Genomic DNA, 72,089 nt, shown 5'->3' with positions numbered 1-72,089 from the left:
GTACCTTAAAAAAAAAAAAAAGAAAATTACATAGGATGCTATATAATACCCAGGACAGTGCCTTGTGTTAAATCTGGAAAGTCTCAAAAGACTGTCTCTCGGGTGTTATCCCTTTCACAGAAGCCAATTTGACCATACAGTCTGTAGGGTTTTATCTATTCATCTTTATTAATGCTCAAACGAGGTGTTCCGGATCAGAGCCAGATTTGTCATTAATTACCTCATAGTCAATACTAAGCATGTTCCGCCTCCTTACCCTCAGCTTTATCCTTGGGGTGATACCATGAGAGCCATGTCAAATTTCCTACTCAAGCAGCAGATATTTCATAGGTGAATGATGGCAAGCAATGGATTTTCTCCATTTATATTACAGAAGATGTCATCCCCTTTCCTCACGAAAAGAGAGGGTGGACAAAAAACTTTTGCTCCTTTGAGCTAAAATGGAAATGAGCCTAGATTCTCACATTAATCTTTAGGAATATAAATATATCTTTCCAAGAGTCAGGTAACCCTTGGGTGTTTCCAGTTTTTAAGTTCTAAAGATGTCTTCAAGGGACACATGGGCAATGCCTAGCAAGATGGAGCTCCAGGCTTTCTGGCACCTTGGGGCTTCACCTATGGACTTTGTTTGGACTATAACCATTTGTCCCCCTTGAATCAGAGCAATTAACTACACAAGTGGCTACAGATCTACTTTTCATGGTATGTGAACAGTAAAATGTTCCTAGGGGAAGTGAAAGCAAACATGCTCGATCTTTATATAATATACGTCTTTTGTGTCAGAAGGCTGCAGATTTTTACAGGAACAATGAGAAATCCAAGGAAGTTTTCTTTTCCCACGGTCATTTATTTAAAATATAAATTAGCCTACCTACTCATTCTGTTCCTAAAGGGCATGACTTTCTGCAACCTATTCTTTTACAACAGTCTTATTTAAGTAAAAGGAGGTGGTTTAGGAAATTGCATCAATCATTCAATAAGCAATTTGTAAAGGGTGTTACTCTTTCTACAGATTAAAATGTAGTTGATATACACACAAACATATATAAATACATAAGCCACATTTATACATCAGTTTCATTCATTTTGTTCCTAGTTATTCACTCTAAAAGGACTGCTAAAATCCTGTCGTCCACTGCTATTACTGGAGCCATTACGAAAACTGCCCTGTTCATTTTCATTGCCTGGAAAGATAGACTTTTATTCCAATGATTTTTTGTCAGAGAGAGTGATGGCTTAGCAAAACGAGAGTCATGTTGTTTGAATTAACTACATAAGTGGCCAGGGACTTCTGAGTACCTTCAAGCCTTTTATAATAATATGCTTTCATCCTAGTTGCTGGGGAATGAATGCACTCCATTATTTTATTTCACTCACTATATATCAATAAAGTACAGTAATCAAAACAATAGTTACCACAGTATGGAGCTCTTTGTGGACAGCAGATGGCACTACAAGAAACTCTAAAGTGGCATGCCCAAAGGCTTCTTCTAGGAATGTTCCCTCCATACAGACTATTCTTCCCTCAAACTCCGCAAAAAGTTTAAGAGCTGAGGTTGACCTAGTCTCTTTACATTCGCTCCAACAGACTGTGTTTTCATAGCTTCAGTTTCACCTGCATATGAATCTGCATCTCACCTTCCTCATCCATTTTTACTCCCTTGATTCTGATTGTCCATAAGATCTTTTCTTTGAATTATCTTCTACGACCTAAAATTAGACTGTGATCAGAATGTTTCCACAACACCCCCAAATTCCTGAGCACTCTCAGCTTTACTCCTGATACTGACTGGTTGCCTGGGAATCACCTTTGAAACCTCTATAATTACCTCTATGAATTTCCTGGACTTACCACTGGTTTTACATTCTCACAGACATGGCTCTGATCTAAACGCTAACCCATCCACTCTGAGATGCCCCTTCCTCCTTTCTTCTAACTTCTCCCTATAAGTCAACTCTACCATATGATGTTCTTCTAGTCCTTCCTCTTGCTAATATCTCGCATTTTCTCTTACAGCCTTCAAATTTAAGGATAAGGTAATGTTACTCAAATAGCAAAAATTACACATTATCATTAAATGGACATCTTTCATTCTCCCTCCTTTCAGTGATCCTGATGCTAGACAAACATGCAAGTATTTGTATAGTTCAAGACGAATTTCACAGCTGAATGTGACCCTGTGACTGCCTTGCTGTGAATCATTTTATTCTTTTCCAAAATTTGTGAAATTTCTTGTCCCGTGGTCCCAGGCAACCAAAGATAACACAAGGAAATTAGCATAATAACGGATCTATCCAAACATATCTATCAGTGAAGAAACTAGAAAGATGTAGGACCAAATGCTTTCATTAATCTGCATTGTGTTTCACAGTAACAAAGAAGCAATGAGACTGACTGTTGAATCACTGCATGGCAGATATGCAAATTTCATTTTAAAACCTCATACTCATTGAAGAAACCTTGTTAATAACGGAATGTTGGAAATTAGCCTCCCATCAAATACAGCATGAGACGACTGCTAAGGATTTTAGCAGAAAAATTAAAGTCAGAGCATTTCACAGCCAAGATGGAAACCTGCCATATGTCCTCTAATAAGAACAAGGCAAATTAAAATATTAATTCAAGTGGATGCCCGTTGTGTTGAGGCATCAGAGACTGCTGACAGTTTTGCTTACAACTTAACAATACATTTCCTCACACGACTTAAAAATAATTGAAACTTTTCCCTGTGCCCTGTTCAGTAGCTTTTTCAGAGTAGCTATAAATTCTCAAAGGCTTTTTACTGCTTAGATAAAGAATATATTTCTCATATTTCAGCATACTAGATTTCTTACACCAAAAGTAAGTCTTTGCAAAGAATAAAAATATTAGGGACATTTTATAATGAGTAATTAAGAGAGGAGCTTTCTTTATTTCTGAAGGTAAGTGGTAGATCGTCATTTATTGTGCTAATTACATACACTGAACATTAATTAAAGCACATGTTAGGTCCTTCTTCTTTTTGGACATGGTAGAGGGTTGCATGGTCTTTGTTAATTTTAGCTTTGGGACAAAAGACTGGCATGGAATTGGCAGGCATTAATTTTTTGCTTCATACTGCTTCCAAAGATGATGTATTATTGTCAGGGGCTCTTTTCAAGATTTGCAAAGTATTATTAAAGTGCTCAATCTGTTCTCATCACAGAAAAGGTTTCATATAATTTACCTGTTTCTCTGTGCAATAGACATAGCTCAAATTATAAATGAAAACTTATTATTTTATTTTTGAGTCTGACTTCCTTTCTGTCATGACCAGTGTTTTCAAGCTAACATGCAAAAATGTCTACAGGATCAATGATCCTATTAAAAAAAAAACTTACCTTGGACGTGGTGGTGGGTGGAGATAGCATCAGATTCCGTGAATTCCAATCATTAAATGTGTGACAGCAATTTCAAAACAAACTTCCGATAAGAATCTCCACCATAATGGATTAGAAAACCTGTAGCCTATTTCTTCTAATGAAAAGTACACTCATTCTTTTAAATCTGAACGATATAATGACATAATCAACGCAAGTGCATTACCCAGTCAACATCCTAACCTGTTTTTAAGTAGTATCCTCCACATTCCCACTGTGCGTTCTTTGGACTTTTAAGGTAACAAATCACCTCTTCTACCCAGGATTTTCTTGCTCTTTTGAGCAGTCTCTTAAGGGAAGCTGCAGTATAGCAGATATTGACAAATGATATTGTTATGCATCACTGGAGATGACCAGAGAAATATTAACATCTTGAAGGAATGGGGTTTACTCAGCCATATAATAATAATTATACTTTTGCAGTGTGATAGACTCACAGGGCCACGAAGCCGAAAAGAGCATGTGGCTTATCCAGTCTATTCCACTGACTCTGAGCTGAAACAAATGTAAGATTCCTAAAGCATCCATGCCGACTCCTTCCTTTCCCCCTTACAGCACTTCTCCTATCTTCTACCTACAGAAAGCAAAAGATGTCTATTTAGTCTTTCATTTTCTTTACACTTTGACATCTTTTCAGTCCGGTAGGTGTACTCTCACGGCTTCAAGTGTTATCTCTTTTTTGAAGACGCTCCAGGCTTTAATCTCTGCATCAAACCCTTAGCTCTAATTTGCAGTATCCAACTGAGCCTTTCTACCTGGATTACCTGCCACCAAATGCTATGTATCAAAAATGAAATGTCTTTTTCCTTCCACACCCAAACGTCCCTCATAACATGCCTATTTCATTCATCTGGCCCCCTAGGCTTGGGAACTCTTCTGGGCATAATCAATTACCAAGGTCTATGAATTCTTTTGTTTTGGTTTTGGCACTCCTTACTTTCTTTCCATTCCAACTACCTTTCTTTTTCAAATTCTTATCAGTTCAGGTATGATTTATTACAATCGCCTCCTAAATTGCCTCCCAGCCTCCAGTCTTTATTTTCTACAAACAACAATGCTATTAGATTAGACTTTTAAAAAAAAAATATATATATATATACTTTCTGTCATTTGAATTTCTACAAAAACCATTTCAACATTTCCAATTGCCTGATGTCATAATCCCCATCTGTTTTGTAAAAGTCATGCTAGGCCCACTATGGTAAAGGCCAGTGAGAATGGGAAGGAAGTTGGGAATACGTAAGGACTGAGCTACGGTCGTAGTTCTCAAACTTCAGCACTTCTCATAAGTGGTACTGACTATAGAATTTGTGGAGCGTGGTGCAAAATGAAAAAGAAGGCACCTTGTTCAAAATGATTAACAATCTCAAGAGAGCAACAGCAGAGCATTAAACCAAGTGCAGGACCCTTCTGAGTGTGGGGCCCTGTGTGATTGCACAGGTCACACACCCATGAAGCTAGCTCTGTATATAAGACTCACCTGGTTCACTTGTTTTAAATGTGGGTTCTTGGATAGCACCCCTAAAGACTCAGCCTCAGCTTGCCTAGGTGGGACCTGAGAATCCGCATCTTTAACACACATCTTTGGAGATTTGGAAGTTATCATCAGTAGACTACACTTTGAGTAACTCTAGCCTAGGGGAATAACATATAGGGCTAAAGTTGTTCCACAGAGAAAGGTCAACAGTTCCAATTGTAGTGTCAAAAGGTTTATGACCAATTTTGGCTAATCTGGTGGGGAGAACACAGTGAGAAGGACCTGAAGCAATGATGCTACTCTAAAACTGGACCAAATCAAGCAGAAGCCAAGTCAATTATCTGCAGGATTAAATTTACCTAGCTAGCCTACATCTCAAAAGCTACCACAATCACTGCTCCAAACTTGTCCCTCATTACTTCCCAACAAGAACTCTCCTCTCCAGAAGATGTTGAACATTCAGACTTACTCTGTGATGACAGGGCTTACACTGCCTTCCCTTCCAAGTATTGACTCCTTTTGCGGTACCCTTTAACACCCAATTCCAACTTCATTTCCTGTACATAACTGTCCCTAATTCATAGAACCACTGAATTTCAGAGTTGGAAATTTTCTTAGAAATAATCTAGTACAATGGTCTTATCTATAAATGATGAAATCAAGACTTAGAAATTTAATGATTTATTTAAAATTACAAAGCCATGGACTTCCCTGGTGGTCCAGGGGTTAAAAACCCGCCTTCAAATGCAGGGGATGCCGGTTTGATCCCTTGTCGGGAAACTAAGATCCCACATGCGCAGAGCGCGAGTCACAACGAGAGAGAAGCCCAGGAGCCACAATGAAAGACCCCACATGCTGCAATGAAGATCCGAATCAGCCAAAAATAAAATAGATAAATATTCTTTTAAAAAAATTACAAAGCCAGAAGGCAAATAGTGACCAGAACCCCAAGCTTCCCTCTTGATCCCCAACTCCGTGCTCTTGTCACTGCATCACACTATTCCCTTTGATGTCTCTCTTCTCAAATCCTAGGTCATATATTCATTCATTCACTCACCTATTCACTGATTCATTCAGTACATATTTATTGGAGACCTATGATTTTCCAGGCAGTAGGTTAGGAGCCAGGAAAAAATGGAATGGGCATAGTCCCTGTAATCAATAATGCCATTATCCTTCCCACTTATTTTACATACTTCAGCAGTATTTTGTACTGTTACAGAATCTTTAGCGTATACGTCTTGCATCCTCAATGTCCACAATGAAACTACATACATATTCCTTTAAGACAACTTTGTTTCTTACTGTTTTGGTTCCCCACAGTCCCTAGCAAATGGGTAGGGCTGTTTTATGAACTGAAGGATATTTCATAACTTCAGCCCCCTCCCACAAAATGCCAACAGCATTCTAGTTATTGTGACCCTGGAAACTGTCCCCACCTATTTGTAAACACCCTTGTTGGCCAGAATCACCCTCATGTATGCTGAACTATCCTCAGTTGAGAAATACTGCCCTAGGACATAGTATTCATAAAATATTTTCTTGGATAACATTGTTAGAGGAACACCAAACAAGTTTCATAGATGATATAAGAACTCACAGAATGAAGAATGGACCAAAAATTGAACCTCATGAGAAATAACTGAAGATAAAATAATTTTCTGTAGTCTCTTGCTAGAGATATAAGATATAAGAGTAGTGGTATCCCCACAATTGTTCAGGCTCCTTACAAATAACTGATCTGTCATGTGAATTTGAAATTTACCTAGTTTGAATGTTAAAAAGCCGTGAATATTCTGTAATCACATCCTCCAAGTTTCTCCTTCAAATTTTCCCTTTATCTTCCTCTTCCCTTCTGTTGTGGAGGAAGTTATATCTAAACCCATTTTTCACGGAGAAACTACATCTGTATGTTTGAACCCACCCTCTGGAACTGTGTCCATACAATCACTATTACTCTTAGGAATAATATCTATTCCAAATAAAAAAGGAATCAATATTAATCATCCCTTAACACAGGTGTGCACCCTGATATGTGATGTGTGTTCATTCCTAACTGCACTTCTGCAAATATTATTTGTCAGAATTTTACATCAGTTCTTTAAGATGTATATAGTTAATGTGATTATTCTGACTGGACGGGTGAATAAAATTGGGACCCCAAAATGTTAAATGATTTGCCTATAAACATAAACTGGGACAACGACAGAGCCAGCATATAAACACCAGTTTCCTGACTATAAATTCAGCAACTTTTCCATCTCCAACACATTTCCTGTTGTATCCCCCTTTTTTGATTTTTCAGTCTTTTCTACAGCACTGATAACTTCCCCCCTCTTCTAAAAATACACTCAAATGTCACTAATAAGATAAGAAAACAAAACAAAAACCTTCACTCTGCCTGTTTCCCTTAAACTCTCCTTTTCTCTCTCTTCTCTTTATTACAAACTACAGGAAAGAATCATCTACTATTTCTCACCATTGAATCATTCCTAAATTGATTACAATCTAGCCTCTGCCCTACAACTCTACTAAAGCTGCTTTCAATAAGGTCACCACTGATTTTCTAATCATCAAATACTGTGGACTCTGCACAGTTCTCTTAATAAAACCAGCCCCTCTACAGCAGCTGAGGCAACCACACCCTCTCCCTCATTCAAATATTCTCCTCCTTTGGCTATCATGAAACTGCATTCTCCAGTTTCCGTCATACATCTTTTTGCATTCAGTTTAGTTTCTTTAGCTCTTTCTTCTTCCTCCACTTATCCTTCAAATGTAGACAGACAGAACCCAAGGCCTGCCTTTCTTCACGGTCACCATTCCTCCCCTCAGATACTCTCATCCTCTCACATGGCTCCTATGGTCACCTGTCCATAGATAAATGTAGATATTTCTTGGCTTCTTACCTCCAAATACATGTTTCATGCTGCTCCATGAATAAGTTTAAAAATGAAAAATTTTTGCCACTCCTAAAATTCACCTTTCTCCCATCTAAAATCTGCTCCTTTTCTTGTGATGCTTATCTAAACTAACAGTAATCATATTTCAAAATGGCTTCTAAGACCCATCCACATTACCTCTGCAATTTTCCTCATATCTATCCCAAAATCTGCACTCTCACAGCCTTAAACCCGGCACTAAACAACTCTGAACTCTGCCATCTATAAGACAGGCATAATATTACCCATCTTACAGGACTATGGTTGAGTCAGACTAAGTGATACATGTGAAAGATCACTGCAAGATTGCCAGCCAGCACAATTCATAGATTTTAATACTCACTTTGATCTAGTCCCCTATTTTCAATTTAATCAAACATGGTAATCTGTAATTTTCTTGAGGCATGAATTTGAATCAGGTATCTGTAGAGAATGTATGTTGGGAAAACTAACAAAATAGTCTTGTTCAGGCCTTAGAGACAGAAGTAGGCCTCTGACCGACCTGTGACCTTGCCTGGACTACACGCCTGCTTACACACCTAACAATTGCTGCTAGCAAGCCAAGCGGCACTTATGATAAGAAAGGGAATGGGTCTTGGAACTTCTTGAGCCCTGGGGACCTGGCCAGTCCCCCAGGATCTGGAAAATCTGTGACTCGCATGATGAAACCAACAACATTGTTAAAGTAAATCCAGAGCTGCATTTTTACACCCAAACTGATGATACCGGTTTGCAGCCTGGAATTATAAGCAGAATCCCCCAGAACTCCAATCTGAAGTCTCACCCATGGAGTGGACGCACTGCCCGGGACCCTTCCCAATTGAGGCTCAGATTGCTGTCACTGGGGACTTCTCAGCGCTGTTTGGATCTGGATGTAGGTGCTTCCCCAATTCAATGACGTATAAACCTCTGTCTTTACTATTCTTTCCTAGTATACTGTAATCACTGTGAACAATAAACTCTCTCTAAATTCTTGTTTAACTGAGTGTGGAGTGGTTATTTTGCCAGCGAATCCTACAAACCTTGAAACCTATAAAAAGACTTTCGGCAAAACAATGTACCCAGTGGCTCTGTCCACCATCTGCTTCAATGTAGTTTTCCCCCCCTCTACCCTGTTAAGTTTATTAAGTAATTACAAATTTTGTTACTTTGCAGTGGGGAAAAAAAATCCCTGAAAAGAGAGCCAATCAATGGAGCTGCTGGAGAAAATAAAGACAAAATTAGGAGATCTAAGACACTGATGTCCTATATATGGAAGTTTAACAACAAATTCTGAAGTAATTCCTAGGTTAAAGAAGAAGTTATAATGGACATTACAATATATTTAGAACTAAAACAATAAATTGCATTTTAGTAAAGTAAGTGGGATGAAATACAGCAGTACTAAGATAAAGCTACAGCTTTAAATGATCATGTTAGAAGAAAAAAAATATGAGCCCAATCTTAGTAGCAATCAAGGAATGCTTGTTATAAAGCAAAACTAAATACATTTATGCACTTTTCAGACTGAAGACAAGTATGAACCTCTGAGAACTCTTATACACTGTACACTGCTTGCAGGATTGCATATAGGTACCTGATGAGGGTATAAACTGGTACAAACGCTTAGATAAACTGTTTACCATATTCTATTTAAGGCTAACTTGCACAAACCTTATGGCTGAACAATTCTGCATCTAGTGTATAGAGAAACTCTTGCCCCAAGAGAAATATACAAGGATATTCATAGCAGGATTGTGATAGCAAAAAACTGGAAATAAGTCAAATGTTTAATAACAGCACACTGGATATATAAATTGGGGTGTATTCACAAAATTGATTACAGCAATGCAAGTGAAAGAATGAATGAAAAAAACTAAAGTTTATAAAGTATATATTATGTTTTGTTTCATTAAATGTACAGTTCAAAAATAGAGAAGGTACACTATATCATTTAGGGATGCATATTTATGTAATAAAATGTTAAATAAACACAAATTATATCTCATCACGGTAGTGGTTACATGTAGAGGGCAGAGGTTACATGATCAGGGACACAAGATGACTGCACAGAGGACTAACGGAGTCGGTAGTTCTCCACGTCTTCATATGAATAGTGGTTACTTGATAATTACTCATTAAACTGGATATATATGCTTTTACATTCTTCCATATGTAGATCTTAATATGAAAACAGTTTAAAAAGAAGAAAGCCTCAAAATTAATGAGTTAAGCATACAACTTAAGATGTTAGAAAAAGAGCATCAGAATAAATCAAAAGAAAACAGAAGAAGGAAATAAAGCTACAATCAGGAATTAACGAAATATAAGGCATAAAATACAGATGATAAATAATGTCAAAATGTGGTTCTTAGGAAAGACTAAAAGAAGATGACAAAACTTGGGCAAAATTAATCAAGAAGAAAAAGAACAAATGCGCTATATTACGAATGAAAAAGTGGGCATGAATCAGGTATAACAGAAATGAAACAGATAAAAGGGAAGTACAAACAATGTTATGCCAAGAAGTTTGAAGACACAGAAGAAATAAATAAGAAGCATACAAGCACACACACAAACAAAAAAAACACCTCACAGAGAAACAGAAAATCTAAATAGTCTTATAATGATTAAAGAAATTGAAACAGTATTTTTAAAATATTTGATCAAAGAACAATCCAGGCCCAGGTGACTTTACAAGAGAGTTCTATCATACATTAAAGGAACAGACAATTCAAATCTTATATAAACTATTGCAGAGAATAGAAAAATAGGAAACACTCTCCCATGCGTTTTATGAGATGACACCAAAAATAGACAAGTACACTACAAAAGAGAAAACTCAGAAACTGATCACCTTCATGAGCATAGTAGAAATTGATCTAAAGATCCAATGCAATTCTCAAAAAAATCCTAAAAGGTTATCTGTGTGTGTGTGTGTGTGTGTGTGTGTGTGTGTGTGTGTGTAAGTTGGTAAAGCAAAGGATCAGAAATAGACAAGATATTGTCCAAGAGTAAGGTGAGGGAACTACCAATCTTCAAAGCTAACTATAAAACTATATTAATAGAGATAATGTGGTATTAGAGCAAGGGTGGGCATATAGAACAATGGAACAAAATGGACACTCCAGAACAGACCCATGTATATGTGGAAACTTGATTTATGACGGAGCAAACATTGCAGATCAATGTGGAAGAAATAGACCATGCATTAAAAGGTACAGGGATAAATGGTGATCCATATAGGGTAAAAAAAAAAGAGCCAGGAGAAGATATTTGAAAGACATAAACAAGAAAGGATTACTGCACAAATATATAAAGAACTCTGACCAATAAGAAAGAAAAGGCAGCCAGACCAACAGAAACTGTGCAAAAGAAAAGGACAGGCATTTTACAGAGGATGAAATACAAGTGTCCTATGAACATATGAAATGGTCCTCAGCTTCACTTACATTCAAGGAAAAGCTTATGAAAGTCAAACGAGATGTCATTATACACCCACCAAACTAGAAATACTAAAAACATGGACAACACTAAGTTTTGGAGAGGTTGTAAAGCAACAGGAAGTCTCATGCAGTGCTAGTGAAAGTAAACACAGGTATGAACCACTTATGAAAACAGTTTGGCAATGCTTAGTCAATCTGAGCATTTACTACAACTCAGCAATTCTACAGCTACAACTACAGCTGCAACTTAGCGACTACACTCCTAAGTACATATTCTAAAGAAACTCTTTGCGCATGTACTGGAAAAGAAAAAAAAAAAAAAAGTGTTAAGATGCCCATTGCAGCTGTGTAAGGGCAGGTTCCCTAGAAAACAGGGGCTGAGGCAAAAGTTTATGTGCTCAGGCTTTACTGGAGAATGCCACAAGGGAAGCAGGAGGGAGAAAAAAAAAGTAAAATATCTAAAAGAAGCCATAAAAAGTTTTTTAAAAAGTGAAGTGAGGTAGGAAAGATGGGAAGGTAAATACATTCAAGAGCTGGCCAAACATAATGAATGGCTCTGTCTCATGAAATGTCTCCTAAGAGGCTTATGAAGCTACTTCATCTTACAACAGTCTGTTGGGGGAGGGAAGACAGAGAGATCGATGTGTCTGATACCTCCTTCCTCTCTCTCAACTCATCCTGGACAAAGACTGCTCTGCAGGAAACTGGCTTCCCCCATCTTCATTTTGTGTCAACTGTTTCTTCCAAGGAATCACTATAGAAGCCAGAGCCCTCACAGTCTAGTCCAGATGGCACACAACACAACAGTCTCTTTTGCCAGTTAGTGCCATGCACATGTGCTCCTTAGTCTGTGATAAAAACAGCTCCTGGGCTTAGGACATGGAAGCTACCTAAATGTCCATCAACAGATGAATGGATAAAGAAGATGTGGTACATATATACAATGGAATATTACTCAGCTGTAAAAAGCAATGAAACTGGGACATTCTTAGAGATATGGATGGGCCTAGAGACTGTCATACAGAGTGAAGTGAGTCAGAAAGAGAAAAACAAATATCGTATATTAGCACATATATGTGAAACCTAGAAAACTGGTACAAATCAACCAGTTTGCAAGGCAGAAACAGAGACGCAGGTGTAGAGAACAAACATATGGACACCAAGTGGGGAAAGCCAGGGGGGTTGGGGTGGGATGAATTGAGAGATTGGGATTGCCATACATACATTACTAATAAGAAAAACATATCAAATTGTATGCTTTAAATATATGCAGTTTATTGTATGTCAATTGTATCTCAATAAAAGTTCTTATAGAAAAAAAAACAGCTCCTGGGCTTGATGACCATAGAAATAGTATGAGTAGTTACTGGAGAGGCATGAAAGTAGGAAAAGGTTAGGTGGGAAGGACTAGCTGATCAGCAGCAGGACATGTAAACTAAGGCTGATACAGCATTACTATCATAATAGCAAAAATACTTGAAATAGCCAAATATCTATACCATATTACACTAGTTCATTAAATTATGGTATAGTCATATAATGGAATAGTATATAGCAGTGAAAAGAAATGAACTACAGCTATACATGTCAATGTTGATGAATCTACAAATTATAGTGTTGAGCTAATGGAAGCAAATCACAGAAGAGTATGATTCCATGTACATAAAGCACTGAAATAGGAAAAGTAACATATTGTTTCTACAGACATGTAGAAGTGATAAACAATACTTAAAACCAAGAGAATCTGTATTAATCAGGGTAGTGGTTACCTCCAGGAGATGGATACAATTGGGGCAGAGGGCACTTAAGGGGACTCTAAGATTCTGGTAACAATCTAGGTCTTAAACCGAATGGCAGGTACCTGGGTATTGATTTTAATATTATTTTTCAACTGAACATATTTTATTTCACAAAAAAAAATAATCAAAAATAAACTGGTGGTCCTTAGGCAGAAAAAAATTAAGTTTTACAAATTACTAAGACCTAGATCTACAGAATCACTAAGGTTCTCAATTGGTCATTAAATTACTGTTACATTTTTACGGTACTTTTCTGAACAAATTATATGTCAAAGTGTGTTTGCAAATTGAGCCATTTAACATGAATGTTAAGAATCACTGCCTTCTAATTTACCTCCCCACCTCCAATTTTTACTCTTCTGGTCCATTCTTCCTACTATTCCCATTTACCTTCCAAAACAGTGATTTGATTATGTTATAGTCCGACGAAAACTTTCCATGGGTTCTCACTATTTTTCTAGAGTTTTGGAGGGACCTCATGCAGAATGCGACACCTCTCCTTTCATAAAGAAAACAATATAGTTAATTAGGGTGCAGCTCTCTTTACTTACAAATTCAATCTAAAGATATACCCTGATCACCTTGATTAGGCAGTGAGAAACTGGGGAGCTGTTCATTAGACTACTGTATTTTCTAAGAGTCTTTAGCAACACGTAGTGCCTGTGGATCGAGTCTATAAATAATCCCATCAATATATGCTGATTTGAATTCGTTTCATTCTCGAATGGTGAGCTTTTCCTGACCTTTTTCCTAAAATCTCAGGGAACCTTACTACTGTCCCTTTCTGTGACTGCTACCACCTCAATGTACTTTTAAAATCTAATTCTCCTGAATGTTCTAGTTCTGCCAGATTCACGTCATTGATCCCTGAACAAGCCATTCCTACTTCTACAACATAGCTCACCCCGCCGCTCGATATGGGATGCCTTCTTCCATCCTTTTGACTCATCAAAGTCTTTCAAAACCGTCTCACATGCTACTTTCTCCTTCATATCGCTATTTAACACACATTACTATGGGCCAATGACTATGCTTGGTGTTTACCATGCATTATTTTATTAAATTCTCACAACAACCCAATGAAGTAGGCATTGTTACAATCTTCATCCTACAAATGATAAAAATAGGCTCAAAGGGGTTATTTATCATGCCTACAGTCACACAAATAGTAAGTAGAAGAGCCAAGAGTAACACAAGAAGTATTTGATTTCAAAGACCATGCAATGTGAAGCAATTATAATCATCCTCATTTACACTGACCCATGCTTGCTTTGGCCTCCTAGAGAATTCAGGACATTGTTTGAATCATGCTGCCACTAGAGTATATAGAGCCACATATGATTTAGTAATGTTACACATACTCAGTTTTATATCCTGAATAAAATTATAAGTTCCAGGAAGATAGATTCTATATATCGCATCTTTTTTCTCTCACACAGAAGTTAGTATACATTGTAAATTCTCAAAATATACCTATTCTTATTCATTTCATTTCATCAAGACCCTATATTCTATCTTGTTGATTTCTTCTAACTAGCAACCCTTGAAATTGCTCCCTTATTTTTACCCTATGTAAACAGTTAATAAATATCAAGAAGTTGAAGATTCATGACAAATAGGTCTTAAATTGAATCCTTAATAATTCAAAATCAATACTAAAATTGGGACATCCATGAATTATATGCATTCATATAGCTACACGAATCTGTAGTGGGTCTAAATCTCCACCCACAAACTCTTTAAAGCCTTTCCCTTCCAACTTTCTCTTCCACCTCAATGAAATCTTGCCTCCTCTCAGGAGCAGGAAGTCTTGCTCTGACCCCTAGTGCTGTCACATTCACCCTGTTCTCTATGCTTACCATAACTTTTGAGGGGTTAGTGATAAAGAAAAAGGGCCTTAACAACAAGGAAACACAAAGGGGAATAAACTTTCCTGGTTGATGTTTCAAAAAGATTACCTTTATTCCTTGTTCCCTCCAGGAAATATGTGAATCTCCATGAAGAAAGTTTACTTCTCATCTAGATGCCTATGAACGGACAGACACATGCAACCTGTACCCAAAGAAGGTGGAAACTGAGTCTCTCTCCTGAATTTCTTTCTACAGAATGCCATTATTTCGCAAAGGTTTTTCCCTCTCTCAACACTGGATCTCCTTCTACTCCTACTCTGGGGATTTCATCCTCTAACACGGCCAGAATATAGCTGTGATAGAACTTACCCCAAAAAGAACAAGAGTAAGCAACTTAGCTTAAAAGCTGTAGGTTGGGGCTTCCTAGGTGGCGCAGTGGTTAAGAATCCACCTGCCAATGCAGGGGACACGGGTTTGATCCCTGCTCCAGGAAGATCCCACATGTTGCGGAGCAACTAAGCCCGTGCGCCACAACAATTGAGCCTGCACTTTAGAGCCCGTGAGCCACAACTATTGAGCCCATGTGCCGCAACTACTGAAGCCCACGTGCCTAGAGCCCACGCTCCACAACAAGAGAAGCCACGGCAATGAGGAGCCCGTGCACCACAACAAAGAGTAGCCCCCACTCGCCGCAACTAGAGAAAGCCCGCGTGCAGCAATGAAGACCCAAAACAGACAAGAAAAATAAATAAAATAAAAATAAAATAAATTTATAAAAAGCTGTAGGTTGTGTGGGCTGGTTCCTTACCCTGAATCTCCTGCCATGCTCTATTCTTTTCCAGAAGTATTGTTCAGTCTCTTGACCCTGGCAGTCTGTTTCAAGAAGGAAAATCACTGGTGAATGAGGCTTAGATTCTTGGGAGATGAGTAATTATTCTCCAATTTCTGCATTGGCAGCTATGGGTTTCCTTTAATGGTAAGATAGTGCTAGAAATATGCGAACACAAAAAGAAGAATGCTTGCATTGACTTAATCTCTTAATAACTGTTTTAAAAAGATCCCTCTTCGCATCCTTGCCTTGCTATGTGGTTCATTAAGGCTTTCTGCAATACCTCAGGTGACTGTCCATGCACATGCTATTTTTGAGGTCTAAAGGAGTCCCTCTGTTTTGGAAGCCAGAGCTTGTCCCACTGGAGTAACCCTTCCCTATTCAGAAAGAGGTTCAGTTCTTTTGGAAATTTAGTCCAAGACTGATCTCAATGGCAAACTCTAACGAGGCTTCATTAGACCCTCTTTTCCAACCTTCTGCTCACTGCCCTGCATCTAAAAAAGAAATTCAAAGCCTTTTTCAGTGAGCTTTAAAACCCGCTGCTCTCACAGCCCAGCAGAATTACTTTTGAAATCCTCAATGTCTTCTGGTCATCTACCACTGTCTCTGCCACCACTTACTTGGACACAAAGTAATATATGAATATATTCTGATAGTTCTGGTTCATGAAGGATCATAAGATAGACTGTCTCTAGCCCATTTGTTTAAGCATAGCACACACTTACTTTTATTCTACTACTCTAACGCCATGATAGGATGGAGTGGGAAAATGGAACCTCAGATCTTAATGTCACATGATTATTACTCAGGAAACAAGGGCAAAATACAATTCTGCAATATATGAATGAATAACAAAATATTGCTGTTGTTCATTTCTAAGGTTGATTATACTATACTATTATTGATAGCATGTGGTTTTAGCTATTTTTATAGTATTAGTAAAGGCTTAGTTCTAATTGGCCCCCATTTTTCCTCAGTTTTTCCTTGTAGCCAAAGACTTGCATGCCAATCATCCAGGGTAGGGTCAATGCAGATTCTCTTTGAATAGAGCAATATTCAGTTGCCTACACAGTAATCAAGGCAAATACCCTGGGCCTCACTAATAAGTGATCACAAATGAGCCACCAGATTTATACAGAAATATTATTTATCTACCTGCTTATTTTCAAAAATAACATATTTGAATCAGTTTGTTATGCATGGCACCTATACAAAAAGGCTTTAAGGTGCAGGAAAGAAGATAATTACATAAGAAAACTACACACTGAGGTTATTATTGCAATTCGTCATTATATTTAACTGTGAGCTTCCTGATAGTCAAGGCAAAATTGGAAATATAATGAATTATGTAGTGGTTATTGTTTGATTAAAAATACCAATTCATCTGGATACAGATTTTTTTTTTTTTTTTTTTTTTTTTTTTGCTTTTGCCTGAAACTAAATGATTAGAGGAGTTTTTCATGAAGTTCTTTATGTAAGAAACCTTGGACCTAACAGGCAATGTTCTTAAGCAAAATTTTTCCACTGGCTATTTTTAAAATATATCCTCAATAAAAGGTGGGTATAATATTAAATTAAAATTTTGTGAAGGTGTTTCTGCAAAGAGTTATATTAATAATGTCCAGGTAAGTGGTGACCTACCTTGATTCAGAGTTCTGAGTTCACACTAACCAGCAATTTCTCTACATCTTTCTTTTATGAAATATCAAGGGCCTCAGCCTTATGCTTAAATCACTCATGTTAATGTGAGAAGTTACTACTACTGGTCTATCTTCCCCTGAACTTACAAAACTTGCACATATATGATCTCATGTGTCTTCACAACACAACCTAGAGACACAGTTACTTTCATGCTTTGCAGATGTATCACCTAGTGTGCAAAATGAAGTCACTCACCCAAAAGCCACAGACTTTACTGATACAGCTAGGATTAGATCACCTCACTTCCAGCCTGATGTCCTTTCCATTATTTTTCTGCATAGATAAAACATATAATAAGCAAATGTACATATAATTTGGGAGTAAAACATTCCCAACAAGATCACAGGCACAATATATCTACCAGGTATTATGTATAATAAATTTTCTCTATTGCCTAGGGTTAAATACCTACTAGGTGGTTCCTTTCCTTAATTTTTAAGCCAAGAAATTATACAATCTTTCAAAATCCTAATGTTCAAAATATGCTTAAACCACGCTGCTAAGATTTTGCAAAATGAACAAATACTCTGACAGAAAAGTGCTCAGAAAAGACAGACAGAACCCAGGTGTTCTGACTCAACAGCTTACTGCAGCCTCCCTGGCTCTCCTCTGCCTTTTGTTAAGTATTAGTTAAGAAACACACCTGAAAATATCCATTTAATAAATGAAATTCTTCGCCACCCCTCCACCCCCAACAAAGATTTATTCTCCCATTTAAAGACCAAATGTTTATTCTGTAAACGTAGGAAGCAAAAAAGAAAGGGGTGAAAACAAACTTTTAATACACTGGGTATGGGAAGGATGTACTCTCTCTTATCAGAGCCCAACAGACTCTAGAGCTTGGAGATGGGTGGCTTACAGGAGTACTGCGGCTGCGCCCTTTCTTGCGGCTGCTACTCTCTCAAACAAAGCAGCAGTTTCATCCCTCTGTGTCTGCCTGGGGGCTCACTTGCCTTTTCAGACTAATGACAAGCATTTTTCCAGTTCTTGTAGGTCAAAAATGGTTCCCTAAAAATGCAGATGGGAAATATCCTCCCTGCATAACCAACTTTCTCTGCTGTGTCCTGCTATGGCAGCTGAAGGAAAAAGAAGTCCAATTTAAACGTGTTGATACCAACTAGTGCCAGGCACTTTAGCAAGAGTGCTTTCACATAGATTTTCTGGTTTAATCCTCAGAGCAAATCTGAACAGTAAATATTATTGTTTCCATTTGGTGGATGAGGAATTGAGGCTCAGAAATGTTAACTAAGGTCAAACTAGTAAATGCCTTAGTAGAGCTCCAGTCTGATTCCTCCCACGTTTTCTCTGGACCACAGCCATTGTTGTGTCTTGAAAGGCTTCTCAATTCTCTAGGATTCACTCACACTGAATAGAGTAAAAGAAGCCTTTCAGAGAACCCACGTATCAGTTAAGGTTTGGCCTTCAACTTGCCCTGAACAGAGATCAAGGACAGAAGGAATGGCAATAGAAGCAAAGCAATGGTTACAGCAAATCTTCAAGAGGAAGTAAGTAATATCCTAAGATAAACCATAATGGAAAAGAATATTTTTTAAAAATGTATGTATATGCATAACTGAATCACTTTGCTTTACAGCAGAAATTAACACAACATTGTAAAATAACTATACTTCAATTAAAAAAAATAAAGAGTAAGTAGAAGAGACAATTATTTTCAAGGGTGAATTTAGGGTTTTTTAAAGAGCCTAAACCCTACAACAGCTTAAGGCTTTAAGGAAAATAATAGAAAATTACAAATACAAAATGAAGTATAGAGGGAACTATACTCAATATTTTGTTATAACCTATAAGAGAAAAGAATCCGAAAAAATAAACATATATGTATGTATAACTGAATCGCTCTTTGCAGCACACCTGAAACTAACACAACATTGTAAATCAACCCTACTTCAATTAAAAATAATAATAAAGTGAAGTATAAGGATGCAGATGCAGAGAATGGACTGGAGAACATGGGAACATGGGGTTGGGGGGGCGGGGGGCGAAGGGGAAGCTGGGACGAAGTGAGAGAGTAGCATAGACATATATAGACTACCAACTGTAAAATAGATAGCTAGTGGGAAGTTGCTGTACAACACAGGAAGATCAACTGGATGATGGGTGATGCCTTGGAGGGCCGGAACGGGGAGGGTTGGGGGGAGTCGCGGAAGGGAGGGGATATGGGGATATGTGTATAAATGCAGCTGATTCACTTTGGTGCACCTCATAAGCTGGTACAAGAGTGTAAAGCAATTATATTCTAATAAAGAGCTTAAAATAATAATAATAATAAAGTACAGGATCTTGGAACGGCCAATGCAAGTAAGGAGGCCTGTAGCTTAAGCTTCTCTGGCTTCAAAGTAAATTTGTCTATGCTTACAGTATTTAACACAGATAAACTTTGGAGCAAATGGGGGTCAAGAAGCTATGCATAGAGATAAAGAGATATGGGCTTATAAGCTTCTGGAGTAAAAGAGAGAGTTCTGCTTCGAACTTTCCACTGCAGCACAAAAAAGAAGAAAGACTTAGCAAGAAATTAACCTCTGCCAAGTAAAAGGAATGAGCAGAAAGGGGTAAACATTCTCTTTTCTCTCCTCTTTCCAGTCACCATTCCTCAGTAACAGAGATATCTTCACTTGAGATCACCCCCACCCCGCTCACCACACAACATATAAGATGTCTCTGAAAATAGACACAGAACTTAATACAAGATGATAAGAAGAGAAATAGAATGTGCATAACAATAAAAAATGGAGTAGAATGAGTAGAGAAAAAGGATCGGGTACACCTGGGGGAAAAGCAGTATTTACATGAAGATGATATTATGTTTATATGCAGTGGTATGAAGCATTCTGCAGATCAAGCAATTTAAAAGTCATCTCTAAAGATAAGGGTTACTATCCCAGTAATGGAGCCATTGATCTAAGTCCATCAAAATGGCCGAAAATACCATCTCTGTTGGTTTTCATTCCAATGCTTTGGTCATACAGATAAAGCTAGCCTGTGGATGAAAAGCCACAGGCGCCTTGGGAAAATAAATATAGATTTCAGAGTATTATGATATAACGGTGTATCCAAGGTGTGCCTATGGCCTTTTCAGACCAATTTGTCCACAAACATAACAGAAATGAGACAATCAAATGAGCACTGTCCTTCAAAGTGGTCACCCACTGATTTTAACAATGATGCTACTACACAAACATTTCTGGAATTACTAAGTGGGATTAGATACAGAGTTTGAGACACCGTCGTGAGTATCCTCACTGATGGCAAATCTTGGTCCTCTGAGGGGAAGATTTGATTTTTTGAAACAGTTTAAAGTCATTCAGAGTCAGATCTCATGAACAGGGTGAGCGATCAAAGTGCTAACTGTATTTGCGTCAAAAAATGAAGTGTGACTCTAAAGTAATGAAACCGATCATCTGATGGAGCTCAGAATGTGATTTTGAATGCAATTCCAAAGCAGGAGTTTATAGATAACATCATCCTTGCCAGGTGCCTATTCTCTCTGATGGCAACTATCCACTGAGACTGTTAGTTGTGCTGACGGAAAGAATGCTTGGCATGACCCAGCTGATTAAGGCCTGATTGATTTCTACGAAGGGAAAAAAATCTCTTCCATATGCACAGACCTCGCCCTAACACAACTTCATAAACGTATGCTGCAGATCCCAAACGAGAACAAGAATAGCTCAGTGAAGGGAGGACTGAAGGGAGGATAAGGAGGAAGAAGAGAAGGAAAGGTAAATTATTCATGACAGTAGTTTTCTAGAACTTGTACTGGGGCTTCTGCTAGGAATCATGCTAATTTTGCACTAGGTACTTTAAATACCTTTTTATCATTTAATATCATCCTTGTTACATAGAATATATATTTTAACACACTGCTGAAGAATTACAAGAAATCTAAGGGATACGGCTCATTATTCCCATGTGTAATCGAGCTGAGGCACAGAGCGACCGGGTAACATGTTCAAGGTCTTACAACAAATAAATGGCAAAACCAGGAAAGAAATCCCTGTCTGACTAACTACAAAGCCAATGTTCCTTGCAGGATACTATGATGTACATGTCCTCTTACTGTGAACATCTGTAGTGTCAGCTACCACATTTACTTATTCAACCAATATTTATTTGGCACCTATTATATCCCGGCTTTATTACTTCCAGACGCTAGAGATACAGCAAGAAACAGGACAAAGCCCTATGCCTCATGGAGGTTACATTCTAGTTGGAGGAGAGAGGCAATAATGAGATAAACAGGCAAAGGAAATAGTATGTTAGTCATAAATACTATGCTGAAAAATAAAGGAAGGGGAGAGAGAGAGACAGAGAGACGGGAGGGAGGGGAGTAGCTGGGTTCAGGGTATAAGAAGGTGATCAGAAAGCGTCATATGCTGGATTTTTTAATCGAAGTATAGTTGATTTACAATGTCATGTTAGTTTTAGGTGTTCAGCAAACTGATTTAGTTTTATATATATATATAAAATGTATATATATATTCTTTTTCAGGTTCTTTTCCCTTATAGATTATTACAAAATATTGAGTATAGTCCCTGGGCTATACAGTAGGTCCTTGTTGATTATTTTATATACAGTAGTGTGTATATGTTTATCCCAAACTCCTAATTTATCCCTCCCCTCCTCTTTCCCCTTTGGTAACCATGTTTGTTTCCCATGTCTATGATTCTGTACCTGTTTTGTAAATAAGTTCATTTGTATCCCTTTTTTAGATTCCACATATAAGTGATATCATGTGATATTTGTCTTTCTCTGTCTGACTTACTTCACTTAGTAGGATAATCTCTAGGTCCATCCATGTTGCTGCAAATAGCATTATTTCATTCTTTTCCATGAATGAGTAATATTCCATTGCGTATATATTGACAGTGGAAACAACAAGATTTGCTGGTGGATTGGATTTGAGATGAGAGAAAGTGAGGAATCAGACAATCTCAAGTTTTGTTTGTTTGTTTGTTTTCAAAATTGTGTATGTATCACAGAACAGTCATCCTATAATGTATCCTTGAAAAAAATAGTCTGTAGTCAAGTAAGTGTGGAAATTCCAGATACTGTAGTATATCCTCCCCTTGAATATTAACCATAAAATTAGCACATTATAGGCTCTTGGAATACCAGTGTAAAAATAAATGCATGGGCAAATGAGTTAATAAACAAATAGAATTTTCTCAATTATTTTGACCACACAACCCATTTTTTTCAGGCTTAGTGGTGTTAAGCAGGCATTTGTTAGTATATCTTGGAACTACTGTCCTGAAACAAAAGCACACAGTAACATACAATGACACAAAATATGGTTCGTGATCTTGAACTGAATTTTTTCAAGATACCACTCTGAGTGCAGGACTCCCTCTCCAGTGGCAAAATACACAGTCTAAGGTTTCCACAGGAATAGTGGCATCTGTTATTACCATACTGTGGCTGTGATTTCTGGGAAAAAGTCCTCAATTGGGAACAAACTGTGAGTTGTTAACGAAAGAATTATCACACCTTCTCCATAGGCAAAGGTCAGGAGGTACAAGGTGTTAACAAGCAAACAGAGTATGAGGAACATACCAAGAATGCCCTTTTCTTAACTACTTAGAGCATTTGCTTTTTGGATCAGAAATTTCCACCGCAAGTATTCGAAATGGATTTCTTACACAGCTGTCACCCTGAAGGAGTTCCTACATGTCTGTCTTCCTTCCGGTTCCTCGGGACCATTTTAATATCATGGAAACACAGAGATGAAAAAGACTTTTACATTTCTACCCAACATAAGAATCCCTTTTACAATGTCCACAAAAGACTGTCATCTAACCCCTTCTTGAACATCCCGGTAACAGGCAGCTAGCTATCTGCTCTATGAAGCAATCCATTCCAATTGGGGGCTGTTCTAATTTTGAGCAGCATTTTCTTCATATTAAACGCAGATTGCCCTCCTTTCCTTAAACTCTTACAATGGGTCTCAGCCCAGTTTTTCAAAACTAAATAAAATGAGATTCCTCCTTAAATCACTTTGACTATTTGAAAACTGCTATCATCTCCCATTGGTTCTTACTGTGAAGGAAGACTTGAAGTTCTTACTGTGAAGGCCTGAGGAGCTAATTCAGACTCTCGGTTACCTCCCCCTGACCCTACCCAGATTCCAGGACGTAAGATGACCTTTGGAAGGGAACAAACATCTGTTTGCTTGAAAAAAGTTTCTACAACCAAAAAGTTCATGAGGGGAACTTTCCCTTTTCAGAAATATTCCAGTTAATAAATGAAAAAGGAAGGACAGAATTAGAATATAACCATTTTTGCAACCGCTTACTGGAAAAAAACCAAAACCAAAAAGCAAAACTAGATAATGTTTACCAATGACTGCTAATATTTAAAAAAAAGAGAGATAACCAAAAACGAAGTGGCTCCTGATGGAAGAAGAAATTAACACTGCTTATAAAGGATTCTTTTCTTTTTTCTTTTTTCTTTTTTTGGCCATGCAGCTTGTAGGATCTTATTTCCCCGACCAGGGATTGAACCTGGGCCACAGCAGTGAAAGCACCGAGTCCTAACCACTGGACCCCCAGGGAATTCCCCTATGAAGCAGTCTTTCAAAAACATTAAACTTAATTTGACCAATCCTCAAGATCCAACTACTAATCCATAGGAAATTCAGAGGTCAAAGGAAAAAAAACTACACCACAAGAATTCAATCCACAAAATCCAAACTCAGGAAAAATCTACAGGACAAATGATCAATAAGTAACATGGATCAAAAAAGAAAGACAAATGGAATTAAAAGATATATCAACCAATTACAATGCATGGATTTATTGAGCTCGATTCAAAAAAAAACTATAAAATAACACTTGTGAAACAACTAGGGAAATTTATACACTAACTGGATATGTGATGATGTTAAGAAATTACTGTTCATTTTTTAGGCGTGTTAATGGTATTGGGTTTTTTAAGTTCTTGTCTTTTAAAGACACATAGCACAACATTTACAGATGAAATGATGTGATATCTGAAATTCTGGGATTTCCCTCCAAATAATCCAGTTGGGAGGATAATAGATAAAACAAGGTTGTCCATAAATTGAAAACTATTGCAGCTGGATGATGGGTATATGGGAGTTCATTATACGAATCTCGCTGCTTTTGTATCTATTTCAATAAGCAGCTTAGGGGAAAAAAAAACTTCCCTTGATTTGTCTACTACCAATCCCTATCCCATAAGTCTTATTTTCTCCAGCAGAACGATTTTCAATTATTTAAGCCTTTTCTCCTGTAACATGGATTCTAGACTCTTCGCCGTTATAGTTACCCGCCTCGAGGAAAATCAAAGTTCTCCTTGAACACAGTCTCCCAAATGTGGTCTGAACACTACTGAGGGACTACTGTCTCCCTTAATCAAAATACTATCATTCTATTGAAAAATCTAAATTGCATTAGCTGGCTTGTCATTAACACCATATGTTCGACTCATACTGACCTCACAGTCAACTAAAATCACCAAGTTTTATTCGCGTGAGATGTAGTAGATTCAGCTCCTCCATCTATACAATTGACTTTCATCTTAACTGCTAAATTCCATCTTTAGTTTTAGCTCATCTTTCTGGCCTGTGGAAGTAATCATGGTTACATGAATACCAAAAAAAAAAAAAATAGAAGCTACTATTTATTGTCTTCTGGGTGGTCATTTGGTCTTCATGAGTTAGCAAGAAGTAATTCACCCTAGGGGACTTCCCTGGTGGTCCAGTGGTAAAGCATACACCTTCCAGTGCAGGGGACACAGGTTCAATCCCTGGTTGGGGAAAGAAGACCCCACGTGCCGCAGGGCAGCTAAGCTCGCGTGCCACAACTACTGAGCCCACACGACACAAATAGAGAAGAGAAAAACCACACACCACAACTAGCAAGAAGCCTGCATGCCACAATGAAAGATCCCACTTGCCTCAATGAAGATCCCACGTGTCGCAACGAAGACCCAAAACAGGAAAAAAATAAATTAATAATAATAGTAATAATAATAAAAAAGTAATTTACCCCAGGTCACACAGCAAGTAACTGTGGCAGAGTTGATTCAAGCCTTCAATCTTTCCAACTCCCAAATCCATGTTTTTATCCTTTCTGCTCCGGGATGCCCTCTGCCATACTAGCTATTCTCCCTAATGTCATCTGCATACTTTATAAGGATGTCTTCTTAGAAATCTTTAATTTTTGATAAAATTTATTTAGCAGAACATGACCAAGAACTGAGCGTAGGGTATCATTAGAGGAAACCACCTGGTACTGATTTAATAATCAATGTACTCAGTTTACAATTAGTCAATTATAAAATTTAACTTTATTCTCACCCAGCTCACATATCCCTCCCTATCTATTCTAAGTGAGTAACATGCTAAAGATTGTCAAATGTTTGCAAAAAAAAGACAGCTTCCCATCTATCAAACTAATAACACAACAACAAATCAAATGAGGTTATTTCAGCATGACTTATTCCTACAAGAAACCATCTGGTTCCTGGTGATTACCATTTTCTTTTCTTAGTGTGCATAAGACATTTATTTCACAATCTAGTCTAGAATCTTGCCAGGAAAACATGCCTAGATTATAGTTCTGTATTGTCAGGAATCCATCAGAACTGTTCTCCCTCTTAAATCACCACAAATGCTTATCTCCTGTCCCTTAAAAGTCTCACAGATGACTGAAATGATTCTAAAACCTCATTTTCAAATTATTTCAACACCCTAAAATGGAATTTTTCTGGCCCTAGAAACTTGCCCCCACTGAGAGTTTGCAGCTTGGTTGATTTAAAACTACATGTGATCTTTATTCATAAGGCATAATTATTGTAAATGCAGTTCCTGATATGGGGCTTAGAAATGACAGAAAGGAGTCAGTGTGGACCGGAGTACAGAGGAAGAACACCATAGGGAAATGAGATTGAGAAGAATGTTGAGAAATGTGCAGAAGATGTAAAATGAGAATTAATTTCATTTTTTATTACTATTTTATTACAGGTAGTAATAAAATACAGATCCAAATACAGATCTTTAAGTATTTTATTGTCCTCAGCTTCTTAGAATTTTTCAAAACACAATTTTTGGCTTTACCTTTTATTATTCTACCTTTCCCCCTGGGCAAAAAGTGCCCAGGGCCCCGTCTAGAGATAGAATTCTAGAAGTCAGATGTCAGTGAAGAGGTTTACCAGGCCAACATGCAATGGTGAAGTATTGGGACAAAACCAGGTGAAGGAAGTAAGGGCCAGGCCAAAGTGGAAAAGGCAAAAGAATAGGACAAAAGCAAGAAATGATCCAAAATGAAGGGTGTGCAACCAATGGCAGGCATGACCTAGTAAGCAGGTTTGAGTGGCACAGACCAGGGGAGTTCTTTTTTTTTTTTTTTAATTAGGCTCAAGTTTTTTGTTTTTTTTTAAATTCTTTATTGGAATATATTTGCTTTACACTCTTGTACCAATCTTTGAGATACACCAAAGTGAATCAGCTGCATCTACACATATATCCCCATATCCCCTCCCTCCCGCAACTCCCCCCCCACCCTCCCTGTCCTGGCCCTCCAAGGCATCTCCCATCATCAAGTTGATCTCCTTTTGTTATACAGCAACTTCCCACTGACTATCTATTTTACAGCTGGTAGTGTAAATATGTCTATGCTACTCTCTCACCTCGTCCCAGCTACCCCTTCGCCCCTCACCCCAACCCCATGTCCTCAAGTCCATTCTCTACTTCTGTATCTCCACTCTTGCCTGTCACTGGGTTCATCAGTACCATTTCTTCAGATTCCATATATATGTGTTAGCATACAGTATTTGTTTTTCTCTTTCTGGCTTACTTCACTCTGTATGACAGGCTCTAGGTCTATCCACCTCATGACATATAGTTCAATTTCATTCCTTTTTATGGCTGAGTTAATATTTCATTGCCGTTGGTAATTTGATAGGGATTGTGTTGAATCTGTAGATTGCTTTGGGTAAGATAGTCATTTTCACAATATTGATTCTTCCAATCCAAGGAGAGTTCTTAAAAGCACAGTCAATACAAAAGGAAGCAAGGCAGAAATAGAGACACAGATGGAGAACAAACATATGGACACCAAGTGAGAAAAGCGAGGAGGGTTGGGGGGGAATAAATTGGGAGATTGGGATTGCCATATATACATTACAAATCAGAAAAAAATACCAAATTGTACACTCTAAAAAAAAAAAATACAAAAGGAAGACAGCCTATTATATAAGCAAGAGAGGGCCTTAGGGTCCTCTTCAAACTGATTTGAACAGTCCTTACACATCAGGGTATAAATGATGTTTGAAACATTTAGTGTCTTAAAGTATTTACTTTTTTTTTTTAACTTAAGTATAGTTGATTTACAATGTTGTGTTAGTTTCAGGTGTAGAGCACAGTGACTCCGTTTTATATATATAAATATATATATATATTCTTTTCCAGCTTCTTTTCCTTATAGGTTATTACAAGATATTGAGTATATTCCCTGTGCTATACAGTAGATCCTTGTTGGTTATCTATTTTATATACAGTAATGTGTACATGTTAATCCCAAACTCCTAATTCATCCTGTTGCAATACAAATAGAAGTGAGTTTCTCCACTGATATAGAGGGAATGAACTAGCAGTGGGGGAAATTGTTACAATGCAAATAGAAGTGATTGTTCTTTTTCCTCTTGAGAGCAAGGAAACCAAGAGAACATCGAACAGGCTAGAGGAGAAAGAGAACCTGGCCTGAAAGAGTTAAACAATCTTGGTTATTCTTTAGCTGTTACTACTAACAAACACTTGTAGCTAGACTTGTCCTTCACAAAGCTGATTACTCTCTGACTCCATATGAGTTACACCTTGCACCTGGCATTTCTTCCACCCCTACATTCCTTTGTAGCACTCTTCATTTCAGAAAGAAGGTCACGGGCCGATAACTTCAGGGACACCAGACCCAGTTGCTGCGCTGCCTGATGCCAGCTTTGGCCATGAATTTGCAGAAGAAAAGAATGCAAGATCCTCACCACCTGGACTCATCATTTACCCGGACTGCAAGCCCCACATATAAAAACTTCCCTGATTCCCAGGGGATGGGGAGCACAGTTCTTGAGGTGCTAGCCTGCTGTGTCTTCCCTTCTGCCTGGCAGAAAAATAAAGCCATCTCTCTCTTCCTCCAAAATCTCTCTCTCCGTATTTCTATTTGGCCTCGGTGCACAGAGTAGCCATTATTACGGCAACAATCCCTCCCCCTGCCTCTCCTCTTTGGTAACCATTAGTTTGTTTTCTATGCCTGTGGCTCTATTTCTGTTTTATAAATAAGTTCTTTCATCTGTATCTTTTTTTTTTTTTAAGATCCCACATATAAGCAATATCATGGTATGGCTTATTTCGCTTAGTATGATAATCTCTAGGCCCATCCATGTTGCTGCAAATGGAAAGTATTTACTTTTAACCAGAAGGAATGATAATTTAGAAAATCTACTATCAAGAATAAATATTACGGTTTTGCTTGAGTTATGTACTCTGTTGCTCAAAACAGTAAAATGACACCTGTAGCTCAATCAGCATACGTTTCCTGTTGCCTACAATGTGCAAGAAATAGCAATGCACCTTTGATAATGCAATGCACCAGAGATTCCTTAAAAAACTACAAATAGAACTACCATATGATCCAGTAATCCCACTCCTGGGCATATACCCAAAGAAAACCATAATCCCAAAAGAAACTTGTACCATAACGTTTATTGCAGCACTATTTACAATAGCCAGGACATGGAAGCAACCGAAATGCCCATCAACAAATGAATGGATAAAGAAGATGTGGCATATATATACAATGGAATATTACTCAGCTATAAAAAGGGATGAGATGGAGCTATATGTCATGAGGTGGATAGAACTACAATCTGTCATACATAGTGAAGTAAGTCAGAAAGAGAAGGACAAATATTGTATGCTAACTCACATATACGGAATCTAAAAATGGTACTGATGAACTCAGTGACAAGAACAAGGATGCAGATACAGAGAATGGACTGGAGAACTCGAGGTATGGGAGGGGGCAGGGGGTGAAGGGGAAACTGAGACGAAGCGAGAGAGTAGCACAGACATATATATACTACCAACTGTAAAATAGTCAGTGGGAAGTTGTTGTATAACAAAGGGAGTCCAACTCGAGGATGGAAGATGCCTTAGAGGACTGGGGCAGGGAGGGTGGGGGGGACTCGAGGCGGGGGAGTCAAGGAAGGGAGGGAATACGGGGATATGTGTATAAAAACAGATGATTGAACCCAGTGTACCCCCAAGAAAATAAAAAAATAAATTAAAAAAAAAAAAAAGAAACAATACGACAGATATGATAAGGATGTTTAAGACAAATCTGAGAAGCAGGGACTTTATAATTCCATCAGGCAGATAAGATATGAATAATGAAATATTTGAATAAATCATATAAGGCTGTATACAAGGGTAAAATGACTGATAAGAACAGTACGTTACAAGTGTTCAGAGACGGGAGAAAATTTTGAGTTGGAGTAATCAGATGAGGCTCACAAACGCGGGTCCTGAAGAATCTGATAGGAAGAAAACAATTAGAAAGAGCATTTCTCGAAATTCCTTACAGGCAATGTGAACACAAACGTCTCCTAAAACCTGCTTGACTAACCAGATTGAATTCTATACAACCCCGTCTTCATTTTGCACTCCAAAAACTGCTGTTTCCTTTATGCCCCACAGCCAATACTGGGAGATGTTGAATGAGTAACTTCAAAGATACAGAAATTCTTTGAGAACATTTCGTAAATGAAGAAAAAAAACAAAAAAACAAAAAAACATGGTCACCCCAAGGCTCCACGATGGTAATCACTACTAAATACAAAATTTCCATCTGTCCTTTGGGTATCACTTTCAACCTACAAGAAGGCAAACTTCCAAAGCTAAGGTTATAATAAAGCCCTTTTGTAGTGGACCACAAAAAAAAACAAAAGGGCTATTCAACAGCTTAACATTTGCTTTTGTTTGCAACTCACAGAACAGCTGCTTTCTGGCTTGTTAATAAATTTCAGTGGGTGTCCTCTGCCTTTTACAGTCCATCAGCGTTTCTGGGAAAACACTAGAGTAAATCATGTAGTCAAGAGCCTGGAGTTATGTATGCTTTGGCATTTATTTCCTACATTACAGTTAATGGGGACAACAGATGCCAAAAAGAGCCACACAATTAGTTTAGTTCATTTCAGAGACTCTTCCATCAATAGAATGCAGTAGAATTTTACCTTAGTAAAGGTGGAGGCAACTTTCAGGTTTAGTTATTGTCATATTTAAGAATGAACAGGCAATAGTTTAGGAACAAGAAGTGATATATTATGATTTACCACCCTTCTTTATTGACTTTTAAATCGATAATGCAGTGGGCTGTCTTACCACAGAGAGCCGTAGGACACATTTTTAAACCAAAAAGCAAGTTGAAACAGGTCATAAAACTTGAGAATCTATGAAAATACCCTAGGGATCAATGTTTACCACTCAGATTTCTTCTTAACCAGAATTTCTTTGAGTTCCAATGACAAGATTAAAAAATGTGTGAAATCCCAGCTTTTGCACATGAAATATTATCATTATAATTCCTTAAAGAACACTAAATAAGTGCATTTTGTGTTAAGTAAGATACCCAATTGAACAGAAGCCTAGAAAAAGCTCAACTACATCAAAGGATAAAATAGAATCAAATCTGCTGTCTCTAGTTTTTTATTCATTCGTTTGTTCATTCATTCATTCAAAGGCACTTACTGAACCATAATGTGAATTTTCTGAGATGAAAAGACATGTTTCTTCCCCTCAAGAAACATACAGTCTAGTCAGAGAGACAGAATATGAACAATTGTGATAAAAACGAAAAGGAAAGAAATGACAAAAGAAGTGCGGGTAAAGGATTTTCTAAGTACACAGAAAAAAACAAAAGATAAGATAAAATAAATATTATGAGTACTTACCTTGGACTAGGCGTGTGCTAGGTACTATTATTATACATATTACTTTAAATGTTCCACACAGCAACTCAGTGATCTAGGTATTATATTCCACGTTTTATAGATGAGAAATTTGAGGCTCATACAGGATGGGTAACCTCCTCAAGGTCACACAACTAATAAGTGGCCAAGCCGCAAGGTAAACACAGCAATGCTTTACTCCAAAGCTTGCACTTAGTAGACTAAACAGCCAGGTGAGGAAGCATTCTCAACAGCTGCTGAACTGCACACTGAAAAAAGGCACTGCTTACACATCTGAAAAAGTATAAGCACGTCTGCATTATGCAGGATGGTAGTGTAAGAAAGGCAACCTGATTACATACAGTCAGAGGGTGATGGCAACAAAAGTTGCATTGTTGCATTAGGAAAGCAGCAAGGAGTCCCAAAGGGGGTAATTTGGGTCCTTTTTTAACCTTATATTCACCAAATATTTGAGTACCTAATGAGTTCAATTTTGAACATTTGAGATTGAGATGCTTGAGAGACATCCAAATGGATATGAAGAGAAGCCAGCTGGATTTGTGGGTCTGTAGGTCATCTGAAATACTTCAGTTAGAAATATTATTTGGGGAGAGTACAGAATAATTGAAGCCAAAGGTACAGATAAGACTGCCTCCAGAGAAAATAGGGAATAGAGATAAGAGGGCCTGGAAGTGATGTTTAAGGACTACCACACCCTTCATTACTTTGGGCAATGCTGTAAAACCATCTGTTTTGAAACTGCCGTGATGCTGTAGAAAGGGGAGCAGAGAGGAATTCATGAAGACTTTGATTGGACAGCAGTGCTGAGCTCTGAAGTATGAGTATTATTTCCCAAGCTTGTGAAGGTAGGATGGGCAATTCACTCTTGAGGAAAGAGCATGACCAAAGGCACAGAAGCATAAAATGAAATGGTGTGTTTGGAGATTAACAAGCGAAACTTTTATGGCAGCAGTATAAGAACCAGTGGGAAAAAAAGGCCACAAAGATAACCTGAGACCAATTTTGAGAAAATTTAATCTATACCCAATGGGGATTTGTTGAAGTTTGTAAGAAAAGTAGTAGCCATATTTATATTTAAGAAAAAGACATCTGATACATGAAGAGCGACTGACAGAAAATCAGAGTGTGGTTTTTATTCCTGTGTGATGGGATATGTCAAGATATTAAACTAATTTTCCTGTATTTTCTTTATTTTGAATTTCCCTTCTTCCAAATTCATGCAGTGCCTTTCACTGCCTTGGGGAACAGTAAAAGATTCAAATCATTGCTTTTGTGTTTTGGTTTTTTTTTTTTTTTTTTTTTTTTTGAAAAAATAGGATTTGCCTATTTATTTAGTCTTCACAGGTAAGTTTTTTGTTTTTCTGTATTTAAGAACTTTTATTGAGATATAATTGACATACAATAAACTGCATATATTTAAAGTGTACAGTTTGATATTTTTTTTCTTATTAGTAATGTATATATGGCAACCCCAATCTCCCACTTCATCCCACCCCAACCCCCTCCCACTTTTCCCCTTTGGTGTCCATATCAAATCATGGCTTTTGAATGTTAAAAACTTATTTGAATTACAGAAGTCTGGGATGTTGAGCTTCCAGAGCCTCAACCCTGAAGAACTTGAAACTTCAAATTTATGCCACAAATAACAGATCTGGAGTAAAACCCATTTTCCAAGCCCCAACTAAAGATTGCACATTCTGGGGAAGAAAGTCAGAAGTGAAGCAAGAGAGTGGATGCTCATGAGTGTTTGAAAAATGGCCCTGAACAGAAGCACTTTCCACTAACCGAGATTTGATGGTTTGAGGGTATGAAACCCCAGAACAGTATGGAGAACAGGAGAGCAGAAATGTTCTGTGTTTCCCTTTCTGGGATGTCTTTCCATGTCCACCAACCCCAGTAGGAAACAGGAGCAGAAAATAGAGATGGCTACATTCGGAGTCTAGAAACGTAAGTTTCCAGCAGCCTCAGAGTTCCCCATTGTACTGCAAGATATGGAAAGGATCACATGCTGTCCACGTTCTCAAGAAAAACTGGAAAGTAACTAGACTAGTGAATCCTTATGATAGAAAGGAAAAGGACATACAGTGATCTTCATGGACCAAGCCCAGGGTTTAGACGGGGATGGAGGCATATCAACATGGATAGGTGACCATGTGATGACAGAAAAACAGATGATGCACCCACCCATTCCCCCCCAAAAGAAACAAACAAAATTAAGGCAAGAGATAGGGACTCCGAGATGACTGAGGAAACCTTCAATTGTTGAGATTATTTCTACAACCCAGTTTACTGGGACCAGAGACAAGAATTTAAGTTCAGATGTAGAAAAAATAAAATTAACTACTCAAACTGAGAATTTATACCCACTACATCTTTGTCTCAAATATCCAAAGCAAGGTCAGGGATATTAAACACACTCAAAATTTGTTTATAATATACAAGACGTGTTTTAAAAATATAGCAATGCAAGAAAGAGAAAAAAGAAATGAACCACAATTTCCTCATTCACATATAATCACTATCAACCTTGTGGTACATTTCATTCCAGGCCACTATTTTCCATAAAACAGATAATGTACAAAATATTTCGCATTAAACATTATATTGTTAATATCTTCCTATGACATTAAATTTTCCATAAAACACCACTTGAGTGATCAATAATATTTTATCACATGAATACAGACTAATTTTTTTTATCATTTCCTTACTAGTGAACATGTACATTGATGCTTTTGTTTTTGTAACTGTAAATAATTTTGCAATTATACATAAATCTTTGTGACCATTACGACCAGCAACCTCAGATAATTTCTACAGGTAAAATGTCAAAGGGTACTTCTGATTCAAGGTTGAAGACATGTTGAAACATCCCTCTCTCAAACAGAGGAAGATATCAGAAAAAGTATTCACAAGTATATCACTGCACTCACAAAGAAGGGAATTCTCTGAATATCAGAAATGAAAATACTGAGCTTCATTAAATATTTCTGAGACATTTGGAAATGCTGCTTTCCTTCAGAGTTTACCAAGAAAATATAAATTTCAGTATAAATTTAAAATATGTAAGTTTAGCAAAAAATAATAAAAACAGAATATGAACCTTCAAAAAAGTAGGGAAAAAGATCAACAAAGAAAATCGTATTTATTCTAAGAAGAATGTAAAGAAGAAAATAATAGCAAAAAGAAAAATCACAAAGAAAATCATTGCAAATAGAGAACACACACCACAAAAGATATGATGGCTGAAATATATCCAAATTTTTTATTAACCATAACAAATGTTAAGTAACTAAACTTGTGTTTGTATTTTTACATATAAAGAATATGATATTCATAAGGCCCACACCTAAAACAAAGTGATATAGATATGCTGAATATAAAGGATAACAAAAGGTATTGCAGGCAAATGTTAATAGAAATAAAGCTGATAGAGTAATAATAGCATCAAACAAAACAGAATTCAAAGCAAGTATATTAAAAGGTAAAATGAGGGTATCTCATTATCTCATTTTTAAAGGGCCAATTCACTAAGAAGATAAAACAGTTATCAGCTATGGTTCCTTCAAGAAACAGAACTTTTTTATATAAAATCTCACAGTTTATAAAAAAAGGTAGAAAGCTTCTAAACTCATTTTATGAGACTAGCAAATTTCCTTCCTATTAGGCAAGTACCCCAGGAAAAGACTGTGTTTTTCCTCTGGATGTTACTACGTCTAAATAAATGCAACTCTCAGAGGAGGACAAAACTTAGAACAGGGTTTCTCAGCTTCAGTGATATTGACATTTTTGGCTGGATAATTCTTCCTTGTGGGGGACTGGCTTATGCACTGTAGGATGTTTAATAGCCTCTCTCCACTAGAAGCCAGTAGCACTGCCCTCCCCCTACCCAGCTGTGACAACCAAAAATGTCTCCAAACATTGCCAAATAATCTCTGGGAGGCAAAATCACTCCCAGTTGAAAACCACTTAACGAATCTCAGAGAAAAGGAGCTGGAAAAACTAGGTTAACTCAAAGCTGAACTCAACTTATAACTAAATTTCAAGTTATATGAATCAATAAATTTCCTTCCTATTTAAACCATTTTAAGACTTTCAGTTACTTGCAGCCAAAAGCATCAAAAAAGTTATACTTTGTCCCTACTCCAAGTTCTCTCCAATTTTGTCAGAAGTTATTTGCTATCTCTTATAGTTAATTTTTCCCATTGAACTTTATACTGTATCAGGCAAAAAAAAAAATCCAGTTGCAACTTTCTTTAATGGAACTTCTTAATGTGTTTGCACAGAATTCCTATCATTACAATACATAGGTTTTCCATCAAAAATCAAGGTTTTTCATTTGATTTTCATGTGACCCTTTCTACTCCTAAATACAATTGTATAATTTTGCCATATTGATCTTGCACATTTCCCATTAAGTCTGCTTAGGTATTTTTGTTTTGTTGCTATTAATGAACGGCATTATTTCCCTAATGTGATTTCTGATTGATAATATAATTTCTGACTGATACTGAAATTAGAATTTGTCTATTTCAAGGGTCAGGAAACTAAATCCTTCAAGACCAATCTGAACGGCAGTGTGTTCTTGTAAATAAAGCTTTATTAGCAAACATCCAGGTTCATTCATTTACTTATTGACTGTGGCTGCTCTCACACTACAGTGGCAGAACTGAGTAGTTACAACAGAGACCACATGGTCCTTAAAGCCTAAAATATTTACTATCTGGCCCTTTACAGAAAAAGCTTACTGGCTTCTTGTCTACTTCCATGAACTCTTATTAGTTTCAGTCATTTTATTCAATTAAGTCTCTGAGGTTATCTAGATTACCAATCATCAGATAAGCATACTTTTACCTCCTCTTTTCCAAAATTTATTCCTCTTATCTTGGGGTTTCCTTGGTTGCTTTCTTGTTTGACTGTTACTAATGAACTGCCTAAAACTTTTTCTGATATTAACAAAAATGCCTTTAAAGTTTGATTATTGAGTATATTCTGACTTTGGGTTTGAATAGCTTTTCTTTATTAAGAAAATATCTTTATATCTCTCATTCTCAGTCTTGTAATCACGAATGAATGCTGAACTACATTAACTTTCTTTTGATGATCTATTAATCTGGGTTATTTCATACTAATCAACCATCTTTGCATTCCTGGGATAAACTATACTTATTAATGATATGTCATCTTTCCAGTTTATTCTTACAGTTTCTCAGGAGCATTGCATATAGCACTGCATCAATATTTAGAAGTATAATCAATCTGTTTGCTTTTTGTTCTATTCTTGTCAGGTTTTATCAGAATTATACTATATTAGTGCTGTAAATAAGGAAGTTATCCCTTTTATTCTAGGCTCTAGAATAGCTCCTATAGAAAATAAATGATTTGTACCTGAAATATTGAAGAACATTCAAATATCTGGGTAAGGAGAGAGTTTTTAGAGCTAATTCTTCATCAACTCTTTTACTTTCTTCCACAGCTACTGATCTCTTCTTTTTTCTACATTTTGAGTTAATTTTAGCCATTTGGGCTTTTTTGAAAAATCAGTATCTTGAGTTTTTCAAATCTATTAGAAGATAATTGTATATAGAAGTCTGTTATTTTTAAAAGCCTTTCTGTGTCTATTGTTTCTGCACATCCTCACTAACACTTGTTATTATCAGTTTTTTTCTCATCATAGCCATCCTAGTGCTAAGTAGGGGTTTCTCACTGTGGCTTTGATTTGCAATTCCTTAAAGTCTAATGATGTTGAGCATCTTGTGCTTATGAGATATTTGTATATCACCTTTAAAGAAATGTCTATTCAAAACCTGTATCAGTTTTTAAATTAGACTCTTTGTGGTTTCTTTTTTTCTTATTGTTGAGTTAGGGTTAGGGTTAGGGTTAGGGTTAACCCTAGGTCTTTATATAGTCTATAAACTAGACCCTTATCAGATATTTGATTTGTAAATATTTTCTTCCATTGTGTATATTATCTTCTCACTGTCTTGATAGTGTCATTTGACAAATAAAAGTTCTTAATTTTGATAAAGTCCAATTTATCTTTTTTTCCTGTGGTTGTTTGTGCTTTTGGTGTCATATCTAAGAAAGCTTTGCCTAATCCAAGGCCCCCTATGTTTCCTCGTAAGAGTTTTATACTTTTAGCTTTTACATTTAGATTATTGATCCATTTTGAGTTAATTTTTGTATATGGTATGAAGAAAGGATCCAAATTCATTTTTTGCAGGTGGGTATTCACTTGTAATAGCACTATTTATTAAAAAGAATATTCTTTCTTCATTGAATAATTTGGGCACCCATGTTAAAGTCAATCGGCCATAGACAAATGGGTTTTATTCTGGACTGTCAATTCTATTCCGCTTATCTATATATCTATTTTAATGCCACTGTCTTGATTACTGTAGCTTCATAGTAACTTTTCGGCTTGGAAAGTATGTCTCAACTTTGTCCTTCTTTTTCAAGGTTGTTTTGGATATTGTGTGTCCCTTGCAATTAATTCAATATGAATTTCAGTATTAGCTTGTCCATTTCTGCAAAAAAAAAAAAAGGCAGTTGGAATTTTTATAGAAATTGCATCGAACCTGTAGACGGATTTGGGGAATATTGCCATCAAGACAATATTTTAAGTCTTCCATGAAAAGATGCTCAACATCACTAATCATCAGAGACATGCAAGTCAAAGCCACAATGAGGTATCACCTCACACCAATCAGAATGGCCATCATCAAAACATCTAGAAACAATAAATGCTGGAGAGGGTGTGGAGAAAAGAGAACTCTCCTGCACTGTTGGTGGGAATGTAAGTTGGTACAGCCACTATGGAAAACAGTTTGGAGATTCCTTAAAAAACTAAAAATAGAACTACCTTATGATCCAGTAATCCCACTACTGGGCATATACCCAGAGAAAACCATAATCCAAAAAGAAACATGTACCGTAATGTTTATGGCAGCACTATTTACAGTAGCCAGGACATGGAAGCAACCTAAATGCCCATCAACAAATGAATGGATAAAGAAGATGTGGCATATATATATACAACGGAATATTACTCAGCTACAAAAAGGAATGAGATGGAACTATATGTAATGAGGTGGATAGACCTACAGTCTGTCATACAGAGTGAAGAAAGTCAGAAAGAGAAAGACAAATATTGTATGCTAACTCATATATACGGAATCTAAAAAAAAAAAAAAAAAAGGTACTGCTAAACCCAGTGACAAGACAAGAATAAGGATACAGATGCAGAGAATGGACTGGAGGACATGAGGTTGGGCAGGCGGGGGGGCAAAAGGGAAGCTGGGACGAAGTGAGAGAGTAGCATAGACATATATATACTACCAACTATAAAATGATAGCTAGTGGAAAGTTGCTGTACAACAAAGGGAGATCAACTCAATGATGTGTGATGCCTTAGAGGGCTGGGATGGGGAGGGTGGGGGCGAGTCACAGGAGGGAGGGGACATGGGGATATGTGTATAAATACAGCTGATTGACTTTGGTGTACCTCAAAAACTGGTACAAGAGTGTAAAGCAATTATGTTCCAATAAAGAGCTTAAATAAATAAATAAAAATAAAAAATAAAAAAAATAAAGACAATATTAAGTCTTCCAATCCATGAACACAGGATGTCTTTCCATTATTTAAATACTCTCTAATTTATCCTAACAATGTTTTTAATTTTCACGGTGTGTCTTGTAGATCCTTGGTTAAATTTATCCCTAAGTATTTTGTTTAAGATACTGCAGATGGAATTATTTCTTAATTTCATTTTCATATTGTTCATTGCTAGTGAATTGAAACTCAATTAATTTTCATATACAGTAAGTCCCCTACATACGAACCTTCAAATTGTAAACTTTCAAAGATGCAAATGTGCATCTTGTTCCAGCAAGGAACCAGAACCTGTGCCATCAACGTCAGGCATGAGTGAAATTGCAGCTTGCCCTCCATCTCCTATTGCAGACAATCCTTCAGCTCTACCGCCTCCCTCCTCCTCTCCCTCCTCTAGTCAGTAACTCTTCTTGCCTGTTCACTCAATGCCAGCCCCTGTATGCCAGCTGTTGTATTGTACTACTGTACTTTTCAAGGCATTGTGCTATAAGATTAAAAATGTTTTTTGTGTTTGTTTTTTATGTATTACTTGTATGAAAAGTATTATAAACTTATTACAGTACAGTACTATATAGCTGATTGTGTTAGTTGGGTACCTAGGCTGACTTTGTTGGACTTACGAACAAATTGGACTTACAAATGTGTTCTCGGAACTCACTCATATGTAGGGGACTTACTGTATTACTCCTGAACTTTGTTGAATTTGTATTTTAGCTCTAAAAGTGTTTTTGTAGATTCTTTAAAGTTTTCTATACATAAGATCTTGTCATCTGCAAACAGATAGCTTAACTTCTTCCTTTCTGTATGTTTCCTACAGCTGCCATAACAAAATATCATAGAACAGGTCATATAAACAATAGAAATTTATTTTCTCACAGGTATGGAGACCAGAAGTCCAAGATTAAGATGTTGACAGGTTTGGTTTCTCCTGAGGCCTATTTCTGTGGCTTGTAGATGGCCTCCTTCTCACCGTATCCTCCCATGGTCTTTCCTCTGTGTGTGTGTACCCCTAGTGTCTCTCCATGTGTCCAAATGTTCTCTTCTTGTAAGAATAACAATTTGGATTAGGGTCCTCCATAAGGACCTCATTTTAAATTAGTCACCTATTGGAACTTCCCTGGTGGCGCAGTGGTTAAGAATCTGCCTGCCAATGCAGGGCACACAGGTTCAATCCCTGGTCCGGGAAGATCCCACATGCCGCAGAGCAGCTAAGCCCGTGTGCCACAACTACTGAACCTGTGCTCTCGAGCCTGCAAGCTGCAATTATTGAGCCCATTTGCCACAGCTACTGAACCCTGTGTGCCTAGAGCCCATGCTCTGCAACAAGAGAACCCACTGCAATGAGAAGCCCGCGTACTGCAACGAAGAATAGCCCCTGCTCGCCGCAACTAGAGAAAGCCGGCATGCAGTAACGAAGACCCAATGCAGCCAACAAATAAATACATAAATAATTTTTAAAAATTATTAAATTACCTATTTAAAGACTTTATCTCTAAATACAGTCACATTCTGAAGTACTTGGGGTTAGTATTTCAACATATGAATTTGGGGGGGACACAACTCAGTCCATAACACTTTCCATTATGGATGCCTTTCGTTTATTTTTGTTGCCTAACTGCCCTTGTTAGAACTTCCAGTACAATACTGAATAGAAAAGGCAAGACTGGGCCTCTTGGTCTTTTCCCAAATCTTAGGATAAAAGCTTTCAGTATTTCACCATTGTGGTGTTATCTATGGATTTTCCGTAGGTAGCCTTAACCATGTTGAGAAAGTTCCCTTCTATTCTGAGAATATTGAATATTTTTATCATGATTTGGTCAAATGTTTTTCTCTCACCGAGATGAACATGTGCCTTTTTTCCTTTAAATATGGTTTATTAAATATACAGATTTTTCATATGTTGAACAACTAAGCATAATATTAGTCTTATATTTGCATTTGTAGTTTCCTTTATCAGAGATCTTTATTTCTTTTTATGGCTTTCAGTCACCATTTAGTGTCTTTTCATTGCCAGCCTGAAGAACTCCTTTAGCACTTCTTATAGGGCAAGTCTATAAGCATTAGATTCCCTTAGCTTCTTTTTTTTTTTTCTGGGAATGTCTTAATTTCTCCTTCATTTATAAAGAATTGCTTTTCTACGTGTAGAATTCCTGGTTGACAGTTATTTTTGCTTCAACACTTTGAATATGTCATCCCACCACCTTCTGGCCTCCATGGTTTCTGATAAGAAGTCAATCGTTAATCTTATTGAGGATCCCTTGTTGGTGATGATTCATTTCTCTCTTGTTGCTTTAAAGTTTCTGTCTTTAGCTTGTAACAGTTTGATTATAATATTTCTAGGTGTGCATCTCTTTGAGCTTATGCTAATTGGCATTCTTTGAGCTTGTTGAGTATATGGATTTTTTCTTTCATCAAATTTGGGAAGTCTGCAGCTATTATTTCTTCAAATATGCTTACTACTCATTTATCTTTTCCTCTCTCCTTCTTAAATTCTCAGAATGCATATGTTGGTATGCTTGATGGCTTCCGACAGGTCCCTGAGCCTCTGTTGACTGTTCTTCACTTCTTTCTATTCCTTAGATTGGATAATCTCAATAGATCTATCTTCAATTCACTGTTTCTTTTTTCTGTTTGTGCAGATCTGTTTTTGAGGCCCTCTTGTGAAACTTTCAATTCAGTTGTTGTCCTTTCCAAGTCTTAAATTCCCATTTGATTCCTTTTCATGAATGTTATCTCTTTACTGATTTCTTTATTTGGTGAGCAAATGTTCTCATATTTTCCTTTCTTTCTTTAGACATGGTTTCCTTTAGCTTGCTGAACATATTTAAAACAGTTATTTTAAACCCATTGTCTAGAAAACCCAGGCTTGGCTTCCTAAAGCATAGCTTCTATTGATTTCTTTTATTCCTGTGTATGGTCCATGTTTTCTTCTTTCTTTGTATACCTCCAATTTTCTAGCTGAAAATTTTCTTCCAGTGAAAACTGGATATTTTGAATATTATAATGTTGCAACTCTGGAAATCAGATTCTCCTACCCATTATTTGCTGTGGTTGCTGCTTGTAGTTAATGTTTCTGTAGATGACTTGCTGAACTAATTCTGTAAGGTCTGTCTTTTCCTGTGTGGTCCCTGAAGTCTCCTTTCCAACAGTTCAGTGGTCACCAAATGACTGGACAGAGATTTCCTTAAACATCAATAATGAAAAATCTTCCAGTCTTTGCCAAGAGGTTTTGTGTGTGTTGGCCACACCTTCAACACTCAGCCAGGTAGTTTACTACTCTGCCTTAGCCTTTGTTTCCTGCTTCTACAAAGCTTCAAGGTCAGCAGGATATGAGAGCTTAGGGCCTTGTGAGGTCTTTCCTCAGCGTATGGACAGCCCTTACGATCTACACAGAATTCTAGATTCCCAGGAATACATTGGAGCTTTTCAAAGAAATTAAAGATTTCTCATTTCTGAGCTTTTCCTCCCAAGCATTTTGATTAGTCTATTTTCCCCAACTCTAATTTATGTCTCTTACAAAAGTAACTAACACATTAGTCTGTAAATATTTTCAACAAACGCCCTTTGGGAAACAGTTTTAGCAGTAGGCTAATTCTGAATTAAGGGGAAATAAAGACAAACTCTTTGAGCCAATCTTCTAGGAAGTCACCAGACAGGTCAGAACAAATAATTAATTACAGTTCTTCTGAATGATAAGAATCAATTAATTACAATTCTCCTGAATGAAGTCTGTTCTGCTCCCTCAAGTACTGAAAATATGGGCTGTTATTTCCATAGCTACTACTAAGCTTAGGAGCAGAAGATGGGACTAAGGTAAAATTCCACAAAATTTACTGTTCTTTCTTGAAATCCACCATTTTCCTTGAGTGAGCATTCTCTAGGTTGCTGCCAACCTTTGGTTAATTTCCACAATTCTGCAAAAGTTGATTCTGAAAGTTTCTGCCCATTTTTTTATGGCTTTTATGGAGGAGCAGAATTTGGTGCTCCTCACTCTGAAATTTTTGTCAGCATTGCTCCATATTTTTTATACTAATGCAGCACTTGGTTTTTTGTATTTTAACTTTACATATAATAGCCAAGCCAAAGAACTTTTTCCTAGTTAAGTGTATGCACAACATGAGGGGAAAGTGAGTTTTTTGAACAAGGCCATAAAATATGAAGTTGTTCTTTCTGAACATTTTGTTACTATTAATGATGTTCTATATAGCAGATAAATCCTTTAGAGTAAAACATGAAAGCTATACTTCTTCATGGTATTGTTCCAGAAATTTCCCAATCATCACCATTATCTTTATACAAATAATTTAGGCAGCACCTGTCTAATTCAATATAAAATAGGTTAAAACAGATTTATTACATCAAGACAACATTATAAGATCACATCTGTGATGAAAAACATTGCCATGAAAAAATAAATTTATTTCACAATATTAATGATGCAAAAAGCTTTAATGATGCTAGTGAGACAACCAGTTTTCCAGAAATTGGATGAAATAGCTTTTGGCCAGATGTACAAAAAATGGAGGGGAGGAAGGGATAGATATGACCCAACTGAAAAATGATCACTTCCCTTGCTGTGAGATAAGCAGTTGTCAGGGACATTAATCAAATATATATACCTTAACAAAACTGTGAAACATACATTAACTTAAATAGGCACTCATGTGAATTGCAATAGTAAAAAATGTATTCTTAGTAAGGTGTTAATAAGATCAAAAGGATTTCTTGATTTATTTTTACCATTTTAAAAAGGCTTCCTAGACTCACTGACTCTCTTGTGACAGGAAGTAGAGAACTGACTGAAATCAGCAGACTGCTGGTGAAGAAGAGTATTAGGTTTCAGATAGAGATGACAGCTTGGGAGAATGGACACTGAATACATTTTTTACAGGAAAGAGAAGAAAACGGAAGATGACCACCAGAGAAGTGAGACCATCAAATCACTGGATGAGGGACAGATCTATGACAGAAATTCCCAAATGGTCACAAACTTCATACCAAGTTTGTTCACAACATTTACTTCTTAAAAATTATTTATAATGTTTCCTTCTTTTTGTTTTTGTACTTTACTACTAAAACTATTTACCTATATGTCTCAATTCTAAGATAAATAAAATTTGTGCTTATTATGAGAAGGTATTAGCTCAGGCTGCCATAAGGAAATACCACAGACTTGGTGGCTTAAAGAATAGAAATTTATTTTCTCACAGTTCTGGAGACTGGAAGTCCAAGTTAAGGGTGCCAGCACAGTCAGGTTGTGGGGAGAGCCTTTTTCCTGCCTTCTCAATGTGTCCTCACATGGACACTAATTCCGTCATGAGGGCCTCACCCTCATGATCTCATCTAAATCTAATTATTTCCCAAAGGCCCTATCTCATTGGAGTTAAGACTTCAACATACGAATTAGGGGTGGCAGGATGACACAGTTCACTCTGTACCAGAAAAAAAATGTTACCAGTTATAGTATACTCTTCTCCTAAGACTTCTATTATAATAAATATTAAGGAAAAATTGTGTGTGTGTATATATTTCTTCCTGTCAGCTTACTTTAAAGATGGAGTCAGGAGAGACCATTGCTAATCAAATGAAACACATGAATATCAAAGTCCTAAGAGGTTATATATCTTGTTATCTAAGGAAATGATCCTCTGAGAAGCAGGTAATAGCAAACATGAGGTTCTCGGATATGACTAGAGCAGGTATTGCCAGTGGCACCACTAAACAGTGTTACTCGGAACAGGTTTAGCGATCCATCTCATCTCAGCTGGGCTGTATTAAAAGGTTTATTGAAGCATTGTGATTTCTTCAGATTGTAGTTTTAATGAGCCAGTCATTTCATTTTTATCTTAATTCAGCAGTTTAACTCACTTACTAATTGTTCCAGTACAATGATCACTGGAAAGCTGAAGGATTCTGTGATCTACAAGCTTTTGACACATGCATACATTTTCATCATCGAAATTCCTCTTGCTTCCAGCTAGAGTGCTGCAAAAACATCTTTTAAGAACAAAATAATGACTCAAATTAATTAGATCAAGATTTCATCATTCCCAATATCACAGGGTGATTGTCTCATTTTGTATTTAAAAATTATTTGGTTAAGATTAAATATTTAGAGACTTTGTTAACTCTTGAGGTTGAAATACTTAGTTCAAAGAAACTTTGATCCCTTAATTATTCACATAATATTGTACATTGAAGGGAATTATATTTATCATTAGCCAAGAAAGTTAATCTAGCAAAACTACTGATGTGCATCTTGATTATGATACATTTCAAGAAATTGATTTCCTTGGTTTATTAAATGTCTATCTCCAAAAACAAGTGAAACTGATTAGTGAGTGTGTGGAAAGCAAATATTTCTAAAGATAATTCATACTAGGTAAAGCTGTCCTTTTAGGGTTACTTAATTTGAAGGAGGGCATGAAGACCTGGCCAATAATTCCAGCAAGAGAGATGTAATTTGAGGAAAGTCAGCATGTGACAGTATGTAGGTCCTATGGTTCTCCTTGCATTTTCAAAAAACTTTGACACTTTAAACTGATTTTCCCTGGTGAATGCTATGTTCTGTCAATTTTAACACTAATACTTCATTTATAAAATAATAAGTTCTTTATCTATGAAATAGAAACAGACTCACAGATATAGAGAACAGACTTATGGTTGCCAAGGCAGGAGGGGAGAGGGATGGATTGGGAGTTTGAGATTAGGAGATGCAAACTATTATATATAGAATTATATATAGAATGGATAAGGACCAAAGTCCTACTGTATAGCACAGGGAACTATATTCAATATCCTATGATAGGGCTTCCTAGGTGGTGCAGTGGTTGAGAATCCACCTGCCAATGCAGGGGACACGGGTTTGATCCCTGCTCCAGGAAGATCCCACATGCCGCGGAGCAACTAAGCCCGTGCGCCCCAACTATTGAGCCTGTGCTTTAGAGCCCGTGAGCCACAACTATTGAGCCCATGTGCTGCAACCACTGAAGCCCACGCGCCTAGAGCCCGTGCTCCGCAACAAGAGAAGCCACAGCAATGAGGAGCCTGCGCACCACAACAAAGAGTAGCCCCCACTCACTGCAACTAAAGAAAGCCTGCGCACAGCAAAAAAAGACCCAACACTGCCAATAAAATAAATAAATTAAAAATATACATATATCCTATGATAAACCATAATGGAAAAGAATCTGAAAAAGAATATATATATGTAACTGAATCACTTTGCTGTACAGCAGAAACTAACACAACATTGTAAATCAACTATGCTTGAATAAAATTAAAAACAAACAAAAATAATAATAAGTTCTTTGGGTGGAGGGAAAAAAAACCCTAAATCTTAAAAACCAATATAATTCATAGAGGCATTTTTAAGTAAAGAGCTTGAAACCCACTTTGAAGCACAGAGACAATTAGTACTAAAGTGGAACCTGGGCAGAGAAAATCTTGTTTAATTAAAGATTCTGCTTCTACTGATGGATGTAATCTCTATAGGTGAAAAATAAGCCTGAAATTGAGTTCATTGATTTGGATCATATTGTTTACTTTTCCAAATGGCTGATTTGGCTCTATTTTATGCATCTGGGAGTCAGAATGATGTCAAGCAAGAAACTATTGAAATCTTTCAAATGAATAATTACCTCACTTCTACAGCCAAGATAAAATGCCAAATATGTATTTTGCAATGGTTCCATAGAACTAAAACACTATAATGTCATTTTACCCCAAAACGGAAGTTGCTGAACCAGTAACAACATTTAAACAAATGCTGCCCCCCTTCACAAGTATCTTAGAAAACTACAAAAACAAGGTCTTGTTTTGTTTTTGTTTAAATAAAGCATTTATTTGTCTGTCTTTTAAAGTAGAATTTCAGGAGATCTGGACATATGACTGGTAGCTCTTTTCTTGTCTCCTTCAGATGATGTATTCCTATTAATCAAATATAGTACATTGCAGTAAAAGTGGCAAAGATTCTTAAAAAGTGTGTCAAAAATGAAAATCAGCAGATTTGCTTAATGCTACCCGTGTAGTACACTTACTGAATTCTACCAGCTAATAAACATGCACTTTGACCCTAAAGGAAATCAAACTGGGTCTTAACATCAGGTAGAAGTCCTAAATGAAATTGGATAAAAAAAAATATAGACTAAGGCTGTCAACAGAATGCCATGCTTTTATAATTGTCTGTTTAGATGAAAGCTAACCCATTAGACTGGAAAGCATGGACTATATCTTATTTATTTTTTGTATCCCTTATTTGTATATAATACAAATATTTTGAATTCAATTATTTTGCATACCTTACTTATTTTTTAAACTAATGTCTGGTTCGTCATGAAATATTTAACACGTTTGTTAAATGAATGGCTTAATAGATCCAAAAAACTGGTGGAAAAAATAAAATTTTAGTTAAACCTGGGTTATGCATGTGTAGGGTTATATGTTTTAAAATTACAGTGTTTGCCAATTGGATCATGTATAGTAGAATTAGATGTTTGTTGATGAATTATTGACTGAACATCCAAGGGCACTGTGGCTATATCAACCCTCCAAATGATACAGCCATGATAGAATGTTTATCAATACATCAGTTTGATCTGATCGGCTACGCTATCTACATGGCAGCAGAATGGGCATAAACCCAGGAGTATCAGTCTCTCTGTAGGCATCACCAGGGTGACAGAACATAGCTGATGAAAAGAACATAGTTCTTTTCATTGAAAGAAACCAGAAGAACTATTCACCAATGTCCCTGTTCCTGAGTACAGATAAGGTCACTTGAAACAGGTAGATCAGTTGTACACATACATATCACTCGGGCCTCGGTCATAATTTGAACTTCTACTATAGGCAAATGCTTGCCTTTTCTGTGTCTAGTAACTAGGGAGGATGTAACATTTTAAATAAACTGAGACAAAGTTAATGATTGTGGTGTGGATACTACAAATAACAACAATCAGTGAAAATATTATTTAAATCCTTGGTATTTTTTAATGTATTTGTATCATCACTATTCAAAATGCTAACTTAACTACTTAGATGTAAAGAAGCCATAATTAATCTTTCAGTTAACTACTCATTAAACGTGATATTTCAGAATGATACTGCTCAACAGAATTGTATCAAAGGCTTTCCTAAAATTTTGGCATGATAACACTTGTCCTGAGAAATGATATTTAATGAGATCTCTTACCGCTTTGCCATTTATCAAAGTAAAGATCATAGAACTAGAAAGGACCCTAAAAGCTTCTTATCTTTGGACACAGTGTATTACTATGCAAACTTTATAAGGTGAAGTAACTAAAGCCCAGAAAAGTTGATACTTGCTCCATATATTAAAATTTATAAGTGGTAGGAAGAAAAGATGGACTCGCACATATGTGTGTATATGTTGTAAATGTTTATTATTACTATTAAAACTATTTGCATCTCTCTTGTCCAAGATTAAGTGGCTAATGAAGAAAAGACACTGGTTACTCTATATTCTTCCCCACTCTCATGCTTAGCAGTAACTTTTCAACTATCCCTAGGACATCTTGATTTCTTAAGAGGCAAAAAGCCTAAATCAATTTAAATTTCAGACTAAATAACACAACTGAAACAATTTTGCTATCAACATCTCAACGCTAATTCAACATATTGCAGTTCTTCCAAAGTCATATTTCTGTACCTCAATGAAATAATATGTGTAAGAATCCATCATTCTCATTATCATATAAGTAAGTAAGGCACTCTGCTCATAACCTTTCTTCTTCTACATGTACAATGAAGCCAGAGAACTAAGCCTAGCATTCTGAACAAATAAAACTTAAACAAAAAGCACATGAATCAAGCTTGTCTACATAATAGTACAGTTGGGTAGCTTATCTAAAATTCTCTTTTGGTAGCTAATCTTCAAAAAGTGTCCCTTTGCCTAAGAGCTCATGAATTAGGCAATGAGTCACAACAATCTGAACTAATTTATAAAAGATGATACCAATATTCACAAATAGTTTTTTCTCTTGCCACTCCCATCAGTCAAACCAGCCTAGCTTACATCCATACATATTAAAATTTTAGATGACAATAAAGGAAATTCTTCCTCTGAGTCTGGGTTATCAATAAGTACCTAAAGCAAACTGACTTTGCTTTGTAAATATATACAGCCATCACTAATTCCTCTGCCACTCACATAGATGTAACTTAGGAATCCACTTCATTTCTCAAAATTCAACCTGTGTTACATAGCATCAAATTTCCTGAGTGCCAAATTATTGAATTATCTAACAGTTCTTATTTTCTAACTATTGACATCTTTTAGCATAAGATGCTACAGTAAAGTCACAGGACTCTCTTTAATCTTCCAACCTTTTATGCTAAAATGAGTCATTGCAGGAAACCTAAGTCCCTACCCTAATTATATTATAAATCCAACTCTAATTAACCATTGCACCTTAAAATAAACATTAATTTTAATCAGGATCAATAGAGCCATAAGAGAATACATTTCTACACTAGATGATGTATATCCCATTGTATACAGAGATACTAGTAATTTCTGATACAGAGACCTACAAAGGTACATTAGGAACGTTAAGATATCTCCCTTAAACAGACAACTCATGCCAAACACATATTCCTGACTTGAAAACTTTCAGTTCAATATGATCCAACATATTTCTACATGCCTAGTCTACATGACATAAATAAGCACATACTGATACTCACCTTATAATTACATGAGAACTTGAGCCCCCTATGGAAAGTATAAGTTGATTACTATCAACTATACCATAAATGAAATTACATTTCTTCTGATTTCTTCTCAAATGGGGGAGAAAGGGTCCCAGATTTACGCTCCTCAGAAACCTTGCTCCCTTTGTGCAATGTCTTTCTTGATTAGCTTAGCAAAATGAACACAGTGACATATACAAAATGAAGTGAAATGACTAACGTGTTCTTTGTGTAGTATTTAAGCCAATCTCCAAAATATCCTATAGCAATTAACAAGTACAAGTCTAAAAGAAAGGGATGGAGAAAACCATAATCCCAAAAGAAACTTGTACCATAATGTTTATTGCAGCACTATTTACAATAGCCAGGACATGGAAGCAACCGAAATGCCCATCAACAAATGAATGGATAAAGAAGATGTGGCATATATATACAATGGAATATTACTCAGCTATAAAAAGGGATGAGATGGAGCTATATGTAATGAGGTGGATAGACCTAGAGTCTGTCATACAGAGTGAAGTAAGTCAGAGAGAGAAAGACAAATATTGTATGCTAACTCACATATACGGAATCTAAAAATGGTACTGATGAACTCAGTGACAAGAACAAGGACGCAGATGCAGAGAATGCACTGGAGAACTCGAGGTTTGGGAGGGGGCGGGGGGTGAAGGGGAAGCTGAGACTAAGCGAGAGAGTAGCACAGACATATATATACTACCAACGGTAAAACAGATAATCAGTGGGAAGTTGTTGTATAACAAAGGGAGTCCAACTCGAGGATGGAAGATGCCTTAGAGGACTGGGGCGGGGAGGGTGGGAGGGACTCGGGGGGGGGGGGAGTCAAGGAAGGGAGGGAATACCGGGATATGTGTATAAAAACAGTTGATTGAACTTGGTGTACCTCCCCAAAAAATAATAAATAAATAAAATTAAAAAAAAAAAAAAGAAAGGGATGGAGGAAGGGAAAAATGAGCTAAAATCATAATTAATATTAAACTTAATTTCTACCATGTATCTGTTCACATGCTTTAATATAGTATATGACTGAGGAATTAATTAACACAAGTTCATCAAATGTTAAAACTTCTTAAGAAATATTTTTATTTGTGCTGGCCAAGGTTACATTTGGAAAATTATGCCAAACATTACAATATTCTCTTGATATTTTTCTGAAGTGAGTGAAAATTTTAAATTACTTCTATTCATGACAGAATTTTCATTATATGAAAAGAGTTTCCAAATTGTCAGTTATTTTCCTTCTAATCATTCAGGACTGAAGATCACCTAATGTGAAAGCTAAACTTTATTTAAGTCCAAAATGATTCAGAGCCATAGTAACCAAAGCTTCATAACTACTAATTGAGACTCGGAATGTTTCCAATCAAAAACCTTTCATCAAAAGTCTCTAAAATGATTTTATACATGCTCTATAATCCATATATAGAATTGCTTCATTCATTATGATGTGAAAAAAATATGAGGTGAAGGCTAGAAGCTATTAATATTTCGGATATTTTGCTCATAAGTTCTGGCAAAATTCTGTTTTATCCTTATGGTCCAAAATTGTCATATAAAATTAAATTTTACTTGAATATTGAAACTAATCATTCACACTATTTTTAGGAATCACTTCTAGTTATGAAAGCCCACACCCCTGGATGGTGAAGTGAAAGAATGAGAAAAAGCACACAATGTTAAGAAATCTTATGCCAAATGAATTATATTGTTGTCTGACGTTTTTTCCACAGTAAACTTGAATATGAAAAAGAATACAGAGATATATCCCTCCTGTAGAGAAGATTTTGAGGCTCAGTTAATTGCATATTAAAGAGTAATGTCTTACTTATTAGAGAGAAATGTCTTGCTTCTATTGTGTCAGCGCATTTCTCAAAGCAGGGATCCTTAGACATGAAGGGTCCCTCTAACTTTCAAGCCTCTCGGTTGCTTCAGAGTCTTAATTCCAACTATCTTCACCCCTCATTCTACTTCGGTCACCACCTCCAGCCACACCTTAGATCTTGTTATCTCCTGGAACTCAACAATTCCTGAAATATTATATGAAATATCACATTCTTAATATCTACAGTGTCTTATTCTTCTAACTTGCTCAATTGTGTACTCCTGCTTTTCTCCAACCACATAGCTAGTTGCTTTTCTTCCTTAACCAGCTTAGATCCCATCTGCCATCACATTAAGCAGTCTCTTGCCTAAATTCCAATATTCTTTTTACAAGAGTCCTAACATGTCGTCTGATTGGCAACACATCAACCACGGATCAATTTATGTCTCCAGGGCTATACCTGGCTGCTGGAGAAAAATAAGCAATTGTGAAAACCAGTGGCATTATAAATGCATGGTCTCCAACTTCAAGTGAAGACTCATTGATATCTGATAACATATGATTCTTAAACTACATAAATCTCTCTTTCGGTCTCCACAGTAGCTATTTCAAACCTTCTGTATTTTTCTCAAATCTCTAATGTCACCATATCTTCCTTACTCTTAGCAAAAGACCTTACCTCCTGCTTTCCAGTAGAAGTTAGAAGATACTAAACAGTAGGAAGTAGCAGGAAAGTAGTAGAAAGTAGCTTGAAAGTAGCAGAGTGACTTTTCTAAACTATAGTCATGATACATCAACCCACGCCCTGTCCACGCCCTCCCTGGAGGACCACCTAAATGTCACGCTGCTCACCCTCCGTCAGGGTAACGGCTGCACCATCTAATGTCTGGAGTACTACCCTGATCCATTTACTTGTCACTCAGCTAAATATCTACTTAAAAAGAATCAAAAACTAAAGATATTTTCAAATAAAGACTGACATTTATAATCTAATAGACTTTCACTGTATGTGTAAGAAATACATATATATCAGTAAAACAGAACTAAATGGAACTAAATTTTTTTAAAAACTGAATCATTAGAAGAAATGGATAGAAAAATACTTGCCAAAAAGATGCATAACAATTGACCAAAAAAAAAAAAAAAATAGACAAAAATTGACTACAGGCATACCTCAGAGACATTGCAGGTTTGGCTCCAGACCACCACAATAAAGCGAATATCTCAATAAAGCAAGTCACATAAATTTTTTGGTTTCCCAGTGCATATAAAAGTTATGTTTACACTATACTGTAGTCTATTAAGTGTGCAATAGCAGTATGTCTAAAAAAACAATGTACACACCTTAATTAAGAAATACTTTATAGCTAAAAAATGCTAACCATCACCTGAGACTTCAATGAACCATAATCTTTTTGCTGGTGGAGGGTCTCGTCTCAATGTTGATGACTGCTGACTGATTAGGATGGTGGTTGCTAAAGGTGAGGGTGGCTGTGACGATTTCTTAAAATAAGACAACAACAAAGTTTGTCTCATGGATTGACTCCTTTCATGAACAGTTCCTCTGTAGCATGCAATTTGGTTTGACAGCACTTTATCCACAGTAGAACTTCTTTCAAAATTGGAGTCAATCCTCTCAAACTCTGCCACTGCTTTATCAACTAAGTTTATGTCATATTCTAAATCTTTTGTTGTCATTTCAACAATCTTCACAGCATCTTTGCCAGGAATTGTTTCATCTCAGGAAATCACTTTCTTAGCTCATCCATAAGAAGCAACTCCTCATCCGTTAAAGTTCTATCCTGAGATTGCAGCAATTCAGTCACATCTTCAAGCTCTACTTGTAATTCTAGTTCTCTTGCTATTTCCACATCTGCAGTTACTTCCTCCACTGAAGTCTTGAGCCCCTCCAAGTCATCCCTGAGGGTTGCAATTAACTTCTGCCAAACTCCTATGAACACTGATATTTTGATCTCTTCCCATGAATCACAAATGTTCCTAATGGCATCTAGGATGGTGAATCTTTCCAGAAGGTTTTCAATTTACTTTACCCAGGTCCACCTGAGGAATCACTACCTATGGCAGCTATAGCCTTATGAAATTTATTTCTTACATAATAAGACTTGAAAGTTGAAATTACTTCTTGATTCACGGGCTTCAGAATGGATATTGTGTTTGAAGCATGGAAACAACATTAATCTCATTGTACATCTTCACACCAGAGTTCTTGGGTGACCAGGTGCATTGTCAATGAGCAGTAATATTTTAAAAGAATCCTTTTTTTCTGAGCAGTGGATCTCAACAGTGGGCTTAAACTATTCACTAAACCATGTGGTAAAGAGATGTGCTGTCATCCAGGCTTTACTGTTTCATTTATAGAGCACAGACAGCGTAGATTTTACATTGCTTTTAAAGGCACTAGGATTTTTAGAGTCATAAATGAACACTGGCTTCCACTTAAAATGACCAGCTGCATTAGCCCCTAACAAGACAGTCAGCCCACCCTTTGAAGCTTGAAGTCAGACATTGACCTCTCTCACACCATGAAAGTCCTATTTGGCATGTTCTTCCAATAGAAGGCTGTTTTGTCTACACTGAAAATCTGTTATATACTCTAGGCACCTTCATTAATGATCTTAGCTAGATTTTCTGGAAAACTTGCTGCATCTTCTACACCAGAACTTTCTGCTTCACCTCGAACTCTTATGTTATAAAGATGGCTTTATTCCTTAAACATCACGAACCAACCTCTGCCAGCTTAAAACTTTTCTTCTGTGGTTTCCTCACCTCTCTCAGCTTTCACAGAACTGAAGAGTGATCTTTGCTCTGGATTAGACTTTGGTTTAAGGAAACGCTGTAGATGGTTTGGTCTTCTATCCAGACAACTAAAACGTTTTCAACTTTCTCCATATCTGCAATAAGACTGGTTTTGGGGGGGGGGGGTTGTTTTTGTTTTTTGTTTTTTGTTTTTTAATCTGTGTATTCACTGGAGGAGCACTTTTAATTTCCTTCAAGAACTTTTCCATTACAATCACAAATTGGCTAACCACTTGGCTCAAGATGCCTAGCTTTCAGCCTGTTTCAGCTTTCGCATGCCTTCCTCACGAGGTTTAATCATTTCTAGCTTTTGATTTAGAGAGATGTGTGACTCTTTCTTCACTTGAATACTTAGAGGCCATTGTAGGGTTATTAACTGACCTAATTTCAATATTGTTCTGTCTCAGGGAATAGAAAGGCACCAGGAGGGGGAGAGAGAGACAGGAGAATGGCCGGTTAGTGGAAGAGTCAGAACACATACAACAATTATTAAGTTCACCATCTTATATGGCAGGATTTGTGCAGCCCAGAAACAATTACAAGAGTAACATTAAAGATTACTGAATCACATATGATCACAACAAATATAGTAATAATGAAAACATTTAATACATTGTGAGAATTCCAAAACGTGACACAGAGACACAAAATGAGCAAATGCTGTCTGTCAGAAAAATGGCAGTGATAGCCTTGCTCTATGCAGGGTTGCCACAAACTTTCAATCTGAAAAAAAAAACTTTTCTGAAGTGCAATAAAACAAAGTATGCCTGTATATGAAATACGAAAAATAATGACAAAATTTGAGAATATAAAAACATAGTGAAACTAAAATATGAGACAGCACTTAATATGAGACAACATTTAATAAGGGATAGGGTTAATCAAGGTTAAAGTAGTTTAAAGTCCACTCTATTTAGGGACAAGACTAGAGATGTTGATTAAAGTTTATTCTTCACTAACTATTCATAATGACAATTTAAGGGTAATCATTAAAATAATATAAATTTAATGCTTAACTTCCAAATCTATAGATTGCAGAATACACAGAAAAAGGAAACTCAATAATTCAAATAAAAGGAGAAAAAGCAGGAAAAAAAATCAAAGAAAAAAACATGATTAATAGAAAAGACAAAATATGATGGTAAAAATATATACAAATATATCAGTAATGTAAGAAATGCCTATGTATCAACCTTACCACTCAAAAAACAGATTATTAGAATATATTTAAAAGAAATCTTCAACATTGATGGGGGGAATGTAAAATGGCACAACCATGTTGGAAAACAGTTTAACATTTTCTTCTAAATTTAAATATACCTTTACCATGTGATTCTGAAATTACACCCCTAAGAGAAATGAAAACACATATTCATAAGAAGACTTGTACATAAATGTTCATATCAACTTCATTCACAGTAACTGAAAACTGGAAAAAAAAATGTCCATCAAAAGGTGAATAGGTAACTAAACTAGCATATATATTCATACAATGGGATAACACTGAGCTAGTTGTCAAAACTCACTGAACTATACACTCAGAATGGGTGCATGAAATATGTAAATTTACCACAATAATTTTTTTATCCATTCACATTGCTCTCACCACCTTCTATGTAACCCATTCATAAAGATGGGATTCCCCCATCCTAAATAGTACAGGATGGCTGAACACATGCTGCCAACACTGGAGACAGATGAGACAGACAGCAGTTTATTAGTCACAAACACAGCCTGCAAGAAGAGAACACTGCACATTATACAGAGTTACATGGGAGCTGGACTCCAGAGCAGAATGAACTGGCAGGGGTGCGGTATGCCCTCCCACTTAGTAACAAGGAATGAGATGCCCCCTGAACAAACGGACAACTACAGACCTCAACAGGAAAGAATGGCAATCCCTGGCGAAGGGGTAGTAGATGATTTCCAAATTAACCATATTATAGTATTCAAAACGTTCAGTTTATAGCAATAAATGCCTACATTAAGAAAAGATAAAGAGCTCAAATAAACAATCTAACTTTACAACTCAAGGAACTAGGAAAATAAGAACAAAAATAAGCCCAAAGTTAGTAGAAGGAAGGAAATAACAAAGATCAGAGAGGAAATAAATGAAATAGAGCCTGAAAGGAGAACAGATCACTGAAATGAAGAGCTGGTACTTTGAAAAGATAAACAAAACAGACGAACCTTTAGCCAGACTCATCAAGAGAAAAAAAGGACTCATATAAACAAAACCAAAAATGAAAGGGGAGACATTACAACTGATACCACAGAAATACAAAACATCATGAGACTACTATGAACAATTATATGCCAAGAAATTGGACAACCTAGAAAAAATGGAAAAAATTTCTAGAAATATACAACCTACCAAGACTGAATCATGAAGAAATAAAGAATCTGAACAGACTGATTACTAGTAAGGAGATTGAATCAGTGATCAAACATCTCCAAACCAACAAAAGTCCAGGACCATGTGACTTCACTGGTGAATTCTACCAAACATTTAAAGAATTAATATCAATCCTTCTCAAACTCTCCCAAAAAACTGAAGAGGAGGGAACATTTCCAAATTCATTTTATGAAACTCACATTACCCTAATACAAAAACCAGACAAGGAAACTAAAAGAAAAGAAAATTACAGGCCAACATCCCTGATGAACACAGATGCAAAAATCCTCAACAAAATATTAGCAAACCAAATTCAACAATACATTAAAAGAATCATACATCATGATCAACTGAGATTTATTCCAGGGATGTAAGGATGGCTCACCATCTGCAAATCAATCAATGTGATACACCACATTAACAAAAATTCTGTGTAAAAATCATATGATCATCTGAATAGACTCAGAAAAAGCATCTGACAAAATTTAACATCTATTTATGATAAAAATTCTCAATGAAGTGGGTATAGAGGGAACATATCAACATAATAAAAGCCTTGTATGACAAGCCCAAAGCTAAAATCATAACAAATGGCAAAAAATTGAAAGCTTTCCTCTAAGATGAGGAAAAACAAAAGGATGCCCACTCTTGTGACTTTTACTCAACATAGCACTGGACATTCTAGCCAGAGCAATCAGGAAAGAAAAAGAAACAAAAGGCATCCAAACTGGAAAGGAAGAAGGAAAACTGTCTCTACTTGCAGATGACATTATATAATATATAGGAAACCCTAAAGACGCCTTCCAAAATTGTTAAATCTAATAAATGAATTCAGTAAATTTGCAGGATATAAAATCAACATAAAAAATCTACTGTATGACTTATACTTTAATAACAAACTATTAGAAAGAGAAATTAAGGAAAAATCCAAATTACAACTGCATCAAAAAGAATAAAATACCTAGCTCCAAATTTAATCAAAGAAGTGAAAGAACTATACACTGAAAACCATAAGAAATTAATGAAAGAAACTGAAGAAGATACAAAAAATGGAAAGATATTCCAAGCTCATGGATTGCAAGAACTAACATTGTTAAAATAATCATACTACCCAATGCAATCTACAGATTCAATGCAATCCATATCAAAATTACAATGCAATTTGCCACAGAAATAGAACAAAAAATTTTTTAAACAGCTGAGGTCACGATGGCAGAGTAGAAGGATGGTGTGCTCACTCCCTCTTGCAAGAGCACCAGAATCACAACTAACTGCTGAACAAACATCAACAGGAAGACACTGGAACTCACCAAAAGACATCCCACAATCAGAGACAAAGGAGAAGCTGCAATGAGATGGTAGAAGGGGGGCAATCATGATAAAATCAAATCCCATAATCACTGGGTGGGCAAATCACTAACTGGAGAACAATTATACCTCAGAAGTCCACCCACTGGAGTGAGGGTTCTGAGCGTCATGTCAGGCTTTCCAACTTGGGGGTCCGGCAATGGTAGGATGAATCCCCAGAGAATCAGACTTTGAAGGCCAGCAGGATTTGATTGCAGGACTTACACAGGACTGGGGAAAACAGAGACTCCACTCTTGGAGGGCACAAACAAAGTAGTGTGCACAGAAGGACCCAGGGGGAAGGAGCAGTGACCCCATAGGAGACTGAAAGATACCTACGTGCTGGTGTTGGAGGGTCTCCTGCAGAGGCAGGGGATGGCTGTGACCCACTGCGGGGATGGGGACACTGGCAGCAGGGCTTCTGGGAAGGGGTCATTGGCATGAGACCTCCCACAGTCCACCATTAGCCCCACCAAAAAGCCTGTAAGCTCCAGTGCTGAGGCACCTCAGGCCAAAAAACCAACAGGATGGGAACTAAGCTCCACCCATTGGCAGACAAACGGATTAAAGTTTTAAAGTTTCACTGAACTCTGCCAACCAGAGCAACACCCAGCTCTACCCACCACCCCCTCCCATCATGAAGCATGCACAAGCCTCTTAGAGAGCCTCATCCACCAGAGGGCAGACAGCAGAAGCAAGAAGAACTATAATCCTGCAGCCTGTGGAACAAAAACCACAGCCACAGAAAGACAGACAAAATGAAAAGGCAGAGGACTTTGTATCAGATGAAGGAACAAGATAAAACGCCAGAAAAACAACTAAATGAAGTGGAGATAGGCAACCTTCCAGAAAAAGAATTCAGAATAATGATGGTGAAGATGATCCAGGACCTCAGAAAAAAACTGGACACAAAGATCAAAAAGATGCAAGAAAAGTTTAACAAAGACCTAGAAGAATTAAAGAACAAACAAATGCAATACAATAACTGAAATGAAAAATACACTAAAAGGAATAAATAGCAAAATAACTGAGGCAGAAGAACAGATAAGTGACCTGCAAGGCAAAATGGTGGAAATCACTACCGCAGAAGAGAAAAAAGAAAAAAGAATGAAGAGAAATGAAGACAACCTAAGAGACCTCTGGGACAACATTAAACACAGCAACATTCGCATTATAGGGGTCCCAAAAGGAGAAGAGAGAGAGAAAGGACCGGAGAAAATACATGAAGAGTATACCTCCCTAATATGGGAAAGAAAATAGCCACCCAAATACAGGAAGCACAGAGAGTCCCAGGCAGGATAAACCCAAAGAGAAACACACCAAGATGCATAGTAATCAAACTGACAAAAATTAAAGACAAAGAAAAATTATTAAAAGCAACAAGAGAAAAATGACAAATAACATACAAGGGACCTCCCATAAGGTTAACAGCTGATTTCTCAGCAGAAACTTTGCAAACCAGAAGGGAGTGGCACAAAATATTTAAAGCAATGAAAGGGAAGAACCTACAATCAAGAATACTCTATTCAGCAAGGATCTCATTCACATTCGATGGAGAAATCAAAAGCTATAAAGAAAAGCAAAGGCTAAGAGAATTCAACACCACCAAACAAGCCCTACAACAAATGCTAAAGGAACTTCTCTAAGTGGGAAACACAAGAGAAGAAAAGGACCTACAAAAACAAACCCAAAATAATTAAGAAAATGGTAATAGGAACATGCGTATCGATAATTACCTTGAATGTAAATGGACTAAATGCTCCAATCAAAGAACACAGACTTGCTGAATGGATACAAAAACATTGCTGTCTACAAGAGACCCACTTCAGACCTAGGGACACATACAGACTGAAAGTGAGGGGATGGAAAAAGATATTCCATGCAAATGGAAATCAAAATAAAGCTGGAGAAGTAATACTCATATCAGATAAAATAGACTTTAAAATAATAAATGTTGCAAGAGACAAGGAAGGAGACACAAAATGATCAAGGGATCCATCCAGGAAGAGGAGATAACAATTATAAATATACATGTACCTAATATAGGAGCACATCAATACATAAGGCTAATGCTAAAAACTATAAAAGAGGAAATTGGCAGTAACACAATAATAGTGGAGGACTTTAACACCCCACTTACACCAATGGACAGATCATCCACACAGAAAATTCATAAGGAAACACAAGCTTTAAATGACACAATAAACCAGCTAGACTTAATAGATATCTATAGGACATTCCATCCAAAAAACAGATTACACTTTCTTCTCAAGTGCACACGGAACATTCTCCAGGATAGATCACATCTTGGATCACAAATTAAGCCTCAGTAAACTTAAGAAAGTTGAAATTGTATTGAGCATCTTTTCTGACCATTGATGCTATGACATTAGAAATCAATTACAGGAAAAAAAAAAAAAAAACGTAAAAAACACAAACACATGGAAGCTAAACAATATACTACTAAATAACCAAGAGATCACTGAAGAAATCAAAGAGGAAATCAAAAAATACCTAGAGACACATGACAATGAAAACATAACAATCCAAAACCTATGGGAGGCAGCAAAAGCAGTTCTAAGAGGGAAGTTTATAGCAATATGATCCTACTTCATGAAACAAGAAAAATCCCAAACAATCTAACCTTACACCTAATGGAACTAGAGAAAGAAAAACAAACAAAACCTAAAGTTAGTAGAAGGAAAGAATTCATAAAGATCAGAGCAGAAATAAATGAAATAGAAACAAAGAAAACAATAGCAAAGATCAATAAAACTAAAAGCTGGTTCCTTGAGAAGATAAACAAAATTGTAAACCTTTAGCCAGACTCATCAATAAAAAGAGGGAAAGGACTCAATGAAATTAGAAATGAAACAGGAGAAGTTACAATGGACACCACAGAAATAAAAACCATCATAAGGCACTACTACAAACAACTATATGCCAATAAAATGGACAACCTGGAAGAAATGGACAAATTCTTAGAAAGGTAGAACCTTCCAAGACTGAATCAGGAAATACAAAATATGAACAGACCAATCACAAGTAATGAAATTGAAACTGTGATTAAAAATCTTCCAACAAACAAAAGCCCAGGACCAGATGGCTTCACAGTTGAATTCTACCAAACATTTAAAGAAGAGCTAACACCCATCCTTCTCAAACACTTCCAAAAAATTGCAGAGGAAGGAACACTTCCAAACTCATTCTACAAGGCCAACATCACCCTGATACCAAAACCAGACAAAGATACTACAAAAAAAGAAAATTACAGACCAATATCACTGGTGAATTTAGATGCAAAAATCCTCAACAAAATACTAGCCAACAGAATCCAACAACACATTAAAAGGATCATACTCCATGATCAAGTGGGATTTATCCCAGGGATGCAAGCATGCCTCAATATATGCAAATCAATCAATGTGATACATCATATTAACAAAGTGAAGGATAAAAACCATCTAAGCATCTCAATAGATGCAGAAAAAGCTTTTGACAAAATTCAACACCCATTTATGATAAAAACTCTCCAGAAAGTGGGCATAGAGGGAACCTACCTTAACATAATACAGGCCATATACAACCAACCCACAGCAAACATGATTCTCAATGGTGAAAATCTGGAAGCATTCCCTCTAAGATCAGGAACAAGGCAAGGATGCCCACTCTCACCACTACTACTCAACATAGTTTTAGAAGTCCTTGCCACAGCAATCAGAACAGAAAAAGAAACAAAAGGAATCCAAGTTGGAAAAGAAGTAAAACCATCACTGCCTGCAGATGATATGATACTATACATAAAAAATCCTAAAGATGCCACCAGAAAACTACTTGGGCTAACCAATGAATTTGGTAAAGTTGCAGGATACAAAATTAACACACAGAAATCTCTTGCATTCCTATACAATAACAACAAAAGATCAGAAAGAGAAATTAAGGAAACAATCCCATTCACCATTGCAATAAAAAGAATAAAATACCTAGGAATAAACCTAGATAAGGGGGTAAAAGACCTGTACTCAGAAACTTCAAGACAGATGAAAGAAATCAAGGATGACACAAATAGATGGAGGGACATACCACGTTCTTGGATTGGAAGAATCAATATTGTGAAAAATGTCTATACTACCCAAAGCTATCTACAGATTCAATGCAATCCCCATCAAATTACTAATGACATTTTTTGGAGAACTAGAACAAAAAATCCTAAAATTTGTATGGAGACACAAAAGGCCCCAAATAGCTAAAGCAATCTTGAGGGGAAAAAAAAAAAAAAACAGAGCTGTAGGGATCAGACTCCCTGACTTCAGACTATACTACAAAGCTATGTAATCAAGACAATATGCTACTGGCACAAAAACAGAAATACAGATCAATGGAACAGGATACAAAGCCCAGAGATAAACCCACACACCTATGGTCAACTAATCTAGGACAAAGGAGGCAAGGGTATACAATGGAGAAAAGACAGTCTCTTCAATAAGTGGTGCTGAGAAAATTGGACAGCTACATGTAAAAGAATGAAATTAGAACACTTCCTAACACCATACATGAAAATAAACTCAAAATGGATTAAAGACCTAAATGTAAGCCCAGACACAATAAAACTCTTAGAGGCAAACATAGGAAGAATACTCTTTGACATAAATCACAGCAAGATCTTTTTTGACCCACCTCCTAGAGTAATGGAAATAAAAACAAAAATAAATAAGTGGAACCTAATGACATTTAAAAGCTTCTGCACGGCAAAGGAAACTATAAGCAAGATGAAAAGACAACCCTCAGAATGGGAGAAAATATTTGCAAATGCATCAACAGACAAAGGATTAATCTCCAAAATATATAAACAGTTCATGCAGCTCAATATCAAAAAAATAAACAACCCAAACAAAAAATGGGCAGAAGAATGAAGCACTGACACATGCTACAACTTAGATGAACCTCAAAAACATTATACTAAAATAAAGTAGCCAAACACAAAAGGTTATATATTGTATGATTCTTTTTATATGTAATATGCAGTATAGGCAAATACATAGAGACAGAAAGCAGATTAGTAGTTGCCAGTGGTTGAGGCAGGGAGGGTGTTCTGCTGGTGTGACAAAAACGCTTTGACACTAGAGTGAGGTTGTGGATGCAACAACACTGTGAAGGCACTAAGTGCCACTGAAGTGTATACTTTCAAATGATTAATTCTATGTCACATGAATTTCTTTTTTTTAATAAATTTATTCATTCATTTATTTATTGGCTGCATTGGGTCTTCCTTGCCGCATGCAGGCTTTCTCTAGTTGTGGCAAGTGGGGGCTACTCTTTATTATGGTGCGCGGGCTCCTCATTGCAGTTGCTTCTCTTGTTGCAGAGCATGGGCTCTAGATGCGTGGGCTTCAGTAGTTGTGGCACATGGGCTCAACAGTTGTGGCTCATGGGCTCTAGAGCACAGGCTCAATAGTTGTGGCACACGGGCTTAGTTGCTCCATGGCATGTGGGATCTTCCTGGGGCAGGGATCGAACCTGTGTCCCCTGCATTGGCAGGCAGATTCTTTCTTTTTTTTTTTCTTTTTTTCTTTTTTTTTTTTTATTTATTTATTTCATTTATTTATTGGCTGCGTTGGGTCTTCGTGCACACAGGCTTTCTCTCGGCAGGCAGATTCTTAACCACTGTGCCACCTAGGAAGTCCCTGTCAGATGAATTTCACTTCAATTTTTTTTTTTAAATTTGCAAGGAGAATGTTCAATTTGCTCAAGAGAACTACTGTCCTCAAGGACCCCAGTCCGTTAGCTTTTGCTGAGCTAAAGGACAAGTGAGTTTTCCATACTCTTTAAAGAAGACTTGGGATTTGGCTTGAGGCACAACGAAGTAAAGAGGAAAAAGCACAGGACTTAGGAGGAATGTTGTTGATTACTTGCTGTACATTTTGGAAAATAATAAAATATTATTTTCCTTTTTTAAAAAAAGGGAACAAAAAAACAGGGTAGTTGCTTATTTTAAAAACTAATCTGAAATATTTTCAGAGTAATAAGAATGATTTTTTGAGTAGAAAAAAAGTAGTTGCATTGAGCAGATAAAAAGAACCAAGATGAAACAATGTAAATTCTCCCCCTCCTAATTATTTTTAAAAGCCCTGAACCACACTGTTTATTTTTTAATGGTCTTCATGTGGAGGAGATTTTCAAACTGCCAGAGAGCATTTCATCACAAATGGCACAGCTTATGAGCAAACACCCTGCAAGGAATGCCTAACTTCTCACTCCTCTCCACTGTTCAGCCTGACAGCAGTTTTCATTGTGGATGTAATTCTCTATTTCTGTGGTGTGATAGTCCCCAAATGGTGAGCCCATTACCTGGAGCTGTTGAGCTTTACATTGTGCTTGGGGCAGGGAGTGGACACACGGAGCACTTTAACAAAAAGCACCATTGGCAACTGGTTCTCTTCTTTCCCATTGCTTGACCCTGACAGCAAAGCAACTTCTAGCAACACTGATGAATCTCACAAAGAAACAAAGAAATATGTTTCATGTACAGTTACCATAATGATACAGCCCCATCTGATGATTCCCCTTGTAGAGTGTTGCCAGGTAAGTCAATTTTACTTTCTAAAAAATAAATTCAAACAGGACCTCTAATTCAGTTGTGTATTTACCGCCAATTTAACCTTGGTGTTTGAATTCAAAGCATTTGAGTATCTACGTTTAATTTAACACGATCACAACTGTTCTATTATTCCCCTTCCTCACTTCTCTGTTAGGTACAGCCACTCCTTCTAAAACCACTAGCACTGACCTCCCAGATGTCAACCACACAAACGGTAAAAGAAGGAAATTTTTCCCCCAACATCCTGGTAAATCACATGCAAAGGGAATGGCTTACTAACCTGCCTCATCTAATAAACATAGCACCTGATAAGTTGCAAGACTTAAACTGCTAACACATATGGACCACAGGGAGACAGATGTTGTCAAAAGACTTACTCCCGTCCCTCAAATGTATGTTAGAGAGTGCTGACAGACCCTCATAAAGGTAACCAAATATTTTTTTTAAATCTTAAGAAACTCCTGATAATCATTCCAGAGAAAGAATGAATGATCAGGTCTGACAGGAGCAAAATGTGACAAAGAATAAGGATAATGAGAAACCCAAGGTTTTTTGTTGTGTTGTCTTGTCTTGTTTTGTTGGTGAAAGAAGTTGGCCCCAATCACCATCCATACTATGTAATTCTCAACTGAGCATAGGTGAGCTAGATATAACTCTGCTGTATCTTATACTATTGATCTGTCCGTATGTAGGTAATTATACAAAAAATGTTGGGACAGACATCAGGTCTTGATGTCAGATTCTATCCTATAACTGTATATAGATGCTTCCTAAATCCAACTTTAAGGTTTTATTAGGCTGTATTATAAACATGTGACCCCATCTTATTCTGCAGTTACATATGTTCAATAAATACTTTTCCAGGATATAGAAGTCCCACAGATTTGTGTAAATACTGTCATATCTTCTCATCCTTCACTCCAAAAAATCACAACTTTCTTCAAGAGGCTTAGAACCACAAACACACAGTGTTCTTGCTAGTATATTCAACTCTAGTCACAGTGCAAATTTTGGTCCATTAAGTTTTCTTCAGCTTATTTACATAGCCATGCCACACTACAGAGACCTAGCAAAATAATCCCACTGTTTGTATAGCATTAAATTTGCCTAAGCCAGAAAACGAGAAAGATCACATCAAGTTGATTGTGGACATACAGACAAAGTTGCAGTTTCCTACAGTTATTCTTGAAATTGAAAGTGTTTTAAATTATAATGTATATTCCCCTTTTCTCTCTGTCCATTCTAGAGTGGCAAAGGCAGGGTATAAATCAGGAAATAGCCAGGTATAATGTTTCAACTTGACAATGTCCCTTTCCTTAAAGGAAGAACTGTTTTCAACTAACATCTGCATTTTACACCGCCTTTTACATACAAATATTTGATACAGTAATGGCAAATTTATATCTATATGTTAAAACAAATCTCTTGAAGTCCTTAATTCGATTCAATTTTGTTTGATTTGTTTCAATTATTAACACTAGAAATTCTTTAAATGGCCTTTCAAAGAGATTTTCCATGATCTAAACTTTTCAGTAACTGAGGCTGGCTTTCCAGTTAGCCTAAATTAGTAAGGCTGAATTCACATTAATTTTCTCTGGGAAACCTGTGAGTGATCAGAACCCAGACTCTGGAGCCCAGTTATCTGGGGGCAAACCCTGGTATGCCATTCCAGGCTCTGTGACTTGTTAGGCAAGTGACTTTACCTCTCTGTGCTTCAACTTCTCCATCTGTAAAATTGGAATAATAATAGTACTCACTGCGTAGAGTTGCCAGTATTAAATGAGTTAACCTTTTCAAGTGCCTAGTACATAGTAATCACTCCACACATTTCCTTATTGCAAATGAACAATTAAAACTGACTTATTAGGTTTGCTTTAATGACCTCTAGGCCTGTATGAAATTCAGTCAACAACCCTGACCTCTACCCACTACTTAGTCCCTTGCAATGCAGCCTCTGGTATAGCAACAGTTACGGTTTTAGGGAGGACCTACTTCATTGTTATATATTAATTTGTTATGTATTCATGTATCAAATATGTATCAAAAGTGCTATTAGAAGAAAACACATAAAATTTGCTCATTAGAAAGGGGTGGCAGCTAAAAATCCAAGTTTGGGTACTATGGAAGTACACCTGGAGTGTGGTCAGTCTCAGACTGTCACGTGAACAGGATGATCCCGTGAGCCGTGCAGACCCTGAGGGCCCTACTGTCATTGCACTCCATTGTCATGAAGCAGATTCAGTCTGTCCCAGGGACAGGAGCATTGTGGCTCCTAACACTGGGGGTCACATAGATCCTCCAGCCATGCAGACTCCACCACCATGTGGCAGGCCTAGGCCTACAGGCCACATGAACATAGCGGCTCCTAAGCTAGAAGGGCATGTGAACCTACCTACTTTCAAGTGGCAGCCACCACCTCCCCACCCCAGTCCCTGTTCTCCCTGTCAGACCGTCCTCTCCCATCAAGTGAGCACCGTTGGCTCCAAGGGCTATGGGTCATGTGGATCCTGTGATCTTATGGATACTACAGCTCTGGGATAGGCCCAGCCTTATTGATCAGCTCAGCACCATGGGCTCTTGGACCCCTAGGTCATGTGGTCTCTCAGACTGACAACTATTATCATGTGGTAGTCTCAGCTCTTCCAGTCACGTGAACACCATGGACTCTTGAATCCTGCTGTCATGTAGACCTTAGCTTCATGTGGCAGACCTAGCCCTCTCAGTCAGGTGAACAATGCAAGCATTTGCTGTTGGTGAATCATATGGACATGGACCTCCTCTGGTTATGTGGCAGACTCATCCCTCTCAGTCAGGTACAGACTCTGGGCTCCTGGACACCACTGATCTTGTGGACCTGGTGGTCACGTGACCCCCTATGGTCATGTGTCAAACCCAGTCCTCTAAGTCTATTGAAATTATACTGAACTGTAGCTGAGCTTAGGCTTCTGCAGATTCTGTTGCTGAGGACTTTTAGAACTGGGGTTCACATTCTACCGAGGCCAACTTTAATGAGACTGACTCAGATGCCAATCTTTGCACCAAGCTTTACATCCTGCTGGTAGGTGATATTCGGGTGGGAGGGATGCTGGCCAGTACTAAAAGTTTTCTCAGAGACTCGGGTACTAAGGGACAACCAAGCAACCTGAGGCCAAGGCCTAGCCAAATGGCAGAAGGCCTAAAAGAGAGGTAGAAGTAGGGGGACGTCTGAATGGAGCCAATGTTTCACGCATCTGAGAGAGAAAGCTTGTGAGTGCGTGTAGCCTGATTCTGGACTCATAGGAGCTGTTGTTGGTAGAACGGGAAGTGGTGGAAGAGAAAACACTAGAAGGAAGGGAGCCTACTGGGTGTATATCATCTGTCAGGGACAGAGCTCTGGAAGCCTTGGGGGGTGGGTATGCTCTGCCCTCCCCTGCCCCCACCTCCACAATAAAGCCCTACCCTTGCCTACCATCCTACCATATGTGCTGTCTATGCAGTGAAATGGCCACAGTCACCTGCATTTGTTGTATCGACTTTTTTCCCCTTCTACTTACAACTCCACCCGCTGTGTGATGACTTCCTCTTCCCCTCCTCTACCCATGCTGTTGTGAAGGACACCAGAGACCTCCCAAATGCCAATTTGTATGGGCTTCCAAATCATCTTAATTTCAGTATGGGATATGATTCTGTAAAGATGCTCTTTATTGTCCTGATTTATTTTCCCAACAAACTTTGTAAGCAGAGGACGAGAGGGGAAGAGAGAGAAAACATTTTTTAAATTTTTGATATTTCCATAAAAGTGTCTTCAAGAACTCCAGCATGTGAAGATTCAGAATTTCGTTCTTATATTTACTTTTCAGTTCAGTAGTTTCACAAAGTACATACTGGGGGCGGGGGGAGGCACAATAATCTTTTTTTGCATAGGAGCCTATGGTCTATTAAATGGCTTCACTACTTCAGCCAGACACTGTTCTGTCCTGGTTTTGCCCTCATTTTATAACCGTTGATTCTTTCACTGCTTCCTTAAGATTCCACAGGTTCCTTCCTGTGAGAAAAACAAAAAATGATGAACTAAAAACTTGCAATCATGTGCTCTGGTCCAAAAGTAATAGGACCCTTCCACTCACAAATCATTGGCCAGAACTACTGAGTGACCCCTCCCAAAGCAAGGGTATAAAGAAGTGTAGTCCTATCAAGTGCCTAGATCAGGAGACAAATGAAAATACTTGGAAAACAGTACCACTGACTACCACATGAAGGAAATGAAGCTCAGAGAGATGATGTACTTGCCTAAAATCACATCATCAACAACTGACAGAGCTACAATCTAGATGTATATGTATATATGATTTCAAAGTCCATATTTCTACTTCTCTTTTCTACATTGTATGCTATCCTCTTAAAGTGAAGTTCATATGCAATGAAAATCCTTTTACTCCAATACTGTAATTCCCTCTTCCTCAATTATCTGGAAATGAATACACATGATAACATGGGCTAAAACTCCAACATTTATAAGCTGAAAATCCTTACCAAGCAAATAAATATATATTTTCATATCCATTATTCAATGATCAAGTTATGCCATAAACCCTAATCATATGCATTATTTCCAAAGAAATAAATAATAAAAATAAGAGCAGAAATGAATGAAATTGATTACAGATCCAAGAGTTTATTAATAATGTTGGCTGCTGGTACTTTGAAAAGATAATAAAAACTCCTCTGGCACAAATGACCAAGAAAATAAAAGTGCAGGTACAAATAAATAACATTAGGAATAAAAAGAATGTCATGATTGCAGTTACTGCAAAGAGTTAAAAGATAGTATTATGAAAAACTACACAAATAATTTGAAATTTTGGATAAATGGATAAATAACTGGAAAAAATTTAACTTTGCAAGTTGAGTCAAAAAGAAATAGAAGATCTTAAAATTATAATTACTTTTAATGATCAGCAGTTAAAATTTTCTACACAGAAAAAAGGCCAGGCACAGATGGTTTTACAGATAAACTTTTGGTAAGCAGGATTTAGGCCTTCATGATCTTTGCCCTTGGTGTTATGCCTGTGAATATGCTATATGACAAGTCAAAAGAGACTTTGCTGATGGAATTAAAGTTGCCAATCAGCTTATTCAAGGAAACAGGAAGCTTAGCCCTTCAGTTGCATAGAACTGAACTCTGACCACAGTCTGATGAACCTCAAAATGAATTCTACCCCAGAAGCTCCAGAAGGGAATGCAACCCTGCAAATGCTTTCATTTTGGCCTGTGAGACTCAAAGTAGAGAAACCAGCCACACCCACTTGACTTCCGACCTATAGAACTATGGATAATAAATGGGTTCTGTCTCAAGCTCCTATATTTTTGGTAATTATTTCCCACAGCAGAAGAAAACTAATACAGAACTTTCCCCTAACACATAAGGAACAGACAAATCAATCTTACAGAATATATTTCAAAGAAAAGTAGAGATCACTCGCAAACTTCATTTATGAGGCTATTATAACCCTGATACCAAAACTAGGCAAAAAAAGAGTATGAGAACATAAAATCATCAGCCAATTTCAAGTAGAAAATAAATTTTAAAAATGTAAATAAAATAGTAACAACCTAAATCCAGCAATGGATAAAAAGGATAACACTGACAAAGCTGTGTTTATCTCAAGAATTCAAGGATGGCTTAACATTAGGAAATCTATAATGTAATTCACCATGTTAACAGAAAAAAAGTTGGAATGAAAGAATTATTATCTCAAAAGAGTCAGGAAAGAAATGGAAGGATATTTCTTTCAAATGAAACTGTCTGATAGAGATGGCTAACTAGACACAAGAATCTACTTTCATTCCCCATTCAAACCTAACTAAAACATCAAAGATAAGCAAATTGTTGTCTGTCCATTAAATGAAATATTACCTAGAAAATAATAGCATAAACATGAATATTAAAAACATGTACATGCTCTATGATTCATTTATATGAAATTTTAGAATAGACAAAACTATTCTGTGGTTATAGAAAGTAGATCAAGGTTTGCCAGGGGCCAGGGGAACAGGGAAGGGATTAACTGAAAATCTTTTGGAGTGCTGTAATTGTTTCACATCTTGATTACAGTGGCAGTTCAGGTAATCAATATAAAGTTTTAACTTTCTTTAATGTACACAGATATATGTTATTTTTACATTTAAGAAGATTTTATTTTTGGAAAGATTTTGTATAAAACTATTTTACAAATCCACTAATAAAATAAAACCAATTTGCTGATCAATCAATATTTCCAACTATTATTTAACTTGAATTATTTTTAGAGCCCCCTTTCACTCTCAAATGTGCCTCAGTTTGGAGAATAAATTATATGGTTCACCTTACAATTATCAGTTAGGGAAACAGCCCCAGAGAGGTTAAGAAACTTGTCCAATTGGTGCAGCTAGAGGTCAAACCCAGGTTTGTTCCTTCCCATAGCCCTCACTGGCCTGTGCCTCAGCAGAACAACGACTCCACCAGCACTCAGTAATTAATAAGTGATATATTGTGGTACATGTGCTTGCAGAGATATGAACAAGTGTTGGGAAGCACAAAAGAGCAAGTTATTTTTCCTGGGAGATCATGGCAGGCTATACAGAGACACTGATATGTATAATCAGACTGGTAGAAGGAGAAATTTACCAGGTAGAGAGGTAAATGCAGCAGAAGGAAAGGAAAAAGCACAGGCAAAGGCAGAAAGACTCAGAAAAAAAAAGATGGAAATGAGAGAAGTCCTGAGCAAAAAGAATGCAACACCAGAGAGGCAGATAAATAAGGAAGAAGGCACAGGAAAATAGAGAAAAAGAAATTCCAAGAGAGATTGGGATACTGAGAAAACCTAGTAGAGATAGTAAGGAGAGAGGGAAATTTGTTAGCTTGAGCTACAGAGGGACAGAGAAAAAGATGCGGGAGAGGAAAAGGACCTTAGGAGGAGATAAAGTGTGTGTGTATGTGTTTCTATCATGGGAGAAACATGGAAGAGTGTGCAGAATGAAAAAGAAAGATGGGGAGAATCTGGAGAAATATGAAGGAAAGAAACAATGACTGATATGGGAAAGGAATGAGAGAAATCAAAGAGATGCATGGACTTTAGGAGGGTGAACATGGAAACAGAAAACGAAAGCAGGAGAGAGAAAAAGGGAAGAGAGAGATGGAGGAGGGGACTGAGAGGTGGACTATAAAGAAAAAAACATATGAGGGATTGAAAGATTATACATTTATATAATTACATATATATACACACACATTCATATACATGCATATGTATATACACATGTGTGTGTATGTCCACGTATATGTGTGTGTGAAGGGAGAGAAAAGAGACAGCAGGGGTAAA

Source organism: Hippopotamus amphibius, chromosome X, assembly GCF_030028045.1.
Source record: "Hippopotamus amphibius kiboko isolate mHipAmp2 chromosome X, mHipAmp2.hap2, whole genome shotgun sequence".
Taxonomy (NCBI): Eukaryota; Metazoa; Chordata; class Mammalia; order Artiodactyla; family Hippopotamidae; genus Hippopotamus; species Hippopotamus amphibius.
Note: the sequence above shows the minus strand (reverse complement) of the source record.